The following is a 72,089-nucleotide window of genomic DNA, read 5'->3' on the forward strand; positions in this document are numbered from 1 at the left end:
CTAGAATATTGTGTTCAGTTCTGGTCACTTCGCTACAAAAAGGATATTGCTACTCTAGAGTGCAAAGAGCAGCAACCAGAATTATTCCAGGTTTAAAAGGCATGTAATACGCAGACAGGCTAAAATAATTGAATCTATTCAGTCTTGAACAAAGAAGACTACGCAGCAATCTGATTCAAGCATTCAAAATTCTAAAAGGTACTGACAATGTTAACTTAGGGGACTTTTTCGACCTGAAAAAAGAAACAAGGACCAGGGGTCACAAATGGAAGTTAGATAAAGGGGCATTCAGAACAGAAAATAGGAGGCACTTTTTTACACAGAGAATTGTGGGAGTCTGGAACCAATTCCCCAGTAATGTTGTTGAAGCTGAAACCCTGGGATCCTTCAAGAAGCTACTTGATAAGATTCTGGGATCAATACGCTACTAACAACCAAATGAGCAAGATGGGCGGAATGGCCTCCTCTCGTTTGTAAACTTTCTTATGTTCTCTGAAAGCCTAAATAAAGCAGCAGCAGCATGTTCATCAGTCACCTACCTAACTACTTGCTCTTCAATCATAGTTCATTTAATGCATCAGCATTAACTCTCAATTTATTTTTTATCTGAATTACGCACAGCAGTGTTGATTACTTTATAGCTAAACGTCATGGCCCCAAGTGACTCGTTGTACAGCGACATCTAGTGGCAAGAATAAGCGCGTGTGGCCTGGCGAAGGTCTCTGAATGGATTTATCAATGCAGAACATTGTGAATGATCTCAAATCCCTTCAGAACTATTTGAATGCCTTCCAGAACCGTCATGTTATATCAGGACCACCCTGACATTGTTATAGCAGGCATTTCCAATTCTTTGTATCTATAATAACAAGGAGAATATAAGTCTACATACATTCATACCTAAATCATAGCAACCCCTGCATACACAAGCACACATACAAATGAAGAAAAACACGACAGAGAATGAAAAAGAATTCCATCCGATTTTATTACACATCAGTTGTACAGCACAGTAGCTTTCATCTCACTATATGAAATTCCCCATCAGTGACCTGGACTCCTCAGCACTCGAGGTCAAGAGCTCAATGTGAATTTGTAATAGTACTTATTATTCTTATTGTCTAAAAGAACACACACACACAGCTGTCCAGTAAGCAGTAAAGCAATCGCTGTACTGACTAAACCATTATGTTGCAAAGACAAGCCCAGAATATGGTTGGCATTTACAATAAAATATATTACCATCTTGTGTTGGAACCGATTCTCAGGCCAAAGGAACTCCTGCTCTGGCCTTATTCAGCATTTTCTTGTGGTGCTCAGTGAACTGTGTGTGGTTAATGTCACCCTCTGCTTTTTATTGCCGCAGTGAAAGGTCCTGTCCAGAATAGAATGGGAGTCGATGGGGACCAGCTCCTCATAACACCATGCTGGTTATTTCCACACTCTAATCGATTCATAACTTAGCAGTCATGTTTCTGATTTCCAGCCCATCTACTATCTCTCTTGGGGAAATAAGAGCATGCGATTAGGACTTCTTATTCCTTTCCTTCGGTTGTCTCAACCCAGACCCATTGTGATTGAAATACGTATTCTAACCAACAACATCCAGACGCCTGCGCATTCTGACTGTTGCAAGCACTGGTTTGTTTTAGATGTAATAACCCAAACCTGAATGTAGGGGTAACATTTGACTTAGAAACAGAACTATGCAGGGGGTATATATGGCAGGAGGATGCCCCTCCTGTTAATCTGAAAAACACTGGATATCTCTGCGGTTCTGGCTTTTGGTGCACAACTGAAGTACAGTATTGAGGTAGCACTGGTTCATTTTAAATGACTTGAAGTAGTATTCCCATTCCAATAAGAACAGCAGGATTAACTGGAGGCACCCTGTAAGAAGGTGCCATCTCTTCTATTTTATTATGGTGGAGTTTGTGCATGTGTGTGTGCCAACAAGGCTGTACTCTGAATGCAGAGTGGCAGTGCACTGAATTCAACTGAATGAGCAATGGTATCTATAATCAAACATCTAGTCTATTGTGGGCTCAGTAAAGTAATTACACACACACACACACACACACACAGAGAATATATCTATATATATCTAGATCTATATCTATATCTAATATATATATATCTAATATCTATATCTATATCTCATATATATATCTATATCTATATAGATGTGTGTGTGGTGTGTATATATATCTAATGACTTCATTAATGTAAAATAATATATATATATATATATATATATATATATATATATATATATATATATATACACCACACACACACACACACACACATACATACATACATACACATAGTGATATATATAGTAGGATTCCAAGATACCAATTTATTATACATTTTAAAAACAGCATAAAAATAAGCAGCTATTATTTATAGATTAGTCATTCTTTAAACAAGGAATTAGCCCAGTCCATTGTGCGATTAACAATAGGCCACAACAAAGCTGTCTATGAAAATATAAGCAGACTGGTTGTAAGCAGACTGATGTGTGACAACAGTGACAAGGAGCTCAATTTAAACATTTTATATGGTTACAGTTTACAAAGAAACCCATCCCACCCTAGTGTGGATTTTCTATGGTGACTGACTGATCACTCAGTATAAAGCACTGACAAGTGCTGCTATCAAGTTATACAGTAATGCATTGCTGTTGTTGCACAATGCTGACCCCACACAGGTGTGAAGGACAATGAAAACAAAGCAATGACCATATCTGATGGTAAGTTCTTAACAGTCCTAATAAATGCAAACACTGCTGATTGATAGTATTGCACATGTACACCCATGCAAGAAATCCATATTGTACTGAACAGATACAGTACAAGGTAGTTACTTGGTAGCTGATAGGATACTAATAGTCTACATGCACCCTTCTATTTTCCATGCCTTTTTAAATTTTGTTTTAGAATGCGCTCTTGTTGGACATTAACACTACATCACAAGCTGCTTTTGGATGTGAAAATCCAAAATGTATATCAAGAGCTGCTTCATATACAAATAGATATATTCTGCCCTTCCCACAGCCATGGTGACAGACTTTATAATCAAACACCGTGTGAGAGTCAGTGACAGGCTTTCTAATCAAACACCGTGTGAGAGCCATGGTGACAGGCTTTCTAATCAAACACCGTGTGAGAGCCATGGTGACAGGCTTTCTAATCAAACACCATGTGAGAGCCATGGTGACAGGCTTTCTAATCAAGCACCGTGTGGGTCGGAGGGTAAATGAACTGGTATATTATCATAGTAATTCGCACTGTACAAAGCCAGTGTTCTCTTTGGGTGACATGAAGCTAGTTATAAACAGCTCATCCTATCTGATTTGCCCCACTGTCTCTGTCAGTGTTTGATTGTTGGGTTTCTGCATTAGCAATTGGATAATTGGACTTCTGTGATTTCACCACCAAGTCCCCCCTATCGTGTTATTTAAAAACAACTTGCTCTGCTGCGCCCTCAAGCTGAAAGATGATAGCACTCAGGCCTTGACACAGTTATTGGCGGTTTACTATACAGAATATATTAGTACATTTCATCTACTATACAGCTAATACTGTACCAACATCAATCACAACTGGCTGCAAAACAACCCCAAACTGATAATTGTTGATCTATGACTAACAATAAAAAAAAATTAAATCTTCAAGCAACAAATATAAAACAACTTCTCACCCATACAGATACAGAATGATTATTTGGTGACACCCCTACCCTTATTTACACCTGCTGGTGAAACACTATTTCAACCGTAATCTGTGACAAACCAGTTTCTATACAGAGAACGCCCTCTAGTGTGCAGGAGATGCAGGACAGGTTAACAAAACTTTACATCACATTCACTTCAGTTTTATTCACAATTCTTCTGCATTTGTACAGCTGGTTTTGGCTGCCGCTGTGTATCATCTGACTTTGCCTTAGAAGTGGTTTTGAGTCACTCCACTGATTGACACCGCACACATCCAATCAGATACATATACACACACACTCATACACTATAGAGTTTGTGAAACCGCTGTCTATTTTTAAATTAATCCTACATGTAAAACTAAATTGGGGAAATCGGGTATTTCAGCAAGTAATTATTTCAAAAGAGGGGTCACGACCTACAAAGGATGATGCATGTACATTGAAACGTCAGTTATTTCACAAAATCTGATTTATAGGACGCTCTCGTTGTAAAGATAGAAATCTGCATGGATGATTTTTATATATATATATATATATATATATATATATATATATATATATATATATATATATATATATATATACACACATTTTTTAAGACCACAAAATGCAAAAGTCCAATTCAATTTTATGCCATCATAACTTCGTGTGTGCTATTTTTTTTATGAAATAAATTAAATAAGCAAAAACTGACAGACAACATTGGTTACTAGAACACTTAAAACAGGACCCTTGTTTAAATCCAGGACGAGGATGGCTTGATAAAAACTTCCTGATTGACACTCTATGGCCTGCCTTAGATAGACATCAACTGGTAATCCGTCGTGCTGCCTAATTCAAAAAATAAAAATAGCACTCTCTAAAGATAAAACTACAAATGTAAGTGTGACGTACCCGTGTACAAACCTCTGTAGGTAAGCCTCCACTCTAGATATATGTTCAAATCTCGATCAATATGTGCAGCTCGTTGTAGGTCTTCTGGATATGCTCCTGATCTGTTATTGATTGGCATTATCAATAATCTCAGAAGAAATGCATCTATGACACATCAGAAGCTGCAGATCTTAGATTTATGGATAACACTGTTAAGCATCTGTCTAACTAGATTTACTTGTAAACCTTTGTTTAATTCAGCACAAAATATCAAGTTTAAATATCAGAAACACTTAATGCAGAGAAAATACTATTTGCTGCAATTAACCATGAAAAAAACTGCAACCTTACCAAAAAAAAAATGCAATTCACGCTCAGTCCATCACTCAGCTCTATTTTTCATCTCTTTCTTGAATGCAGAAAGCAAGAGGTGTTACAAACCACACAACAACTGAGCCAATGGCCACCCCCCGGGGTGATGTGGTTAGCTGTGCTTCACAAAGTCTGGTGTTTGGATCCCTGTGTGCAGAGTCAGGGACCCGGGTCTATCCACTGCCAGGGCAGGGTGGCAAGCCTCTGTGAATGTGTGCCGGTAGGAGAACAGCAGCTGCCCACTCTGTGCGTTGAAAAACAGCAGCCGCCCGTGCAGGTAATCCAGCAGAGTCCCGATCCGCTGCGGCAGCTCTGCCACCTGGATGTCAGCCTGGGCACTGCTGTGGAGGAACTCGAACCTGCGACAGAGAGCACGGCAAGGAGGAGAAATGATACAATAGTGATATAATAATAATAACAATAATAGCTGTGGAGGAACTCAAACCTACGACAGAGAGCAGAGCAAGGAGGAGAAATGATTAAATAATGATAATCATAATAAATCATAACAGCTGGAGGAACTGGAACCTGTGACAGAGCATAGGACAGAGGAGAAATGAAGCAGAAGAAACTGAAGCAGCAGCAGAAGAAACTGAAGAAGCAGAAGAAACTGAAGCAGCTGCAGAAGAAACAGCTGCCTGAATAAGCAGTACCTTGTTGGTGAGGAGTGGCAGCGAATGCACCAGGAGGTGCCGTTCTGCCCCAGGGGGCTGTCTCTCGGTGTGGAAGGATACACCACTCCGATCCTGTAGGCCTCACTGCCGCCCACTGCAGTTTCCCAATAGTGATATCCACGAGGGGGCAGCAGCTCCCCCAGGACCCCCAGAGAGCTGGGACAGAAACAACAGTGAAACAAATCATACTAGACACTTGAGTGCAGGGCTGTGAAATCTGGGGATTAAAACAAAAGCCACAAATTCAGAATTAGTTCTGTCTGAATACCACTGGAACACCACCTGACTATCTAATGCACTTCCTCAGAGATCTGAAGCATTTCATTTTGAATTTGGTCCTGTTAATTATAGTGACTTAAAAACATTTAAAGTCCCACCATTCTCCTCCATCCGTTGCTTATAAATTCACTGTTTATTCTTCACTAATTCATACCCTCTTACTCGCCCACCAGGGGATTGTGAGATGTGTTCATTCATGCATGAGTGTGTGTTATACATGTGATCGGTTTCATTTGTTACAAAGGAACACAGAATAAATACAGGTAATTAAATCCAAATCAACTTAATTCAAAATGAATTACACCAGAACTCAGAGGAATTTAAGTGTTACTAATAATCTTAATTAATAGGGCCCTGTAATAAACTGATAGCCATTCTGATCCTGTCCGTACATTAAGAACGCACTGCGATTACTTGGGTGTTCAAAGGGACAAATGCAGCAGAATTCTAACAGCCTAAGGGACTGAATAAAATGGACTAAAATCCAGACTACAATACAGGCGTCTTTTATTTTTGATAGCACAGAAATGCAGCAATACAACTAATGGTTTAACTGCTAAAGCCATACGGAAACTTACTCATTGAGTTTGGCTCTGTGTTTGAAGGTCTGCTCCTCATAGTGAATGGCAGTGCCGTCCTCAGAGAGCACAAGGGCCGAGTTGGCGGTTTCTTTTAACAGGTGAAACCTGGTACCTGTTGATTAAGTGAAGAGTGGCAGGGGTTGGGTGGCTTTCATTCAAGGTGACAAGTCTGCAAGGTGCTTATATTGTTCAGGAGGGATACAGGATTCCCTTAATGCATTCAGAGGTGAGAATCACATTTGAGGCTGTTCCTGGCACCAATCTGGCCAGCCCTCTATCTGTCAGATCAACTGTCTTCTCCATTTTAACTGAAACTGACTTTAAAAAAGACAGGTATATTACAGAATACTGTACTTTATAAAACAGCAGGCAGAGATGCTGCTCTCTGATTGGTCAATCACACGTTCCACCAATTGAAATATTTCACAACATCACCACGACTGGAGCCTCATCACAAAATATTGATAATGAAATATTAATCCGTTAAGGGTAAGCGGAAACATAAAGGAGACAGGAACTTGAAGACCACGGGACGCTAGACACCCCTCCCGTCACAAAGAATGCACTACACCTGACGAACTTCAATACAAACAGGAAAAAAATATGCAACAAGAACATTGAATGAAACAAAATGTGAATCAGAACGCCAACACTCAACCACATCATTCAGTAAGACCTGTCATTGATGCTGTACATATTCTCAACAAAGCAGGGTTTGAAACACAGTAAATAATGTCCATAATGGGTCACAAAAATAAGGCATTCATCACAAGCTACTGGCAAGGAAGAAAGAAATGGTCCCATATGCTTACTGGCAGCAAACCAACCAAATTTAAACAGTCCTTCGTCCACACTGGAAATGACCCGGAGCAAATAAAGCCGCTGAAAACTCCTCCCTCTACACAAGCACCTGCACCATCCTCTCACAATAACAGAGGCTAACTCTTCCCTCTACACAAGCATCTGCACCGTCCTCTCACAATAACAGAGGCTAACTCCTCCCTCTACACAAGCATCTGCACCGTCCTCTCACAATAACAGAGGCTAACTCCTCCCTCTACACACAAACACATCTGCACCGTCCTCTCACAATAACAGAGGCTAACTCCTCCCTCTACACACAAACACATCTGCACCGTCCTCTCACAATAACAGAGGCTAACTCCTCCCTCTACACAAGCATCTGCACCGTCCTCTCACAATAACAGAGGCTAACTCCTCCCTCTACACAAGCATCTGCACCGTCCTCTCACAATAACAGAGGCTAACTCCTCCCTCTACACAAGCATCTGCACCGTCCTCTCACAATAACAGAGGCTAACTCCTCCCTCTACACAAGCATCTGCACCGTCCTCTCACAATAACAGAGGCTAACTCCTCTCTACACAAGCATCTGCACCGTCCTCTCACAATAACAGAGGCTAATCCTCCCTCTACACACATCTGCACCATCCTCTCACAATAACAGAGGCTAACTCCTCCCTCTACACAAGCATCTGCACCGTCCTCTCACAATAACAGAGGCTAACTCCTCCCTCTACACAAGCATCTGCACCGTCCTCTCACAATAACAGAGGCTAACTCCTCCCTCTACACAAGCATCTGCACCGTCCTCTCACAATAACAGAGGCTAACTCCTCCCTCTACACACAAACACATCTGCACCGTCCTCTCACAATAACAGAGGCTAACTCCTCCCTCTACACAAGCATCTGCACCGTCCTCTCACAATAACAGAGGATAACTCCTCCCTCTACACACAAACACATCTGCACCGTCCTCTCACAATAACAGAGGCTAACTCCTCCCTCTACACAAGCATCTGCACCGTCCTCTCACAATAACAGAGGCTAACTCCTCCCTCTACACAAGCATCTGCACCGTCCTCTCACAATAACAGAGGCTAACTCCTCCCTCTACACAAGCATCTGCACCGTCCTCTCACAATAACAGAGGCTAACTCCTCCCTCTACACAAGCATCTGCACCGTCCTCTCACAATAACAGAGGCTAACTCCTCCCTCTACACAAGCATCTGCACCGTCCTCTCACAATAACAGAGGCTAACTCCTCCCTCTACACAAGCATCTGCACCGTCCTCTCACAATAACAGAGGCTAACTCCTCCCTCTACACAAGCATCTGCACCGTCCTCTCACAATAACAGAGGCTAACTCCTCCCTCTACACAAGCATCTGCACCGTCCTCTCACAATAACAGAGGCTAACTCCTCCCTCTACACAAGCATCTGCACCGTCCTCTCACAATAACAGAGGCTAACTCCTCCCTCTACACAAGCATCTGCACCGTCCTCTCACAATAACAGAGGCTAACTCCTCCCTCTACACAAGCATCTGCACCGTCCTCTCACAATAACAGAGGCTAACTCCTCCCTCTACACAAGCATCTGCACTGTCCTCTCACAATAACAGAGGCTAACTCCTCCCTCTACACAAACACATCTGCACCGTCCTCTCACAATAACAGAGGCTAACTCCTCCCTCTAAAAAAGCATCTGCACCGTCCTCTCACAATAACAGAGGCTAACTCCTCCCTCTACACAAGCATCTGCACTGTCCTCTCACAATAACAGAGGCTAACTCCTCCCTCTACACAAGCATCTGCACCGTCCTCTCACAATAACAGAGGCTAACTCCTCCCTCTACACAAGCATCTGCACCGTCCTCTCACAATAACAGAGGCTAACTCCTCCCTCTACACAAGCATCTGCACCGTCCTCTCACAATAACAGAGGCTAACTCCTCCCTCTACACAAGCATCTGCACCGTCCTCTCACAATAACAGAGGCTAACTCCTCCCTCTACACAAGCATCTGCACCGTCCTCTCACAATAACAGAGGCTAACTCCTCCCTCTACTACACAATCTGCACTGTCCTCTCACAATGCACCTGTCCTCTCACAATAACAGAGGCTAACTCCTCCCTCTACACAAGCATCTGCACCGTCCTCTCACAATAACAGAGGCTAACTCCTCCCTCTACACACACACACATCTGCACCGTCCTCTCACAATAACAGAGGCTAACTCCTCCCTCTACACAAGCATCTGCACCGTCCTCTCACAATAACAGAGGCTAACTCCTCCCTCTACACAAGCATCTGCACCGTCCTCTCACAATAACAGAGGCTAACTCCTCCCTCTACACAAGCATCTGCACCGTCCTCTCACAATAACAGAGGCTAACTCCTCCCTCTACACAAGCATCTGCACCGTCCTCTCACAATAACAGAGGCTAACTCCTCCCTCTACACAAGCATCTGCACCGTCCTCTCACAATAACAGAGGCTAACTCCTCCCTCTACACAAGCATCTGCACCGTCCTCTCACAATAACAGAGGCTAACTCCTCCCTCTACACAAGCATCTGCACCGTCCTCTCACAATAACAGAGGCTAACTCCTCCCTCTACACAAGCATCTGCACCGTCCTCTCACAATAACAGAGGCTAACTCCTCCCTCTACACAAGCATCTGCACCGTCCTCTCACAATAACAGAGGCTAACTCCTCCCTCTACACAAGCATCTGCACCGTCCTCTCACAATAACAGAGGCTAACTCCTCCCTCTACACAAGCATCTGCACCGTCCTCTCACAATAACAGAGGCTAACTCCTCCCTCTACACAAGCATCTGCACCGTCCTCTCACAATAACAGAGGCTAACTCCTCCCTCTACACAAGCATCTGCACCGTCCTCTCACAATAACAGAGGCTAACTCCTCCCTCTACACAAGCATCTGCACCGTCCTCTCACAATAACAGAGGCTAACTCCTCCCTCTACACAAGCATCTGCACCGTCCTCTCACAATAACAGAGGCTAACTCCTCCCTCTACACAAGCATCTGCACCGTCCTCTCACAATAACAGAGGCTAACTCCTCCCTCTACACAAGCATCTGCACCGTCCTCTCACAATAACAGAGGCTAACTCCTCCCTCTGCACACACAATAACAGAGGCATCTGCACCGTCCTCTCACAATAACAGAGGCTAACTCCTCCCTCTACACAAGCATCTGCACCGTCCTCTCACAATAACAGAGGCTAACTCCTCCCTCTACACAAGCATCTGCACCGTCCTCTCACAATAACAGAGGCTAACTCCTCCCTCTACACAAGCATCTGCACCGTCCTCTCACAATAACAGAGGCTAACTCCTCCCTCTACACAAGCATCTGCACCGTCCTCTCACAATAACAGAGGCTAACTCCTCCCTCTACACAAGCATCTGCACCGTCCTCTCACAATAACAGAGGCTAACTCCTCCCTCTACACAAGCATCTGCACCGTCCTCTCACAATAACAGAGGCTAACTCCTCCCTCTACACAAGCATCTGCACCGTCCTCTCACAATAACAGAGGCTAACTCCTCCCTCTACACAAGCATCTGCACCGTCCTCTCACAATAACAGAGGCTAACTCCTCCCTCTACACAAGCATCTGCACCGTCCTCTCACAATAACAGAGGCTAACTCCTCCCTCTACACAAGCATCTGCACCGTCCTCTCACAATAACAGAGGCTAACTCCTCCCTCTACACAAGCATCTGCACCGTCCTCTCACAATAACAGAGGCTAACTCCTCCCTCTACACAAGCATCTGCACCGTCCTCTCACAATAACAGAGGCTAACTCCTCCCTCTACACAAGCATCTGCACCGTCCTCTCACAATAACAGAGGCTAACTCCTCCCTCTACACAAGCATCTGCACCGTCCTCTCACAATAACAGAGGCTAACTCCTCCCTCTACACAAGCATCTGCACCGTCCTCTCACAATAACAGAGGCTAACTCCTCCCTCTACACAAGCATCTGCACCGTCCTCTCACAATAACAGAGGCTAACTCCTCCCTCTACACAAGCATCTGCACCGTCCTCTCACAATAACAGAGGCTAACTCCTCCCTCTACACAAGCATCTGCACCGTCCTCTCACAATAACAGAGGCTAACTCCTCCCTCTACACAAGCATCTGCACCGTCCTCTCACAATAACAGAGGCTAACTCCTCCCTCTACACAAGCATCTGCACCGTCCTCTCACAATAACAGAGGCTAACTCCTCCCTCTACACAAGCATCTGCACCGTCCTCTCACAATAACAGAGGCTAACTCCTCCCTCTACACAAGCATCTGCACCGTCCTCTCACAATAACAGAGGCTAACTCCTCCCTCTACACAAGCATCTGCACCGTCCTCTCACAATAACAGAGGCTAACTCCTCCCTCTACACAAGCATCTGCACCGTCCTCTCACAATAACAGAGGCTAACTCCTCCCTCTACACAAGCATCTGCACCGTCCTCTCACAATAACAGAGGCTAACTCCTCCCTCTACACAAGCATCTGCACCGTCCTCTCACAATAACAGAGGCTAACTCCTCCCTCTACACAAGCATCTGCACCGTCCTCTCACAATAACAGAGGCTAACTCCTCCCTCTACACAAGCATCTGCACCGTCCTCTCACAATAACAGAGGCTAACTCCTCCCTCTACACAAGCATCTGCACCGTCCTCTCACAATAACAGAGGCTAACTCCTCCCTCTACACAAGCATCTGCACCGTCCTCTCACAATAACAGAGGCTAACTCCTCCCTCTACACAAGCATCTGCACCGTCCTCTCACAATAACAGAGGCTAACTCCTCCCTCTACACAAGCATCTGCACCGTCCTCTCACAATAACAGAGGCTAACTCCTCCCTCTACACAAGCATCTGCACCGTCCTCTCACAATAACAGAGGCTAACTCCTCCCTCTACACAAGCATCTGCACCGTCCTCTCACAATAACAGAGGCTAACTCCTCCCTCTACACAAAGCATCTGCACCGTCCTCTCACAATAACAGAGGCTAACTCCTCCCTCTACACAAGCATCTGCACCGTCCTCTCACAATAACAGAGGCTAACTCCTCCCTCTACACAAGCATCTGCACCGTCCTCTCACAATAACAGAGGCTAACTCCTCCCTCTACACAAGCATCTGCACCGTCCTCTCACAATAACAGAGGCTAACTCCTCCCTCTACACAAGCATCTGCACCGTCCTCTCACAATAACAGAGGCTAACTCCTCCCTCTACACAAGCATCTGCACCGTCCTCTCACAATAACAGAGGCTAACTCCTCCCTCTACACAAGCATCTGCACCGTCCTCTCACAATAACAGAGGCTAACTCCTCCCTCTACACAAGCATCTGCACCGTCCTCTCACAATAACAGAGGCTAACTCCTCCCTCTACACAAGCATCTGCACCGTCCTCTCACAATAACAGAGGCTAACTCCTCCCTCTACACAAGCATCTGCACCGTCCTCTCACAATAACAGAGGCTAACTCCTCCCTCTACACAAGCATCTGCACCGTCCTCTCACAATAACAGAGGCTAACTCCTCCCTCTACACAAGCATCTGCACCGTCCTCTCACAATAACAGAGGCTAACTCCTCCCTCTACACAAGCATCTGCACCGTCCTCTCACAATAACAGAGGCTAACTCCTCCCTCTACACAAGCATCTGCACCGTCCTCTCACAATAACAGAGGCTAACTCCTCCCTCTACACAAGCATCTGCACCGTCCTCTCACAATAACAGAGGCTAACTCCTCCCTCTACACAAGCATCTGCACCGTCCTCTCACAATAACAGAGGCTAACTCCTCCCTCTACACAAGCATCTGCACCGTCCTCTCACAATAACAGAGGCTAACTCCTCCCTCTACACAAGCATCTGCACCGTCCTCTCACAATAACAGAGGCTAACTCCTCCCTCTACACAAGCATCTGCACCGTCCTCTCACAATAACAGAGGCTAACTCCTCCCTCTACACAAGCATCTGCACCGTCCTCTCACAATAACAGAGGCTAACTCCTCCCTCTACACAAAGCATCTGCACCGTCCTCTCACAATAACAGAGGCTAACTCCTCCCTCTACACAAGCATCTGCACCGTCCTCTCACAATAACAGAGGCTAACTCCTCCCTCTACACAAGCATCTGCACCGTCCTCTCACAATAACAGAGGCTAACTCCTCCCTCTACACAAGCATCTGCACCGTCCTCTCACAATAACAGAGGCTAACTCCTCCCTCTACACAAGCATCTGCACCGTCCTCTCACAATAACAGAGGCTAACTCCTCCCTCTACACAAGCATCTGCACCGTCCTCTCACAATAACAGAGGCTAACTCCTCCCTCTACACAAGCATCTGCACCGTCCTCTCACAATAACAGAGGCTAACTCCTCCCTCTACACAAGCATCTGCACCGTCCTCTCACAATAACAGAGGCTAACTCCTCCCTCTACACAAGCATCTGCACCGTCCTCTCACAATAACAGAGGCTAACTCCTCCCTCTACACACAAACACATCTGCACCGTCCTCTCACAATAACAGAGGCTAACTCCTCCCTCTACACAAGCATCTGCACCGTCCTCTCACAATAACAGAGGCTAACTCCTCCCTCTACACAAGCATCTGCACCGTCCTCTCACAATAACAGAGGCTAACTCCTCCCTCTACACAAGCATCTGCACCGTCCTCTCACAATAACAGAGGCTAACTCCTCCCTCTACACAAGCATCTGCACCGTCCTCTCACAATAACAGAGGCTAACTCCTCCCTCTACACAAGCATCTGCACCGTCCTCTCACAATAACAGAGGCTAACTCCTCCCTCTACACAAGCATCTGCACCGTCCTCTCACAATAACAGAGGCTAACTCCTCCCTCTACACAAGCATCTGCACCGTCCTCTCACAATAACAGAGGCTAACTCCTCCCTCTACACAAGCATCTGCACCGTCCTCTCACAATAACAGAGGCTAACTCCTCCCTCTACACAAGCATCTGCACCGTCCTCTCACAATAACAGAGGCTAACTCCTCCCTCTACACAAGCATCTGCACCGTCCTCTCACAATAACAGAGGCTAACTCCTCCCTCTACACAAGCATCTGCACCGTCCTCTCACAATAACAGAGGCTAACTCCTCCCTCTACACAAGCATCTGCACCGTCCTCTCACAATAACAGAGGCTAACTCCTCCCTCTACACAAGCATCTGCACCGTCCTCTCACAATAACAGAGGCTAACTCCTCCCTCTACACAAGCATCTGCACCGTCCTCTCACAATAACAGAGGCTAACTCCTCCCTCTACACAAGCATCTGCACCGTCCTCTCACAATAACAGAGGCTAACTCCTCCCTCTACACAAGCATCTGCACCGTCCTCTCACAATAACAGAGGCTAACTCCTCCCTCTACACAAGCATCTGCACCGTCCTCTCACAATAACAGAGGCTAACTCCTCCCTCTACACAAGCATCTGCACCGTCCTCTCACAATAACAGAGGCTAACTCCTCCCTCTACACAAGCATCTGCACCGTCCTCTCACAATAACAGAGGCTAACTCCTCCCTCTACACAAGCATCTGCACCGTCCTCTCACAATAACAGAGGCTAACTCCTCCCTCTACACAAGCATCTGCACCGTCCTCTCACAATAACAGAGGCTAACTCCTCCCTCTACACAAGCATCTGCACCGTCCTCTCACAATAACAGAGGCTAACTCCTCCCTCTACACAAGCATCTGCACCGTCCTCTCACAATAACAGAGGCTAACTCCTCCCTCTACACAAGCATCTGCACCGTCCTCTCACAATAACAGAGGCTAACTCCTCCCTCTACACACAAACACATCTGCACCGTCCTCTCACAATAACAGAGGCTAACTCCTCCCTCTACACAAGCATCTGCACCGTCCTCTCACAATAACAGAGGCTAACTCCTCCCTCTACACAAGCATCTGCACCGTCCTCTCACAATAACAGAGGCTAACTCCTCCCTCTACACAAAGCATCTGCACCGTCCTCTCACAATAACAGAGGCTAACTCCTCCCTCTACACAAGCATCTGCACCGTCCTCTCACAATAACAGAGGCTAACTCCTCCCTCTACACAAGCATCTGCACCGTCCTCTCACAATAACAGAGGCTAACTCCTCCCTCTACACAAGCATCTGCACCGTCCTCTCACAATAACAGAGGCTAACTCCTCCCTCTACACAAGCATCTGCACCGTCCTCTCACAATAACAGAGGCTAACTCCTCCCTCTACACAAGCATCTGCACCGTCCTCTCACAATAACAGAGGCTAACTCCTCCCTCTACACAAGCATCTGCACCGTCCTCTCACAATAACAGAGGCTAACTCCTCCCTCTACACAAGCATCTGCACCGTCCTCTCACAATAACAGAGGCTAACTCCTCCCTCTACACAAGCATCTGCACCGTCCTCTCACAATAACAGAGGCTAACTCCTCCCTCTACACAAGCATCTGCACCGTCCTCTCACAATAACAGAGGCTAACTCCTCCCTCTACACAAGCATCTGCACCGTCCTCTCACAATAACAGAGGCTAACTCCTCCCTCTACACAAGCATCTGCACCGTCCTCTCACAATAACAGAGGCTAACTCCTCCCTCTACACAAGCATCTGCACCGTCCTCTCACAATAACAGAGGCTAACTCCTCCCTCTACACAAGCATCTGCACCGTCCTCTCACAATAACAGAGGCTAACTCCTCCCTCTACACAAGCATCTGCACCGTCCTCTCACAATAACAGAGGCTAACTCCTCCCTCTACACAAGCATCTGCACCGTCCTCTCACAATAACAGAGGCTAACTCCTCCCTCTACACAAGCATCTGCACCGTCCTCTCACAATAACAGAGGCTAACTCCTCCCTCTACACAAGCATCTGCACCGTCCTCTCACAATAACAGAGGCTAACTCCTCCCTCTACACAAGCATCTGCACCGTCCTCTCACAATAACAGAGGCTAACTCCTCCCTCTACACAAGCATCTGCACCGTCCTCTCACAATAACAGAGGCTAACTCCTCCCTCTACACAAGCATCTGCACCGTCCTCTCACAATAACAGAGGCTAACTCCTCCCTCTACACAAGCATCTGCACCGTCCTCTCACAATAACAGAGGCTAACTCCTCCCTCTACACAAGCATCTGCACCGTCCTCTCACAATAACAGAGGCTAACTCCTCCCTCTACACAAGCATCTGCACCGTCCTCTCACAATAACAGAGGCTAACTCCTCCCTCTACACAAGCATCTGCACCGTCCTCTCACAATAACAGAGGCTAACTCCTCCCTCTACACAAGCATCTGCACCGTCCTCTCACAATAACAGAGGCTAACTCCTCCCTCTACACAAGCATCTGCACCGTCCTCTCACAATAACAGAGGCTAACTCCTCCCTCTACACAAGCATCTGCACCGTCCTCTCACAATAACAGAGGCTAACTCCTCCCTCTACACAAGCATCTGCACCGTCCTCTCACAATAACAGAGGCTAACTCCTCCCTCTACACAAGCATCTGCACCGTCCTCTCACAATAACAGAGGCTAACTCCTCCCTCTACACAAGCATCTGCACCGTCCTCTCACAATAACAGAGGCTAACTCCTCCCTCTACACAAGCATCTGCACCGTCCTCTCACAATAACAGAGGCTAACTCCTCCCTCTACACAAGCATCTGCACCGTCCTCTCACAATAACAGAGGCTAACTCCTCCCTCTACACAAGCATCTGCACCGTCCTCTCACAATAACAGAGGCTAACTCCTCCCTCTACACAAGCATCTGCACCGTCCTCTCACAATAACAGAGGCTAACTCCTCCCTCTACACAAGCATCTGCACCGTCCTCTCACAATAACAGAGGCTAACTCCTCCCTCTACACAAGCATCTGCACCGTCCTCTCACAATAACAGAGGCTAACTCCTCCCTCTACACAAGCATCTGCACCGTCCTCTCACAATAACAGAGGCTAACTCCTCCCTCTACACAAGCATCTGCACCGTCCTCTCACAATAACAGAGGCTAACTCCTCCCTCTACACAAGCATCTGCACCGTCCTCTCACAATAACAGAGGCTAACTCCTCCCTCTACACAAGCATCTGCACCGTCCTCTCACAATAACAGAGGCTAACTCCTCCCTCTACACAAGCATCTGCACCGTCCTCTCACAATAACAGAGGCTAACTCCTCCCTCTACACAAGCATCTGCACCGTCCTCTCACAATAACAGAGGCTAACTCCTCCCTCTACACAAGCATCTGCACCGTCCTCTCACAATAACAGAGGCTAACTCCTCCCTCTACACAAGCATCTGCACCGTCCTCTCACAATAACAGAGGCTAACTCCTCCCTCTACACAAGCATCTGCACCGTCCTCTCACAATAACAGAGGCTAACTCCTCCCTCTACACAAGCATCTGCACCGTCCTCTCACAATAACAGAGGCTAACTCCTCCCTCTACACAAGCATCTGCACCGTCCTCTCACAATAACAGAGGCTAACTCCTCCCTCTACACAAGCATCTGCACCGTCCTCTCACAATAACAGAGGCTAACTCCTCCCTCTACACAAGCATCTGCACCGTCCTCTCACAATAACAGAGGCTAACTCCTCCCTCTACACAAGCATCTGCACCGTCCTCTCACAATAACAGAGGCTAACTCCTCCCTCTACACAAGCATCTGCACCGTCCTCTCACAATAACAGAGGCTAACTCCTCCCTCTACACAAGCATCTGCACCGTCCTCTCACAATAACAGAGGCTAACTCCTCCCTCTACACAAGCATCTGCACCGTCCTCTCACAATAACAGAGGCTAACTCCTCCCTCTCACAATAACACTAACTCCTCCCTCTAACAAGCATCTGCACCGTCCTCTCACAATAACAGAGGCTAACTCCTCCCTCTACACAAAGCATCTGCACCGTCCTCTCACAATAACAGAGGCTAACTCCTCCCTCTACACAAGCATCTGCACCGTCCTCTCACAATAACAGAGGCTAACTCCTCCCTCTACACACAAACACATCTGCACCGTCCTCTCACAATAACAGAGGCTAACTCCTCCCTCTACACAAGCATCTGCACCGTCCTCTCACAATAACAGAGGCTAACTCCTCCCTCTACACAAGCATCTGCACCGTCCTCTCACAATAACAGAGGCTAACTCCTCCCTCTACACAAGCATCTGCACCGTCCTCTCACAATAACAGAGGCTAACTCCTCCCTCTACACAAGCATCTGCACCGTCCTCTCACAATAACAGAGGCTAACTCCTCCCTCTACACAAGCATCTGCACCGTCCTCTCACAATAACAGAGGCTAACTCCTCCCTCTACACAAGCATCTGCACCGTCCTCTCACAATAACAGAGGCTAACTCCATCTGCACCCTCTCTAACAGAGGCTAACTCCTCCCTCTACATAAGCATCTGCACCATCCTCTCACAATAACAGAGGCTAACTCCTCCCTCTACACAAGCATCTGCACCGTCCTCTCACAATAACAGAGGCTAACTCCTCCCTCTACATACAAACACATCTGCACTGTCCTCTCACAATAACAGAGGCTAACTCCTCCCTCTACACAAGCATCTGCACCGTCCTCTCACAATAACAGAGACTAACTCCTCCCTCTACACAAGCATCTGCACCGTCCTCTCACAATAACAGAGGCTAACTCCTCCCTCTACACAAGCATCTGCGCCGTCCTCTCACAATAACAGAGGCTAACTCCTCCCTCTACACAAGCATCTGCACTGTCCTCTCACACTAACACACATGGGAGCAATAGCTATTACCTCTATCTATACAAGAACAGATGTAGTCTCTGTCACAACATCACGATGCATCCTTACCTTTCGTAGAGATGAGCGCAGCCTCGCTTTGTTCACTTGCTCCGGCAAAGTTCACAGCCTTGATATAGAAAAGGTAATTCTCGCTTGGCTGTAAAAGCACCTTCTGTTCGCAGTTTCTTATTCCAGATATAGACCTACAAAAGATACAATAAAAACACAATCATGCCTTTTAATGCAAAAAAACAACTAAAAAACTAGGTACATGGTCGTTTTGTAAAGAATATTTCTTTCTGCCATTTGAGAAGCACGTTATCACTTTAATTTGCATGTGTAATATTTAATGTATTTATACATGCTAATCTTTGTGACTTTACATGCACAGTATTGTATTTTGCACAGTATGAAATATGTAAATTGACTGTGTGCTTGTTGTAGCTAGGACCCCCTTGTAAACAATATGACACATCTAAAGGGTTAAAAACAATTTAGTCTGCAGTCAGCATACTATTATCTACGATGCTTGGATAAGCAATCAACATCGAACATTTAATCTAGGCCTTGAGTGTTTAAAGATATTTACATTAAACGGTTTTAACCTGGTGGCTGAATGAATTCTGTTGAGTCTCAAATGGTTTGAACCTGGTGGCTGAATGAAGCCCTAGAGGGCAGTGTTGAGACACACTAGCAGGGGGACAGTGTGTGAGTGCTGTAGCTGGTCTGTAGATACATTTTAGTGCTTTGATCATTTCAACTGAAGGCAAGAAAGTAATGTAAAATAAATAAATAAATGCACTGCACATGAATTTACTAAAACTACATGTAAGTATATTTTGGAAATACTAAAATAAACGTAGTGAAGTCAGTGTACATGTTTCCACTAGAAGTTGCGTTTTGTTTTGTTTTTTTTGTCAGAATGTTTGTCTTTGAATTTATGAAGTTTCTTTTGGTATTTCCAAGTAGAATTTGATATTACCCCTTCTATTATGTTCAGATTTTAGGTCCATCTGTTATGTTTTGGGTCATACTGACCCGATGCAATTTCAAACTAATTTAAAACAGCCTTAAATGGATTAACTGTTTTTATTTGCAAAGGTTTTACTCTTATGCTCTTTTAGTCCAGGAAATGTGATAAAACTTCTTTAATTGCCAACCTGCATTTTGGAATGTCTTTACCAGTGAGATGTTGTTGCAGCAATGACTGAGAAAATGAGGCTCTGCCTTGTAGATATATATTGTTTGTTTTTTTGTTTATAAATATCTCCAGACAGGTGCAGCAATTTTATTAAATAATAATACAAATATAATAATAATACAATAACAAATAAAATAAGTATGTTTTATTTCTGCACACAAATCTACACAGATAAATTCCACAGGTCACAGTGATCCAAAACATCTTATTTGTATACATGACCTGTTCTGTTTTCTGTGTATAAATTCATGACCCCAACTTAGGAAAAGTCAGAAAATATTATACAGAAAATGAAAAGAAATAGCATTTAAGCTAATTGGAAATTAGAGTGGGGTCAAATAGACCCAAAACCTAATAGGAGGGTTAATCAGTGCTACGCCTTGCTAGATTATTGACAAGAATGTTTCATTGAAACCAATGCTGGTAATGGAGCACTGCTTTACAGAGCGATGCAAGAATGTTACATTGAAACCAATGTTGGTAACAGCGATGGCCTTCCAGCGCCTGACCCACCTGAGCCCTTCTCCCTCACAAGCGTACTGCTTGCAGTACTCCAGAGTGAAGCACTCCACGGCATCCAGGTTTGCTGAGCTCCATCGGATGGTGGCTGTGTCCCAGCACACGGTGCATTCCTCCGGCTTGATTACAGGGCCCGAGGGAGCTGCAAAACCAACAGGAGAGAGGGGGAATCCCACGGACTCTGCACTTGCGCTCATCAAAGAAAAGTATGGGGGGGCCGCAGGTCAAATGGGAGTCACAATTTAATCTTCAAAATGTGTCAATCCATGCAGAGATTTCTATGACACCATCATTTGATCTTCCAGTTTATTAATTTTAAGTTTTACATTTTGGGACACATATGAAGTTCATCCAGTGAATCAGAAAGGAAGCCTGGAATAACGAACACACAGAGGATACTGCGTGACTATTCAACTGAAGTGCATAAGTGGCTTATATCTATCTACCTGCCAGCAATTACCAGAGTACAGTAACTGACATGGGGCCTGGTAAACTAATGAGCTTTGACACCAAGGCAGATTCACAAAGGAGAAAAGCATTTTTAAATGAGCACACTGTTTAATGGGAATTCAGTCAAGATGGAGCAGATGTGATAATATTGCTGCCATTTTGCATTTCTGATTCCAACGGTTATCTATGTAAACTATTCTAATGACAACTGACTTACAGTAACCTGTTTTTGATAGGACAGTTCCAGGGGCCATGATAGCAGCAGAAAGAAATCAAGATTGTGAAATTGCGCAAGTAATTTGTTTTTTCCAGTCTGATAATATGAAAAGTTAAGGGGAAGTGCAAATTGAGAGGACACACAGATGGATTTTGATTTAAATGATGGTGGTATTTGGATCCACATACATTTTTATCACTGAAATAAACTGCAATATATATATATATATATATATATATATATATATATATATATATATATATATATATATATATATATATATATATATATATATATATATATATATATATATATATATATATATATATATATATATATATATATATAGACACACACACACACACACACACACACTACAAAATAAACCAATTAGAATCATATACACTTGGGAAATGCAACTCCCAGGAAGCTATATGCTTTCAAGCACACAGCGGCAACTTTCAAACATCTCTAGATGCACTTTAGGACATATTTCTGTATATATGAAATGCTGGTCCATGAGTCTTTGGAATACAGAAGAGGCGGCACTGCATACTGCCAAGTCCCGACTCGGTTCAAGCACTGGTTATCACCGAGTGTGAAATACCATCCTCCAGAAACACGAGGCATCTCTTACCTGTTCTAAAAGAGGTCTTCTCACTGGGTAAACTGCAGCCTGTGTAGTTCACAGACATGACCCACACCAAATAGCACTTATCAGGCTCCAAGTCCTCCAGTGTGCAATAGCTCTCCTTCACTGTCACTCTGTATTCTTCAGACATGGCTACAGGGTTAAACAGACGCACGTTAACAAGGTAACAGCAGGAATCACAGGCATGTTACACAATGCTAAAGGGTGAATGCTGCTGTTTCCCTTCTACTTGTAATTTTGTCAAGAATTGAAAAAATGAAGCCAGCTTGACTGTGGCTCCTTGCTGGACTCCTGTGTATCACAAGCTACGGTAATAGCAGCAATGTAATGTAATATGTGTCGAGATTCCTATAATTATATATTTTTCTGTAAGAAAAGAAATATATTTACGCTATTCTTTCAGAAATGGGCATTTTCACGGCAGTTACGTATTACGTGCCATTGGGTAAATTCCACAGAAATCGGTTAATCCTTGAAAAAAAATGAAGCCTTAAAAATAATGAGGTACCTGGTTGGAGAGAGTACACAGAGCCTATTTTTTAAGAGAGTGAATGAATGAGCCAGCAGTAGCTGTGGTCTGTACCTCCCTGTGGTTCCTCCATACAGTAGACCTGGAAGCAGTCAATAACATCACCCTCATTCACCTTCCAGTAGACCATCACAGAAGAGCTGGTGGCAGAGCTTGCTTCCTGCGGCTGTAGCTTTGGGGTCTGAGGAACTGAACAAAACTGCATTTAATAAGCAAACCATGACAAACAGGACAGGAGAAGTCAATCTGTGAGCCCAGACATGTATTACAGAGGTTTACTATGGGGTGTCTTATAGCTCCTGTATCATTCGTGTAACACTTTTTATTTGGGTCTAAAACAGCTCGGATTGTGAACCAGTAATACACAATTCCTCAGTTATTAGTTTTATTAACATTGTCACTAGCCCCAGCTTCTATTGTGCTGAGAATCATTTCGTTCCTCACAAAATAGATAGATTTAGATATAGATAAACTGCAGCACTCTGCTGGCATGCTTGCTGTTTATCACATGGTCTGGCACAAGATATGATTAAGGTACCAGGAGGCAACAGGGCTATCTTTATTACGTAAAAGCATGGATTTTAAAACCTTTAATAACACCATAATAAATGCATGTCAGTTATTAAAGTATATATAATTCTCTCCAGTCACTAGCTGCTCTGTGTAAAAGACTGAGGTCTTTCTTACCAGCAATGCTTTTCAGTAGCTTCTGTCCATTTCCCGATGTGCTTTTGGCATAATCTTCAAACACAGGGAAAGCACTGGGGGCCAGTTCTAGAGCCACAGTTGTCTCTAGGGCATTGTTGAGTCTATCAACACAAAGCTAGCTATATTCACTTAATGACAACACAGTGTAACAAACACAGTCTAATAATGTACACCCAGCAATACTAAGTACAGACACCAAATTAAAACCATCAGGGAACAATATTATTATAAATGGTGTCCAGTTTTATTTTTATTTATTTAGTCATCGCCAACGGTTTTCACCCATTTTCTCCCCAGTTTGGAATACTAATTAGTTTTTATCCCAGTTCACCGCTGCAACCCCCTGGCAACCTGGAAAATGGAGGCTGAAACACGCGTCCTCCGAAAAGGGTTCCTGCCAATCCGGCATTTTTCGCACTGCAGCGAAGCCACCAGACCTGTAGTGCTGGAGGACAATGCAGATCTGAATGACTCCACTGCAGACCCACAGCGAAGCCACCAGACCTGTAGTGCTGGAGGACAAAACAGATCTGAATGACTCCACTGCAGACCCACAGCGAAGCCACCAGACCTGTAGTGCTGGAGGACAATGCAGATCTGAATGACTCCACTGCAGACCCACAGCGAAGCCACCAGACCTGTAGTGCTGGAGGACAATGCAGATCTGAATGACTCCACTGCAGACCCACAGCGAAGCCACCAGACCTGTAGTGCTGGAGGACAATGCAGATCTGAATGACTCCACTGCAGACCCACAGCGAAGCCACCAGACCTGTAGTGCTGGAGGACAATGCAGATCTGAATGACTCCACTGCAGACCCACAGCGAAGCCACCAGACCTGTAGTGCCGGAGGACAACACAGATCTGAATGGCTCCACTGCAGGCCCACAGCGAAGCCACCAGACCTGTAGTGCTGGAGGACAATGCAGATCTGAATGACTCCACTGCAGACCCACAGCGAAGCCACCAGACCTGTAGTGCTGGAGGACAATGCAGATCTGAATGACTCCACTGCAGGCCCACAGCGAAGCCACCAGACCTGTAGTGCTGGAGGACAATGCAGATCTGAATGACTGTAAGCCACAGGGCTCACTGGTGTGCGGTGAACAGTCGATTCACTCCGCCAATTGTGCCCCCCCGGAACCCGCGGTCACGGTCGGCAATGATATAGCCTGGATTCGAACCTGCGATCTACAAGCTATAGGGCGCATTCTCTACTCTACACGGAGCACCTACTAGATGGGTGTCCAGTACGGATTTGAAAATGACATGCTTTCCACAGACTACGGTGCACTGATGTACATATACACAATCATATTTTCAACAGATAAACATGGCAACATTCACAACAAGACAAAGCAGCATTTATTTTATATAATTTGAAGTCATTCGTGAAAGGCTAGCAGTAAGCCTGTTGTACTGCATGCTACATGAAAGGCTAGCAGTAAGCCTGTTGTACTGCATGCTATATGAAAGGCTAGCAGTAAGCCTGTGTAGTGTATGCTATATAAAAGGCTGGCAGTAAGCCTGTGTAGTGTATGCTATATGAAAGGCTGGCAGTAAGCCTGTTGTACTGCATGCTATATGAAAGGCTGGCAGTAAGCCTGTTGTACTGCATGCAATATGAAAGGCTGGCAGTAAGCCTGTTGTACTGCATGCTATATGAAAGGCTGGAAGTAAGCCTGTTGTACTGCATGCTATATGAAAGGCTAGCAGTAAGCCTGTGTAGTGTATGAAATATGAAAGGCTGGCAGTAAGCCTGTGTAGTGTATGCTATTTGAAAGGCTGGCAGTAAGCCTGTTGTACTGCATGCTATATGAAAGGCTGGCAGTAATCATGTGTAGTGTATGCTATATGAAAGGCTGGCAGTAAGCCTGTTGTACTGCATGCTATATGAAAGGCTGGCAGTAAGCCTGTTGTACTGCATGCTATATAAAAGGCTGGCAGTAAGCCTGTCGTACTGCATGCTATATGAAAGTCTAGCAGTAAGCCTGTGTAGTGTATGCTATATGAAAGGCTGGCAGTAAGCCTGTTGTACTGCATGCTATATGAAAGGCTGGCAGTAAGCCTGTTGTACTGCATGCAATATGAAAGGCTGGCAGTAAGCCTGTTGTACTGCATGCTATATGAAAGGCTGGCAGTAAGCCTGTTGTACTACATGCTACATGAAAGGCTAGCAGTAAGCCTGTTGTACTGCATGCTATATGAAAGGCTAGCAGTAAGCCTGTGTAGTGTATGCTATATGAAAGGCTGGCAGTAAGCCTGTGTAGTGTATGCTATTTGAAAGGCTGGCAGTAAGCCTGTCGTACTGCATGCTATATGAAAGGCTGGCAGTAATCATGTGTAGTGTATGCTATATGAAAGGCTGGCAGTAAGCCTGTTGTACTGCATGCTATATGAAAGGCTGGCAGTAAGCCTGTTGTACTGCATGCAATATGAAAGGCTGGCAGTAAGCCTGTTGTACTGCATGCTATATGAAAGGCTGGCAGTAAGCCTGTTGTACTGCATGCTATATGAAAGGCTAGCAGTAAGCCTGTTGTACTGCATGCTATATGAAAGGCTAGCAGTAAGCCTGTGTAGTGTATGCTATATGAAAGGCTGGCAGTAAGCCTGTGTAGTGTATGCTATTTGAAAGGCTGGCAGTAAGCCTGTTGTACTGCATGCTATATGAAAGGCTAGCAGTAAGCCTGTTGTTCTGCATGCTATATGAAAGGCTGGCAGTAAGCCTGTGTAGTGTATGCTATATGAAAGGCTGGCAGCAAGCCCGTTGTACTGCATGCTATATGAAAGGCTAGCAGTAAGCCTGTGTAGTGTATGCTATATGAAAGGCTGGCAGTAAGCCTGTTGTACTGCATGCTATATGAAAGGCTGGCAGTAAGCCTGTTGTACTGCATGCTATATGAAAGGCTAGCAGTAAGCCTGTTGTACTGCATGCTATATGAAAGGCTGGCAGTAAGCCTGTTGTACTGCATGCTATATGAAAGGCTGGCAGTAAGCCTGTTGTACTACATGCTATATGAAAGGCTAGCAGTAAGCCTGTTGTACTGCATGCTATATGAAAGGCTGGCAGCAAGCCAGTTGTACTGCATACTATATGAAAGGCTAGCAGTAAGCCTGTGTAGTGTATGCTATATGAAAGGCTGGCAGTAAGCCTGTTGTTCTGCATGCTATATGAAAGGCTGGCAGTAATCCTGTGTAGTGTATGCTATATGAAAGGCTGGCAGTAATCCTGTGTAGTGTATGCTATATGAAAGGCTAGCAGTAAGCCTGTGTAGTGTATGCTATATGAAAGGCTGGCAGTAAGCCTGTTGTACTGCATGCTATATGAAAGGCTGGCAGCAAGCCAGTTGTACTGCATACTATATGAAAGGCTAGCAGTAAGCCTGTGTAGTGTATGCTATATGAAAGGCTGGCAGTAAGCCTGTTGTTCTGCATGCTATATGAAAGGCTGGCGGTAAGCCTGGTGTACTACATGCTATATGAAAGGCTGGCAGTAAGCCTGTTGTACTGCATGCTATATGAAAGGCTGGCAGTAAGCCTGTGTAGTGTATGCTATATGAAAGGCTGGCAGTAAGCCTGTGTAGTGTATGCTATATGAAAGGCTGGCAGTTAGCCTGTTGTACTGCATGCTATATGAAAGGCTGGCAGTAAGCCTGTTGTACTACATGCTATATGAAAGGCTAGCAGTAAGCCTGTTGTACTGCATGCTATATGAAAGGCTGGCAGCAAGCCAGTTGTACTGCATACTATATGAAAGGCTAGCAGTAAGCCTGTGTAGTGTATGCTATATGAAAGGCTGGCAGTAAGCCTGTTGTTCTGCATGCTATATGAAAGGCTGGCAGTAATCCTGTGTAGTGTATGCTATATGAAAGGCTGGCAGTAAGCCTGTGTAGTGTATGCTATATGAAAGGCTAGCAGTAAGCCTGTGTAGTGTATGCTATATGAAAGGCTGGCAGTAAGCCTGTTGTACTGCATGCTATATGAAAGGCTGGCAGTAAGCCTGTTGTACTGCATGCTATATGAAAGGCTAGCAGTAAGCCTGTTGTACTGCATGCTATATGAAAGGCTGGCAGTAAGCCTGTTGTTCTGCATGCTATATGAAAGGCTGGCGGTAAGCCTGGTGTACTACATGCTATATGAAAGGCTGGCAGTAAGCCTGTTGTACTGCATGCTATATGAAAGGCTAGCAGTAAGCCTGTTATACTGCATGCTATATGAAAGGCTAGCAGTAAGCCTGTGTAGTGTATGCTATATGAAAGGCTAGCAGTAAGCCTGTGTAGTGTATGCTATATGAAAGGCTGGCAGTTAGCCTGTTGTACTGCATGCTATATGAAAGGCTGGCAGTAAGCCTGTGTAGTGTATGCTATATGAAAGGCTGGCAGTAAGCCTGTGTAGTGTATGCTATATGAAAGGCTAGCAGTAAGCCTGTGTAGTGTATGCTATATGAAAGGCTGGCAGTTAGCCTGTTGTACTGCATGCTATATGAAAGGCTGGCAGTAAGCCTGTTGTACTGCATGCTATATGAAAGGCTGGCAGCAAGCCCGTTGTACTGCATGCTTTACAAAGCAGTGCAACTTGCAGCCATGTAAGTTTTCAATCGAATGGACATTGCAGAATCAGCCTAATTTAATGACCCACTAATTATAATGAAAGGACTTTGCATTATGCAAGACTACTTTATTGTTTATTACAGGACTGGACAGTGAGATAATTAGAGGCAAGTACTTCTGAGCAAAATGCTCAGCTTTATTAAATTAACTTTAATCTGTTTAGAACTATAATGCCCATCATAGCCTTGTACAAGCTGAGTATGGTAAAATCAAACTTTAGTAAAGCACAGATAGTATGGTAATGCAAGCTAAATGAAACATGACAGACTACAGGATAGTATGGTAAATGCATTGTAAAGACATGAGTAAAGCATGGCAAAATTACTGTGCATACTCACCATGGTAAACTAAAAGAAACATGCAATATGTTATCAGAAACTCGTCTTAATGTTTCCATGGTTCAAATTATTTCACAACAAAACTACAGCTATGTGCAAATGTTGTGCATAAGAAATCAAACCACTAGAACTGAAAATACTGGAAAACTGTCAAAATAGACAAATTAGTGCTTGTCTAGTTTAATTGATGACTTGAATTGGCCATACATGCAGTTCATTTAAAATAGAAGAGAAAATAAGTACACTGCACGATGGTGAAATGCACAAGACTGTTAAAGGTTGATTAATACTTTAGACTCCAAAGCTCTGTTTTAGTACACACTTAAATACAATCTCCTGATGTAATAATATACTGTACACTAATTCAACATTGTTTTTAAGAAAGCATTCTTGATTTATAGTACTCGGGGTAATAAATAAATCTCCCTTTATTGGGTTGAACTCTGTATTCATAATCCCAAGGAATAGTTTTCCTGCACATTGTAACATTGTGATATTGAGAGTAACTCATTTCATGCCACTGGACAGCCAAATAAAAGGGTTAGATTTTGTCCATGGAAAAAAAAAAAAACCCTTGTGAACGGTGGGTCAGGTTTACTTTAACCAATATGCTGCACACAACATCAGACACAAACTTGTAAGTGTCATGCAGATGTAAATACACATTAAACAAGAATCCAACCAATCTGGCCTGAGCAGCCACCATAGTTAGTATCTCACTGGCACAGTAAGCAAACTTCTTGAAGTTACCTCTTGCTAATGTCGTTGGAGGACTGAGGACAAGAAAGAGGGGAGAATGGTTTTGTTTAGTTTGTAAAGTGAAATGCACATGGAATCTACAGAAATAATGCATATACTGTAAGTCTACTATATTATAGGACTGAATAATGCATTGTAGAGTGAGAATAGTACCAGACATGACAATAAAGCAAGCGTTTCTTACCACACTCATCTCCTATGCTTCAAATCAGAAGCTGCCTCATTTCTCTTTGTTTACTGATAATTAGTACAGTAACTTACTAACATGTTAACAAATGGGCTTCACTGTCAGGTAAGGTGAAGACACCCTACACACACAAACAAAGAGACACGCTTGATTCTACAGTCTACCATAAAAACAAAAAGTTAGCCTTAAAAAACTGTTTATTTGCTAGTGAGCTAGCAGTTGTTAATGTTATGTTTTTACACAGTTTCTCTCTGTTCTCAAAGATGGGCAGACTGCATTACACTTTCTATCTCAGCAATGAACAGACTGCATTACTCTTTCTACCTCAGCAATGAAGGGGACTGACTCTTGAGGAAGTCAAGGGGGTGGAGCTTTATCTATGGGCTCATGCTACTGGGGTGTGTGTCTCATTGCTCAGGGGATTGTTGGTGTGCTGCACTCACAGATATGAAGATCAGATCGTCGGGTTCCTCCACCTCTTTCACACTCTTCTCCAGGATCTCCTTGGCAGACTCTGTGCTCTCCTGGAAGGTGACAAGCTGGTCATACAGTTGCTCCAGTTTGTTCTTCTTCTCCTCTTCCAAGTTCTGAGACATCTGGCTGTACTGTTCCACCACCGTCTTCACCATCTCCTCGTTCTGATCGTCCAGCAGCTGCTCTGTCCTGCTGCAGTTCTCCTAGGTGTTATTCAAACACAGCGGCATTGCTTTACCCTGGCATACACATGGAATCCAGCACTGGCTCAAATGCTTTCTTCTTCAAATACATTTCAGAGTGAGTCTGGTAACACCAGGAGGAAACTGATGATCCAACCTTTCAGTGAATTTGAAACCCTGTTGCGGGCACCTTATTGTATTTGTGGGACACATGTCCCTTGTACCTTAAACGGTTAAATACACAGCCAAGTTATTACATTTAAGGCTCTGTATTTCTGGCTCATTTGAAAGCTAATAACACTGTGTAACAATTTTTATTTTTTTTGGTTCCTGGGTAGTAAGTGTTATTTCCTAATTGCTTATGCCTCAAAAGTATAAAAAATGGCTATTATTCCCCACAAACTTTGCTTTTGTGACCAGGACAGTGATATTTTGAAATTTACCGATTTTCCAGAACATTCCAGACAGATTCAGTGCTGAGTAAACTTGGAGTAACTTCTAGAACTTTCTAGAACTTTCCAGGAATATAAATAGTAGTATAAATAAAGGGGCCTTAAGCCCACCAGTTCAGTTTAGTTCCAGCTGCCAAAGTGGATACATATCTGCATTTTTCTGAGATGGCATCAAGAGACTGCAATGGTGGCATTCCTGATGGGTCTCCAAGGCGGTTTTACCAAGTTTCCCTGCTATTTTTGCCTTTGGGACAGCAGGGACACCAAGGCGCACTACCACAGGCGGGACTGGCCACAGCGGACCGAGTTCTCTGTGGGGAGGAACAACGTCAAGTGGGAGCCACTGGTGGACCCCCGGAAGGTGCTGATGCCACCACTGCACATCAAATTGGGCCTTATGAAACAATTTGTCAGAGCTCTAGATAAGGAGTCGGCAGCCTTCAAGTACCTTCAAGACTTCTTCCCTAAGCTGTCTGAGGCAAAGGTCAAAGCCGGTGTCTTCGTCGGACCACAGATAAAGAAGATCCTGGAGTGCAATGAATTCCCCAAGAAGCTCACTAGTAAGGAGAAAGCGGCTTGGATCAGCTTTGTCGCAGTGGTTCGAGGCTTCCTGGGCAATCACAAGGCCAAAAACTATGTGGAGCCGGTTGAGACTCTGGTGAAGAACTACGGCACAATGGGCTGTAGGATGTCCCTCAAAGTCCATATCCTTGATGCTCATCTTGATAAATTCAAGGAGAACATGGGAGCTTACTCGGAGGAGCAAGGCGAGCGCTTCCACCAGGATATACTGGACTTTGAACGCCGCTACCAAGGACAGTATAACAAGAACATGATGGGAGACTACATTTGGGGGCTGATTCGTGAAAGTGATTTACAATATAATCGTAAATCTCGAAAAACTACTCACTTCTAAATCTTTTGTAGTCATTTTTGTATTACTTTAGTATAAATACATGTTAATTTGGTTCATATGTTGTTTTTTTCTGACTTTATGTGAACGAAAAGACACAAATTCGCCCGTTTTCTCATTGGAAATAGGTACATTTCAAAACATCACTGTCCTGGTCACAAAAGCAAAGTCTGTGGGGAATAATAGCCATGTTCTATACTTTTGAGGCATAAGCAATTAGGAAATAACACTTACTACCCAGGAACAAAAATTGGAAATAGGTACATTTCAAAACATCACTGTCCTGGTCACAAAAGCAAAGTCTGTGGGGAATAATAGCCATGTTCTATACTTTTGAGGCATAAGCAATTAGGAAATAACACTTACTACCCAGGAACAAAAATTGTGTTACATAGTGTAATCATTTAACTGTTTTAGACAGCTGTTAAAGAAGGCAATTTTAATTTTAAATAACACCCTCAGCACCTTCCACATCATGAATCACCTTTCGTTTCTGTACTATCTTGTCATTTCATTTTGGGTCGTGTTATTGCTTAATTAAATTAAACCCTAAAATTGGGCTCGCAAAATCGCTAGCCCGACTTTCCGGGACAACCAAAAAAATCTGTCAGACAACGTGTTTTTCTGGCTGCTTGCCCGACGGGCAATCAGATATTTTTACTCTGTAACAAGATAATGTTCTGTGCTTTAATCAAACAGCGGTTTCTCAATCGAGATTCCACTCACACATCATCCTGGTAAAACACATTTAGAGGGATCAATATTTTTTATTGGTAATGCTCGAGTGATTTCTGGGGTGACGAACACGTACACATTGCTTGTGACCAAATCCCGCAAGGATTGCCCCGTGTAACACCCCTCTCAACTCTCGTCAGCGCGCTGGTATATGTCACGACAGTGTCTTCTCCAGAGAAACTAAGGGTAAAATGGACACTACGACAGCCAAAGTATATACTTTTATATTGAAGGCTATGATTTTTTAAACAAAGTTACAAAATGGAATTACAAGCTACTGTACTCTGCTCACCAAGATTCACATTTTGCTATCTTCTTACCTTTATTAAATCGTTAACGTTACTTCTCAAAAAAATAAATAAATAAATCGAATACGGTAGTTGTTATCACTGAGATTTAGCACGTAGCATGTTAACATCGCTTTTTTGCATTTCTTTAATGTGATTAATAAAATGTACTGGTAATGTTATTTTAAATGTATGGTGCTTGCTTGTAATTTATTGTACCGAGTGTAGCAACAGTCTATATATTTTTTTAAATCAAACTGCTACTGATGTTGGCGCTACAGGTCTATGCAACCGGCATTGCAAAAAACATTTGATTTTTTTTTTTTTTTTTTTTTTTTTTTTTTTTTTACATAAGGAACCATGATTTGCAATTGAAACAAAACTGAAACTTTGTTGATGCGCTTTATTTTTTATTCACAATCTCATTGCTATTATTATATTATTATTATTATTATTATTATTATTATTATTATTATTATTATTATGTGCTAGTAGGGACAAATACTGTAATAATAAAACAGTACTAATATTAATAGTTTAGCGAATGTCTTTATCCAAGGTGTCTTCCTTAACTTACTCCAGCAACTGATAGTGTTTGTTTTGGGTTGTCCTTTTACTACAGCGAACAAAAGGCTTTGGACCCAAACAGGGTGAGGATGTACTGTATTTACTATTTGACTTATATGCTTAATACACGACACTTGTACATTTTAATATAATGTGTGCACATTTGTTATTTCATTTTTGTTATTTTTCATCACTCATAGTGTTCAACATTTAACAGAGGGTAGAATCCAATATCATCCCTTACAAAAAAGTAACATACTGCAAGTATACTTGTGCCAAAATTGTCTGGTTTTAGTATACTATTGGTACCATTATTCTATCCTATTTTGGCACAAGTATACTTACAGTATACAACTTTGTATATTATTTTTGTAAATAATGCAACGTAGTTCTCAAATATTGGACATTTCTTAGATTGTATCATACTTTTTGGCATACCTGAATTGTCTCTTGCTAGATATGCACCTCCAGATTCTGACAAATACTTTTAGAAAACCAGGAGCAACTTCTGCTCTGGATCAAAAAGCTATAATGCTCTGCGGCTAGTGCTAGTGGATAACTATCAAAAAACTAGTAGAAACTAACTAAAACACAAGTCTGAGAAAAACAAATGGAAATCTGGAAAAAGTATGGAATTTTGATGTTGAAAAAGTGTGAACCCTGAGATACTGTACCTATATTAAAGTACAGTGTACTTTGTACAAATCACGGTCCATAGGTCAATTATGGGCAACATGACTTTGTTTTGGACAACCAAATGTCGATAACAGACTGCCCGAAGGGCAAGTAGCATTACCAAAATTTTGTGAGTCCTGTCCTAAAATAAGCAATGGCACTGGTGTTACTAATTCTAAAATAACGTTATATCATGAGTGAACAAATACAGTTTATTCTTCTTACTCTGAAGATTCCTATTGGTCATTTCAATATCTTATCCCTTGGATCAGTGAATTCAACACAATGAACACTCCTGTGTCAGCATCTCCTCTTTTGTACAGAATTGCAGCAAGTTCTACTCTAATCTTTTCTGAGGATTTCAATCTGTAAATTCACATTTTGCAAACTGCCAAATGCAGGAGATTATTTGAAGTGCAAGATTTAACTATTAATCTGAAAGGATTAGACAATTCTTAGATTACAGTATTAATCTCGAAGGATTAGGCCATTCTTTGATTACTTTTTTTATTATTGCAAAATACGCACACAGTTGTTACGGCTTGGTGCAATTTGCTTGTTTAAAGAATTTCAGCCTTCAGGCTGGAACACTTCAGGAATAACTCTCACCTCCACTGTATTAAAAGCCAGTTCCAACTCTGCCACCAGATCCTCAATCTTTTCAGCTCTTCCTTGCAATTCCGATATGTACTCAATTAGTTTATTCTGTAAGAAAAACAAACAGGAAACATGAAGCACACATGGAGACGTGCTTGTAATGCAATGCAAGATTAGTATATGCAAAAACCCCATTTCAAAGTATATTATATCAGATTGCTCCAACTGGAGTACTTGACAGAGAGGTGCAAATCAGTTTGAAAACTGGTGCTAAACTGTTTTGAAAGTTTAGCACCAGAGAGCCGACTGTTGCTAAATTATCAGCCCCCCACCCCGCTCTTCAATGAGTTCTTATTGATAAACATTATTGGACATAATCGTGTCCTGGACATTTATATGTATAATTGCTTAAGACCAAAACTGCAATTTTAAGAAACCGAAGACGGCAAGCCTGAGTAACCGAAACGTTCGACATATTAACAAAACAGCAGCTCCTGAATTCTGCTACACTTGATAGTTAGAAAGAAGCCTGTGCACATTGTTAATTCATTTTATTGATGGATTATGTTGCAGGGTAGTGGGAGACTGAGACTCGGAGACAAGTAAGGCTGCAGTTTAATGCTAAAGCGCACTTTTAATACACAAAATAAAACAAAAACACAAAAAAAAGGCACACAGGCCAAAATAAAGCTTTAACAAAACACCAACAAAATGCCAGGCTGGGCATTTGCCTTCACTGAACAAACATCGTGTTTTAACACAGATTCACTCACCAAACCCCTCTCTCCAAAACAGATTTACAATTAGCTGCAACAACTGGTTTGATTTTAAATTAAATCCATGATTATATACATCTATTCAAACTGGTAAAATGAAGAGGCTTGCGAAACATTATTTAATATTTGAAAACCGTAAAATGCATTTATCGTTGCCTGTTAAGTTTACTGTGGCCCACATACCTTTTTGACTTGCTCATTTCATTGATAATTGGGTTAAAGTGCGCTGCAAAGACATGTTTGCAACCAGTTTCTGCAGTTAAACTTCTCACACGACACAAACCTTCTCTCCTGTGTATGATGAGGAGTGTGGGTGGGTCATGTGAGTAGTCCAGAACCAATGAGAAACTATCATAATCTATGGTTGCCAAGTAATTAAAAAAAATAATTAAACATAGTCTACTGGTGCCACCGTTTAATTTTGCTGGCGCTACTTGAGGTTCCCTGGCGCTAGAATCTAGTGGTATATTTGCACCCATTGACAGATGTGGAATCTGGCAAAGGAAATCCAACAGAACTCAATGGTGCTCATTGTTAAAGGAGAAGATTACACCTAATACATATCTAAACTTACCTTCAGAAATAAAATACAGTTCATTTGTTATTTAATATTCATAATGTGATAAAACAGAATTTATAATTAAGTTCCGAATAGATGCTTATTAAAAATTAAAAAAAAAATTATAGTGTGCCCCAACATAGATTAGTGGCTCTCAGTTGTTAATTCAGAAGCAAATTAAGAAGAACAAGATAATTGTTTGGAGTCAAAACATATAAATACGTAAAGACAAACAATAACTCACAGATATTTCCTATTAACTAAACAGGTGCTCTCTCTGCTCGGCGGGTATGCATTTTTCAAACTCTTCATTCATTTTCAATCCTTGCCAGTGAAGCTAAAGCAGTCAGCACTTCACATCAAGGCTATTAAACAGGAATGACAAATAGGACGCCAGTTCTGGGGGGCAAAATGACTTTTCCTCGCCTGTCACACCTGATAAAGAGAGACATTCTTCTTCCAAGCATGTATATTTTATATACAGGATTTACTTTAAAAGCACTTGTGTCACTTGAATTCATCAGAACTACTGTGTGACAGAAGAAAGCACAAACAGGAATTGTCTTTCCAATATTACAAGCACACAACAGGTTATTAATTCCTGTTAATTACTAAAGACACATGTTCAATTAAGGGAAACTAGCTGTTTGTTACATTTTTCCTCATGCATTTAGTCCCAGATGAGAAATAATTATTTTCTAGGAAATGCCTGTATTAGTGTCTTAGTTTCTTAAACTGTGACCCTACAGCTGAGTAATATTAACAGTCAATTCTCATTAAAACAAACTCAGAGTGAACACATTTCCTGCTACTACAAATGTTCAACATGGTCCCAGCCAAATTTAGCAGTCACTTATTGTAGAATCAGGAAATCTTAGCTGCTTCTTATCAGTGTTTCTACCGTGCAGCACTCGCTCCTTGGAGGTGTTTTTGAACAAAATGTAATGTTGGAGAATTAGAAATCAAATCCAATTAGAAAGCTAGAACTGGCCTGGCAGTGGTTCTATCCCATAAGGGGGCAGCTGAGTGGGTAGACCTGCAAACAGTTTATACAATACCCAACAACAGCTACACATAGGTGTATTAGGGGAGTGGTATGGTATGTATGATCTAATGGTTTGTGAACCTGAAGTAACATGTGAAGAATGTAATATGGCCGTCAAATTAGGAGAGAGGTCAGTGTCAAGGTTGCCAAAACATTTAAAAAGGCTGTGCATGTAGTGTACTCCACTAATATAAAGCCACTATCTGAAACTGTCTCCACCAAGACACAGCAGCAACTGCAATTTAGTAAAATTACAAAAAGGTTCATTTCTTATAATGGCCATGACTTACTAAAACTTAGAAGCTTCCTTCACAGGGATGCTTGAATAATGTCAGACCATGAACTACATCCAATGTCATTTCATTTTGACATGCAGATAGAAAGACTGCCATGGCTCCATACAATATACCCCCGGATTTGTCCCAACCAATCACAATTCAAAAATTAAGAGGGTAAAAATAATTATTACATTTCCACACTTTACTGCACATCCATTGCACAGCAAAATGCATTGTTCAGTAAAAAGTTTGGGTGTGTCTCTTAGATGGCTGTAGTGTTAAAATGAATGTTGTTTTTCCCTTTGACCTGCTTGGATTGTGTTTTGCTATTTGCACTCAGAAGGAAGACACTAGTGATCTTGGGAAGTACAATTGAATGCTTGTTGCTGATGCAACTACATTAGCTGGTTGAAGGAATTCATTTTCTAAAGTGTTCAGAGCTGTGGTTGATTAAAGTGAATTTATATGGTGTACACACTGGACGAGCTCTACACCTGCAGGACAGTATAAATTGGCAAACAGTGGGCCACACGTCCAAGGGCAGTCTTAGCTGTGGCAGTCAGAGCAAGGACAGGTAGAGTGAGGACCTTTTCCAAATCTCTCCCAGTGGCTACTTGAGGCCTCACTCCAAGTCTTAATGTTAGCTGTATTTAAATAACTCTATTCTCCTATCCTCTCTCTGACCTGGGAATCTCTGGCACTGCTCTGGCCTGGTTCTCCTCCTAGCTCTCCGACCGTACCTACCAGGTAACCTGGCGCGACTCAACCTCCACACCTCACCCTCTCGCAACAGGAGTCCCCCAAGGATCAGTCTTGGGTCCTCTCCTGTTCTCTCTCTACACCCACTCCCTTGGCCCCCTTATCGCATCCTATGGTTTCTCATACCATTTCTATGCTGATGATGCTCAGATCTTCCTCTGCTTCCCCTCTGACCCCAACATACCCTCCCATATCTCCACCTGTCTGTCTGCTATATCTTCCTGGATGCAATCGCATCACCTCAAACTCAACCTCCTTTTCTTACCATCCTCATCTTCCTCCTCTGATCTCTCTATCTCCATTCCTCTGGAATCTACCACCATCTTTCCCTCCTCCCCAGCTAAGAACCTTGGAGTAACCCTGGACCCCTGCCTCTCCTACTCCCAGCTGTTTCTTCCTGAGCAACGTTCGAAGAATCCGACCCTTCCTCACCAACTACTCCATGCAACTCCTCGTCCAGGCTCTGGTACTCTCCTGCCTAGACTGCTGCAACTCCCTACTGGCCAGCCTCCCTGTATCCGCCACCCGACCGCTCCAGCTCATCCAGAACTCCGCAGCAAGCCTGGTGTTCTCTCTGCCTCCCACTCGTTCAAGACTCTTGTACTCGCCTACCGATGCCTTGACCAGACTGCACCCAGGTACCTCCAGACCCTCATTTCTCCCTACACCCCCACCTGACCTCTCCGCTCCGCCTGCACTAGAAGACTGGCTGTATCTCCTCTATGCTCCCCTGCCTCCAGAGCCCACTCCTTCTCCATCCTCACCCTGCAGTGGTGGAATTACCTTCCTATGGATGTCAGGACTGTCGAGTCCCTGACCACCATCTGGCACCTTTTCAAGACACACCTCTTCAGACAACACCTGTAAAACTCAACTCTTCCCTTCTGGACAATATAGCACTCTGCCTTTAATGCACTTAACCCAATCTGTAGTATTTTGTAAGTCGCCCTGGGTAAGGGCATCTGTTAAGAAATAATAATAATAATAATAATAATAATAATAATAATAATAATGGTACATAAAGTGTGTCTTTATGTACTAGTTATGTAACAGTAATAATAATAATAATAATAATAATAATAATAATAATAATAATAATAATAATAATAATAAATTGCACTTAGAAAGGACCTTTTCTCAGGATAGGCTATAGCCAAACAATCATGACATCATTATCCAGATCTAGCAGCTTCTAAAAGCAGTCGGAACCATCTCTCCCATTGAGACCTGAATAAGAAAACCAGACCAACAGAAAACAGCAGAGGGGAATACAAAGAAGGACTTTGATTATTCCAGAAAATAGAGATGTGGGTTCTTTACCTTGATAAATGACAACTGGCAGCTTCCCTACACTGCGGCATATTCAATTATTTAGTTTAAATAACACAGCTCGCTTTACCATTATTAGTGCTAGTCTGAAACAGTCCCCCTTTCTGTCAAGTTTTAATACATGCTGAATGAATCTATGGAGCTTGCAAGCCACAGCTTTAAGCCTGCTGTTTAGTGCTAGGGCTTTTAAGAGCTGTATTTTTTACTGTTACATAACTAGTACATAAAGACACACTGTGCTGTGTAATCTGCAGATCACCATCCGCAGTATGTGTACGTAACACATGAATGTACAGGGTGTGCGGACAGACACCTCCATAAACCCACACTGCCAAAGGAAGTCCTTACTGAATTACATCACTCTTATTACTGTTTGGGGGCAGGCTTTGCTTTGGTGCACATATTTGCTGTCTGTCAAGAACCCGCCTCTGACTATTACTGATTGGTCTCGTTGAGGAGCAGAGGCTTGTCATTGGCTCGCACTTTCTGACTGAAGACTAGTAAAAAAAGTAAACACAAGCAATCCACCACATTTAGTTTTTTGCTACGGCACGTTTTGGGCTGGATGCCACTTTGCCATAAATAGCTTAGTTATTGATTTGATTGAACACCTTGTAGATCAATCAGTCTACAATAGCCTAATGCTGTATCTCAACCATTTAAACAAAATGTTTGGAAACAGGAATAAATATGCATGCATGTTTAAGTAATTTCAAAGGGAATTTCAGTTTAAAAAGGGATCCAGATTATACAACGTGAGCTAGAAGTAAAAAACGAGGCCATCTACTATAGCCAAGGGATTGGGTTTAAAATCTGGGTGTAAAGGTATACCCTGAGCCGGTACCTGACTACCACATTTTGAAAGTCGCCAGGGCTACTGTACCTACTTCACTGCTACACATGGCTCAGTGTGGTTGCCCTTGCACTTTAGTTCAAACCATTGCACTGCAATTGTAGCGAACCAGAATTCTGCTGCTCCTTTACGCCTGTCAGTCAATCCACTGCTGTGCATGACAGTTCTATTGAGGATCTATTGAGCCTGTGATTAATGATTAAAAACTTCATCTTAAAATAATGTTGTTCTTATTTTGGGTGCTGGATGTGTCATTTTAAATTAAATGTAAAATAAATGTTTAGTGTCACATGACCATTAACCCATTCACTGCCTTTTTTTTTGTTAAATCTTAAAGATCTTAATTTCATTCTTAGAGGTCGCCTAGCTGTAGAATGTAAAATGATATATTGTACATTCATATTTTAGATATTGGGATGATAGAGATTTGAGTTTGATCAGTCAAAATGCAGCACAACAACAGCAATTAAGTTTTTATGTAATGTATGCGGACAGTAGGGTGAAGGCATACAGCTCCTTCTATTCTATGTTTTCTCCATGTGGTAAGGGCCATTTTTTGTTTGTTTTCAAAATCCCATTAAAACTGAGCAGCTTCTCGAAGTATAATGATATTCTTTGCTATAATTATAAATCTGTACTGTATCACCTACTTAAAAGATAGAAAACACAACAAAAGCACAAGAGCTGAAATGACGGACAGTGTCAATCACAAGTCAAGGGAAGACTGATTAACCCTGAGATCCCTGGCAGTGATTGCAGTGGCAGATGTTTAAAAGATACCACAGTGCCTGACTCAGAAGCACCAGGCAAGCAGAACAGCTGACGCTGTGAAAGCCTCTAAACATGTGCTACATGATACTTCACATGTTCCTCCCCTAGCTGAAAACAAAAAATAACACTTTGCAGGGCTCGTAATTGGATGATGAAAATGAACATGGCATAAACTTCTGCTTGGATAATAAATTGTTCTTTTCAGAAAAAGTGCACCAGTAGCCTTTCCTCTATTCCAACATCAGGGAAACACATAGGTGAAGCCTTTAAGACCGAACTGTGTTAGAGATATTTATAAAACTTACGACTGGAGCACCACCAACTGTTTTGGTCAACCCACCCCTAAATCCCAGAGGAAGGGGAGGAGTCTGGAGATTGTTTTACATCTGTGGCTATTTATTCCTCTCCTTTACAATGTGCAACCTGCTTTAAACCCCAAACTCAGTATCCTTCTTCCTTTAAAAGCCAGTAAACACAGTGAACCCTTTCCTGTTATGTCAAAGTAAAAATATCACACCTGCACTTCAAAAGATAAGCACGGTCCATTTTGATTTGCAGAGCAAACCTTTTAAGAATATTAGGCCTATTTAGCATTTACTGGACTATCTGGGAACAAAGAACCACATATCTGAACCATGGTAACTATGGTACATTGTGCTCCCCTAGATCTCAAGGTGCTCTGTGAGATATGAGGGGCTGTCAGTGCAGCAGTGGCACAGCCAGGGGATTTACTAACATTAAAGAGGTGTGTAATAAGATTCCCAGAGCCTGTCAACAACACTTCCAAATGTTGCATCACACAGAGAAATGCATGATTAGTGCAATGAAGTGCATGACCTTTTTGCTCACTGCCTGCAACACTCTTCCACAGCCCCTTCGGTCACGATTTTTTAATTTAACTTTTGGAAATTTTAAAACAGTTTGTGTGAACTCTATGGAGTTCAAGAAGTTGCCCTGCCAAAACTTTGGAAAAATAGATTATAAAATTAGGGGTTCCAGTTTTTCAATAAAAACCAGATTTTTGCCAATAAATACCTACCGAATTTAATGTTCAAGTTACAGGCATTTATTTTATAAAACCTATAAAAGCAGAACCTCCACTTATTTTTATTTTGAACTTCTTTTCCTAACATCCCCTGCTGAGAAAGAACGCATGAGAAGGCTTCACGCACCAGTTTGTATCTGGTTCCTTACAATTTCTGTAACGTCCAGGGGCTGTTTCAGGTTCTGTGACTGTGACGTGGTTGCGATTATGCAGAGGTCAATGCTGGGTGCATTTCATAAAGCACTGTGCAAGCACCACTGCTAATGATTACTATTTTGCGATAAAATCAGTAACTTGGTAATCCACTTTAAAGCACAGTGATGAATTAGGTAATTACACAATGGCAGGGAGCAAAGAAAAAAAATTCAAAGAAGAAATTGATACAATTATAGAAATGGATGGCCAACACAAATCTGTTCTACTTGGCATGTTTCCTGGAAGTTTAACTAACGAAGACAAGAAAAAAAACAAAAAGTGGCACATAATCACGGCTGCAGTAAATGCTTTAAGGGTGGAGCAGAGCAGAATGAAATTAAAAGAATGGAGATGAAAAAGACCTGAAATGTTGAGGAAAAGATTGTCTAACTATAATTGGTTAAGTAGCTGTTGCTGGTAATGAGAGCAAAAAATTAAGAAAACACCCAGACAGAAGCTCTTCCTGTTGCCTTTAACTCAACATATGTAAACATGTCTTCTGTTATCCATCTAAGTAAGCAATAATGCAAATAGATAGTTATAAGTTACAAAACTTGTTAATAAAAATGCATTATTATGATTATTATTATGATTATTATTATTATGATTATTATTATTATTATCTTACCCATTGTCTCCTATTATCTCCACTGGTAAAGCGATTGGCAAATATCACAATTTGCCCAAATGGATCTGACTAGTAGTTTTAATAGTATGAGCGACATTGTATGTTCTAATATTTGCGAGTTGCTTACGAATGTGAATTGTCGCAAATCTCTTTTGTGATACAGGCCCCAGAACGATCCTCAATGTCTGCAGCCAGCTTGGAAAAACATGTATGCCTTTCCTACAATCAAAGCAGATTTAACTCTGATCGATTTCTTCATTTGGCCTGGCTTTGGTTTCAGGAGAGTAAATGCCTGCTACTAGTGTCATAGGGTGCAAATATTGATGTTTTATTGATGTTAGTACTGTTCACGATCAACATTGCTTTAACATCAATGAATACAGAAATATGCTGCTGGAAATGCTGTTTAGAAATCATACCTTTGTAGCCACAACCGCTTTATCCAACGTTGACACATCATGGTCCTGGTGCTCTCCAAAGAGCTTATCTATAGCTGAAATTGGACATTTGCAGACCAGACAGAATGTGTCTAACAGAGGCTTTTTTGGTTCCTTCAGAGCCAACTCAGCATCTGGGATGATAGAAGTTCCACCCAAGGCCTCGATTATCTCAAAGTCTGCCCCAATCACTTCTTCAGCAGATACATCTTCAGCTACATCATCAACTAAGTCAAATTCATTCTCATGATGCTCCTCGGTGCCCTCAATAATATATTCTCTCTCCCCAAGCAGCTCCATCTCGGATGTTGTGTAATCATCTTGTATGTCTTGTTGAGTGACCATTTCATAATCTAAGTCCTCTGCGGTTTCCTCGTCACGCTCAATGCACTGCTCGAAGCACACTTCTGACTGTGATGGTACATTTTCCAAACCGAGATGCAAACCCTCCTCATACGATTCTGGATCATGTTGCTCAACATCTGGTTCAGCAATGTGCTCCACAGAAGGGTGTTGGTCATCCTGCTTGTCTAGTACTGTTTCTTCCACTGTTTCTTGGATCACATTGGTCTGGGTTTCTTCTGAACTTCTTAACTCCTGCTCTTTACTTTTTACCACAATATCTGATCCTGCTGTAGATAAATCTGCACTATGCCATTCCTGCGGGTTCTGCAATTCTTCAGGCTTTTCCACATCTGTATCATGGGTTTTATCTGCAGTTTCATCCACGTTGCAAGTGTCTCTGTGTTCCACACTAATCTTCTGTTCAGTTATGACTACCACAGGATCTACTGCACCTTCCTTTTTCTGACGGTCATCTTCAATCAAGGAAGCTTCTGCTTCTAGTTGTTCTGTTTTGATTAGCTGTGGTTCATCTTTGGGAATTTTGACTGCTTTGTCTTGCGTGTCCTGAACCGATAAGTGAACTGTTTCAGAGGTTGTTTCTGCAGTGTATGGCTCACTTTTATTTGCTTCCTCCAAATGAATTGGCTCAGAAACTGATATTTCTTCTTCAGGTTTTAATTCTGGGACAGCAGTATAAATGTCTTCTGCAGAGTCAGCTGAGACCTCATATTTTATTAGAGGTTCGTCTTCAATTTCTAAATCCTGTGCTTCCATTTCACCTGCTAATGCTTTATTCGGTTCAGAAGGAGCTTCCACTTCACTTTGGTCCAGCTTGAGAACCTCTACAGGAACATTCAAGGCCGCTCCAGACAGCACTTCAAATGGACGTTTGCCAGATTCAGGACTGCTAAGAGTATCCCGAGTAACAACCACGCTTCCTTCCTTTTCCTTTTCTGCTGGCTTTTCTTTTACACTTTGTTGAGTTTGGGGTTCTTCTTCAGCCACCTCAAGATTCTTCTCATCTAGTGTTTCAACTTCTCCTGCTGAGATTGTGTCATCTTTACTAACCACAGCTTCGAAGACTAAATCATCAGACTCCTCATAAACATCAATAAGCTGTTTTGCTTCCTCATAAGGAGACAAATCAGAGATATTGCTACATGCTTCAGGGCTTGCTTCTTCACTATTGATGTCTGCTTCCTCTTTTTGCGTGAAACTACCAGTGAGCTCAAAAGTATTTTGATACCATATACTTTGTGGGTTTTTTTTCTCCTCTTGAGGTGTAGGTTCCCCTTCGAGTAAGGGAACATCGTCTTTCAAATTATATTTTTCAAAATATATGCCCGTGTTATCATCAGAGTCAGATAGCCTGCTAGGGAAAGATGCGTCAGAATTAAGACTCTCTTCATCCGAAGGTTCGTCGTCTTTCTCTTTCCTTCCAGTTGCCTGATCATACAGATCTGTATAGAGAAATGCCATTGCTGGTGGTTCTTCCAGAAGAGACAGATCAATGATTTTGGTGGTTACAGGATAGTAACATTTTGTAAGGGTTTCCTCTTCATGGCTAAATAAACTGGCACCACTTTCTTTGAGATGTCCATCTTTTCTGTCATGTGTTTCATCTTCTATGTAATGCTTGGTTGAGGTACAGGCCTCCACTTCAGTTTGTTCTGTACCATAAAATACTTCATCCAAATGCTCTCCTGCAATTTCAATGTCATCTACAAAGACAAATACATCACAGTCTTCAGAAAATGAAACACTTTTAGACTTTTCCTCCATGTTTTCTTCATCTTCATTCACAAGGGTATCCTCTTTTTCTGTTTTTTCTACCATAGGCTTTTCTCCAGGGACTTGCTCATCCATTAAAGTGAATTTTTCAAAATAATCGACGTCGTTATTTCCATTGATCGAAAGTGGAGCAAGCACTGAAGGCTGTGTTAATTCAGTAGAAGTAGTGATATTCTGTTCAAAATGTTGAGTCCCCATTTGTTCTACATTGTCGGTTTCTTTTTGTTCTGAAATGATTGTGTCTTTTAGTTCTCTTTTTTTTTCACTCTTTTCTTCAGATATGTCACTGCTCTCTGTTTCCATCTCTTCTTCAATGACTCGTATTTCATCAGCCTCTACTGCCTCTTGTAAAACTTTTGGTTTAATCAGTGGATTATCTTCCAAGTAAGCCAAGTTATCCTGCATGTGACTGCATTCCATTTCATCGACAGACAACATTTCCGGAGGAGCAATAATGTTCAGTATTTCATAGCCTTCAGAGACAATGTTAAAGACTTCTTTCTGACTATCAGGCTCTGCTTTGTGTTCTGCGGTCTGCTTGTCTGTCTCTGGTTCTTGTGAAGAGGTAGCTGCAATAAAATTAGGAAGTGTATTTTTGCCTGGATTAGGGAAGGAATACTCTGCTCCCATGAAAGCGGTACCAGTAGACTGAAGTAATGGTATAGACTCTGTTACCACTGGATTCTGGCTCATGTTTGGTAAGAAACATGGATTCTGCTGAGATGGCTCAGTGGGATCAGCTGCAGAGCTTGTCACAGGGACAGGGTTTGACAAGGCACTGTCTGGTTTCGGATTATCTGACACCGAGGACCTCAAGGGCAACGTGGGGTTTATATCTGCAACTCTGGTTTGGTCTTCTTTGGATTCCAGTTTTTCTTTTACAGGATCTTTTTGGAGGGAAAACGTTGGAATTTTGTGTTCTGGTGGAGGAGCGTCACATTTCAGTAATGTTCCTTGTACCATTCCACAAGGTTTTTCTCTTTTAGGAGGGTTTACTTTTTCAACTGGCTTAGCAGCTACAGGACCATGAGGCAACAGCTCCTGTGTTTCTGTTTCTTTTTCCTGAAAAGGATGTGGATGAGGATTCCCTTTGACCACTGGCTTAGCCGACACTGCTGTGTGCGCCGATGGTTCATCGTTGTCTGCTCCCAAAGGATTTGGATGGGGGTTGTCTTTCAACCCTGGCTTAGCCGTCACTGGCATGTGTGGGAGTATCTCCTCTCTTTCTCTTAAACTTCTGGGTTGGGGGTTCCCTTTGCTTGACACAGGAGTATGCTGTACAGGTTCCTCTGCAACAACATCTGTTTCTCTCAGGGAGTTTTGATGTGGGTTACCTTGGCTTATTGGTCTTGATGTCACAGGGGCGTGTGGTAGAGGCTCATCAGTAAGTGTTTCAGACTGTCTGTGGAGTGGATTTCCTTGCCCCCCTGATCTAGCCGATACAGGTGAGAGCTCCTCAGGGTGTATTTGTGTACGTTTCAAAGGACTTGGGTGAGGGTTTCCATTATTTGCTGGTCTAGATGTTACAGGAGCATGTGGCAACAGTTCGTTTGTACCTGCTTTTTGCAGACTTACTTCCATGATGGGAACAGTGGCTGTAGGTTTCCTGGGAAACTGTTTGGAGTTATCCCTGGTTTTCCCATTGGTTTCACTCATCCTGCTTCCTAGGCTTGATCTTTTTCTCCTTCTAATTATTTTATCTTGATCCATGATGAACACAACCTTTCCTGGTGTGTATCCCGCAGGAGAACCTTCCAAACTGAACACATCGGAGGTACTGCTAGCTTCTGAAGCCCACGGGGTGGAACACCTGCTTGAGGAGGTCTCCCACACTATTCCACTGTCTTCACTCTGGACTGTAACCATGGAGAAGGTAGGGTCCAACATGAGGCACTGCAGCTTGGGTTTGATAGATTGGTCCTGGACAAGATCCTTCAAACTGCAAGAAAATAGCATTGAACAGTTAAGAATGATATCAAATACAGAACTGACACAGAATGAACTACTGTTTTATTATAATCATTTTCACATACCAAGGGAGATTAAGTTATTAAATGTTTTTTTTGTTTGTTTTTTGTTTTTTTAAAGAGCAATAGCTTCAAATGTCCTTTAGTTTCTTTTTTCCTCTCTTCCACTGGACTTTTTCTGATGTTTGCGATCACTTAAAAGGGACGGTTTCTTATTTAACTCTATTGTTTTCAGCAATTTTTACAAAAGCAGAAAGTACGAAATCTCAAGCAAATGATAAAAACAAAATACTAAATTACATGTAAGTGTACAAAAACAGAGAAGGCAGTAAAGTGATACATTCTGCACACCTGCGAAGTGTAACTAACATTTTATTGCGGAATGTAACTTATTAAACCCGGTCTTTTTTTCAGTACCAATCCCATCTCCTGTTGCTGCACTACACACAAAGAGAGGGTTTGTTTATTTGTTCAGTTACAGATTAAAAGTGCTTAAGTGCAAACAAAAAACAAGAATACAATATTCCTCTTACACAGATAAGAAATTGCATAAGCAGAACAGCCAAAACATTTTTATCGCTGCTTTTTTTCATCTTGGCTTGCCTTTCAGCACAGTGTGCAGAGGGAAGTATTGTAAAGGGCATAGGCATAATTGACATAATTTTTCAATGATGGGGAAACGTCCCCCTCACATTGCAGGAGTACTGAAACATTTAATTTCAAAATAATGTATCGGTATAATCACTAGTCAATATAGAAGTCTATGGGATTGGACTCGGGATCACTGCAGTTGGATCATGAGATGGTGTTTTACTACAAGGCTCCACTGATCCATAATGTTGATCCGATCCTGGAGCTGCACACATCTTAACTAGGGAAACTGACCAATGACAAGCGAACATACTTGGCACATAGTTTAAAGATTCCAGCTGACAAATTTGCCACAGTAATGTTGATGAAAAATGGCAAACAGATGGACAGGATGAGGAGGATGCACAAAGTTGCTGTATCCAAAACATCGGACAATGGTTTAGTTTGTAATTCACCACAGCTTGTGTACAATGGTTTAGTTTGTAATTCACCACAGCTTGTGTTATTTACTGATGTCATCACACTGAGGTTTCTATCTACTTAGTTTAACTTTTCATTTTAAATTGAAACAGTAAACTTAAAACAGCAAAATGACATTTGTGCTTGCGCAAATAAATATAGACATCAACAAAACTAAATTGCCATGACAGCGGTGCGTACCAGTGGCAAGCCTGTCCTGTACCAGTACTGGTATGCATACCACAGGTTGATAACCATAGGACTAGATAGTGTTTTGTCATTTTTATAAAACAAAACTAGAAAAACTCTCACAACAAATAACCCTAACTCAAAATTTGCATTTCCATTGTGAATGTAATGTAAAACATGAAAATATTTGCTGGTAAGAATCATTCACAATTTTTTTTTTAAATCTGCAAAATATACATGATGGAAAAATTGTATATTTACTCAATTGCGTTAATATACAGTATGTGTAGAGTTCACATGTGCAAATGTTTGATGCTGTAAATATGTCCGTAGTGAGATATCCACACAATGAAATTTACCAGAGATATTTCCTGTTTTACTGTATTTTTTACCCTACATTTTGTGTCTGAAGACAAAAAAAAACAACAATAAAACCGGACTGCTCAATCCTGGGTATATTATTTACATTAAGTACATTGCATACAGGAAGGCCACAGTGAGTTGTTCATTTGGGGTCATATATCCTGTACTTTCTTACTTTTACACAAACCCCATTCCACTGCAGTGCCGAATGAATTGTCACTGAAGACTGACAGTTTGAGTACACTACTGTGTGTAAGAATACAAATACATTACAATTGTAACAATCAGAATAAAACACCACAGCTGGTTTGGAATAAAGCCAGTGTAGAAAATGCCTTATATTTTACATTGAGTTACACAAACTATCAGTGCTCAGAAAAGCTTTTAATGTTGTATCTGAAATTACATTTTACAAAGTATAGGCTACAGCCTACAAACATGAACAATATAAATAGTGCAGTATTTTTTAATGTTTTTTTTTTTTTTTTTTGTAAGTGATTTCGTGTATAATATATACTGCCCCGCAATATATTTTCAACAAAATCCAAATCCTGAAATAAGTGTAAAGATACATATTTATCACTTTAAAAAAGCAAAACGTGTACCTTATTGACACATTTATGTTTTTATTTTGTTTGTTAATTCGGTTATGTATTTATGTATTTAAATATAATAATTCTAGCGAATATGACAACACTTTTATTCTGCTTTAACAAATATTATGTTTAATCGTGAAACATCTCATATTGGCAAACAAAATTCAGGCAAATAATACTGTGGTATTATCTACTTTTAATGAAAATGTCTCAGATTTTCGGCATGCGTTGAAATGAATTATTTCCCAATAATTTCCAGCACTGAAGAAACGTTAATCTAGTCCAGTGGTCCTCAAAGTAATTTCGGCACGGGCATAAATTGATTTTACTTGGCTGTTTGCGGGAACGCTGACTATTGCATAGGTTATCTATCTTACACACTGCCTTCTCCCGACATATATAACACACACACACACACACACATTTTACATATATATATATATATATATATATATATATATATATATATATATATATATATATATATATATATATATATATACACACACACACACACACACACACACACATTTTCCTTTAAGAGTTTTAGTGGGGTTAAACGCAACGCAAATATTTGTAAATAGCATGTTTACACAGATAACCGTGAATAAAAGTGTAGATTGCGTCTCGCTTTCTTTCAATTTGACAAATTTGTCAACACTACTCTGTTTTAAAGATCGCTCATCTCCAGTACAATTATTCAGAGAAAGAGTATTCGTAACTAAACATACTAAGATGTTCTCTTGTCTGGTGAAATAAAAAAATAGAGATAAAAAAATGAAATCCTAAATACTGAAATCTATTATTTTTCTCAATAACAGTCGGCGAAATTCAGTGCTTACCCGGCATATCAACACACGCCTCTGCTCACGAATGATTGGACAGCTGCGTAAAACTTGGCAGATATTTGACTCTCCTATTGGTTAAACTTACAGTCGGTACCTGCACCTGAAACAGACACAGTTTATGTCCCACCCAGCTAACTTATGATTGGGCTACCGCAGAGACAATTAGATATTCAATTGGTTGAATATTCGTATAGCAAAAGCCATTCCGAAAAAAAAAACTCCAGTACGTACAAGCACAGCATAAGCGAGCAACAGCGCCAGCAGGTTGTGTGGCGCTTTTGTTGGAAAACGTTTTTAAAGCTTTCTTTATTTTCCCACGCTACGACTCATAATTTAAGTACAGCTGCCGCAGGCACGACTTTGAGGACGACTGATCTAGTCCAATCATATTCTTATAAATATATAACAAGATTGGACCCTCATAATAAGTCAACATGTATGGTAACGGTTTAAATGACTGGTGCACCACATTTTGTTGATTTCCTAGTGGAAAGCAGCTTTGGGGGACCCTGTTCCCCTCATCATATACAGGATGTGAGACAATTAGCTGGCAGGCTATATATATAGTCTAGTGCAAGTAAAATACTGTACCTGTCTATTTGATCAAGTGAAAAGCACACTCAGTATAGCCACTGTATATTATATACAAGTTTAACACTATTCCACATTTACTCATCATGTGGTTTTTCTATTTTAGATTGGAGCTAAAGATTTTTTACAACAATCTTCAAAGGATTTTAACATTGCCATGAAACTGCCCATGGTCTTATTTCTGTGAAGGCTTATGATCCCTCTCTGGGATGCCTTGTGAAGGGGTTACAATGGGGATGTCCGGATCACACTTCACAGATTTCATGGATCTTGTTATCGACATTTACAATATCACATTCTGCGATGTGGATGGGGGCGTGTCTGTCTGTATCTATATGAACCTCTCATTATCAAACTGTCATGAAACTTGGTGAGAATTATTTTGTACAGTTCTACTGATACATGTCTGAAAGTTAATTTTAAAAAGATAAACCTTATTAAAAAGTTTGACAATGAACACTGACGGGATTTTTACAAACTATTCCTGACGTTATTTTGAATAAAAACAAAGCATCCCCGTGGCACAGTGTGAAACACTTCACATGATGTAACATGGCAGCAACATTCAGGGGGTATGGATTACAAGTCAGTACTTCAGCAGCCCTCTATATGGAAAGCCAAGTAAGCACAAATTTAAAGGGAGTCGGCATAAATCTAGAAATAAAGCTGGTTCGCTGTAAGAAGGAGCAGTAGAAATACTGTTCTGAGTACAAAACGTTCTTCGTTGCTTTACAATGAGCGTACTTTTAACACTGTATTCCTCTCTGTAAACCGTTATATTTGCACTGAATTCAAAAAAGCACCGTTATATTAACACTTTCGTGAATTAAATATTGAAATTTGCTGGGGGAAAAAAGTGATGTCTTGGAAGTTCAACAATGTTTGATCCATTTGTAAAACGAAGCACGAACAGCGCAAGAGGCGGCCTATGTTGCTGGCAGCTTTGCTGTCACTTTATTAAATAGCTATCAGTCAATGTCAATACCCAACAAAAATACTCCTGAATGACAAAACGTTACCAACACGTGATAAAGACTGGTAATAAGAATATATAAGGCATACCGTTACGTTACAGTATTCAAAACAAAAGCAGTAACCTTAACAAAAAAAGTTAAAGAAAAACAGCTACCTGTTGCCGAGCTCCTCCGCTTCTTCATTTTCAACAGCTCCTACTTCATTCGACGCATTATCGATTGTGAAAGCAATCTCGGGCTCAATTATATCTTCAGGTAAACAAGCCTCCATTGTCACCGGTTTGAATGATGAATTTGTAATGTTATGCCCCTTAATCCTCCAGACAGAGGCTCCAAGTCCGTTTCATTCCAATGGTTGCCGATTGCCTGACTCGACAGAGTCTTTAAATAGAAAGCATGCTAAGGCAGTTCAATTTTCTTCTGCTTGAGTTTTATTTTTTTTTTTTTTTTGGGGGGGGGGGGGGGGCTCCCAGTGGCCGCTGGGTCTTAATGACCTTCAGGTTTGTTGTTATTTATTTTCTCAGTTTGCAGTAGTGTGCAAATGTGTTATAATGTGACTTTGAGGTTACGCATTTGTTTATCACCCTGTCATACGCACATTTTAAAGATATGGTGTCAAGCAAGAAACTAATACTTATTTCTCACAAACTATAATTTGTAATAATAAAAACATTGTAAATAAGATCAAATCTGTGTTCCTTGATTCTTGGTTTAATTCAGGTATCAAATACATCTCTGTCATTTTGGATTTTGATGGTAACTTCCTTGCATATAACTGCCTAATATAAAAGACCAAAAGCCATATTATATCGAATGGAATATTAAATTATTAAGAAAGCTATTCAACCAGTTTGCTTAGTCACGTAAAAAAAAGAAATATGCTATAATGCTAACTAAAAAATAATAAAGGAAACTTAACCTAAAATATATGGAGTAACACTGCAATCTGTTACATGCAGTAATCATTTTGTATGATTTTTTTTTCAAACACAACAACACGGACAAATAATATGGCAAAGTGGCAGAACGTCGTGGCTGTGCCAGAGGAGTTACATTGCATGAGAGCGGGGACATCCCCTTTTAAATTCCCAGTCTAAATAAAATCATTCGGATTTATTGATCTTTTTTTTTTTTTTTTATATCACAGACTAAGCATCATATCCACAAATGTAAACAAAGGATTAAAACTAAATATTGCATTTTTTACTAAAGAAGTGGACTATTACATGGTAGCTTTTGTCGTGTATGTTTACGTTTTTACATCTCAGGTCATATCAAAACGTGGTTTCCTCACAAATTGCTATTAAAGAACTTGGTCACTATAGTTCACCAATTATGCTATAAACTACAGCAATGCATTACTCCAATAGTAATTCACAGTTCTGGCTTAATTTTAATTGATTAAATCATGAATGTTTACTCTGTAAAAGTACACCTTGTTTCAAAAAAAAAAAAAAAAAAAACAGAATTTAAGAAATAATGATTTTTAACTAGTTTTATTATATAGCACACATGGATAAGCAAAGACAACACAAAATAGATATTCTAAATCTACTAGCTATAGGCAACTCTTGATAGGTTAAGAATTATATATTTACCCTTGTGGAGCTTGAAGAAAGGTTTTAAGAGCAGGAATGTTTCAAAGTTTTGCAAGTCCAGTTGTAAAAAGAGTCAGTTAATGTGCAAAACTTGATTTAAGAGTCCTGGAGTTTCATTTTAAATTGTTAGATTTCCAAGAGCAATGTGTGAAGTTTCTTTTAAAATCCAACTTAGAAAGTCAACTGTAGTTAATCCTCTTTAAAGATATTGTCTTTTGGTTGCAGTTCAATTCAAAGTTTAGTTCCAAGGCAGATCAAAGGTCTTAAATTGAAGGTTTTCTCCAACAAGGCATCTTCTGTAGCTTCTAGATATATAGATGATTCCTCATATAGGTCCAAAATAGATCTTGAATGGATGGAAAAATCAAGACACCGAAATCATTCGATTTCCAGTGTTTTAAAATTGGCATGAGATGGGTGTTCTGAGACTCCAGCCAATCATTTGGGATTGACCCAAAATGTAACTTCATTGGCAGTTGTCCTTAGAAAAAGGTGTGTCCTTGATGTTCAAAGAACTGTGTCCATGCCTTGGATAAGGCTGTCCAAATATATTTTTAAAAGGTAACTTAAGAAAAGTCTCTTATTAATAACTCTACTGTGCTCCTTCCTGTCTCTATAAAACCTTCATATTCATGTTGCCAACAAAAAGATGAATAACTCCATACCTTATTATATATGGCTACTCAGAGCCTGAGTAACACAAATTATATTTGGTTATAAAGTACTATTTGTTCATTTTAAATTGTAACTTATTCTTTACAGATTTAACCATGTATGTGCCAAATGACATTGTAAGGCACAAAACAAATATTTTCAATCCTTAATATCATACCGACAGTTATCAAAATACAGTTTGACATACAACAATCATCACAATGTGTATAGTGGTTGGCACTGTTAGTTTAAGAAATGTATGAACAAAATGTTTGTGTCAACCTTGTATTTAGAAAGTTTTAGGAAAACTATTTATACTCATCTAAACATTGTAAAGGTTTGCTGACTGGCACCAATTCAAAGACATTATCTAATCCACTTAGAGTTACTCATAAATTTTGTTAGGCATTTTAACACCTGGGCTAGAGACAGCCATTTTATCAGAGTCTGACCATTTAGAAAAACAGACACACTTTCTTGAGCCACCTGGCCTGGCATCCTTACCTAATCAACAGAATCGTGTTAATTTCTTCCTGGCCCTGGCTAGATCTGCAGACTGCTTCCTTAGTTTCTTTTGAAGCTAACATTTTAAATTGGGTAAGGGGAGATGAGAGAAAGAATGCAGGATTAACTCAGCACATACAATAAAAATATAGAATTATATTAGAATACATAAATTTCCCTCACACTATATGCCTGTACCAACACGAACACCTGTAAAACTATTGAATTCTATGTATAACTGCTATTTTGAATACCCTGGTAATGTTTATCAATTTTTTTTTTTGATACCTGATAAATAGAAAATAATAAAGTAGTGTGCAAATGTATTAGAACACCTCAAGATCTGTCATTTATATCCGTTATATACCGTACCTATCTGCATAAAAACCTCAGGGTATAGGAATTTCAATTTTCAGTGAGAAACCTGTGATACAGAAAACGTGTGAAAAATGGTAGACCACTTTGTGCTTAATTAGGCATCTCAAACTTCTAAAAAGTCTCACGCATTTTACCATTTGTGGTTGTGTGTTCATTTTCTCTCTTGCCCATTTTGACAATATTCCAAGGTTTTCGGTGACAGTGGTTTGATTTCATAACCACAGCAAAACTACGGAACAATAGAGTAATATTTGCACACTACTGTGGTATCGTTCTTTCACACCTGGAATAAATGGCTTGTACGTCACAGGTTATCAATTTTAAAACACATAATAGAAATACTATATATATATATATATATATATATATATATATATATATATATATATATATATATATATATATATATATATAGGCATACTTTTGTTTTTTGTATTGAAGTTTTTTTGTAATTCAACAAAGCTGCAACTTTATTTCCTGTGTGAGAGTTAGCAGCCTCACACAAAGTTCTAAGCAGTACATACAAAATTATGTGGGGTTCTACAACCTCTAACCCAGGAAGTAAATTTCAAATCAAATGTTTAGTGTTGTAGCAGCAGTGTGCTTCAGTGGAGTAAAAGTTAAAATGCAGCCATATTACCTGACATTTGTCTCAAAGCAACAATGAAATAATAAGGCTTCACATATCTCTTCTGTAGTTAATATGCGTCATCACCCATTTAGCCTCAGAACAGCTGCACAAACCAACTGGCAAAATCAGCTTATCTAAATGACACATTTTGACAGTAAAGTATTCAACAAGAAAATGCTTCAGCAATGATTTTACAGCGCATGTACCTCTGCAAACCGGAAACCATATAACTGATAGCTAATGACAAAGTAGGGTTATAGTTTCACCAGGACAACTTGGCAAAATGACAGCCTTACTATATTTTATTTCTCATATTAAACATTACATTTCTTCTAACAATAGGATGAATTACTTGCACTACAAGCTTAAAGACAAAATTATGGGAAACCTGTTGTATTTTTTATAGCACACAACAGCTATCAGAAACATGAATACTTGCATTGCATTCCTGCAGGTCTACTGCAGCTCCAGGGAATTCATCCATTTACCACTTGTTTTTAAGGGTAAGCCCAGGAAACGCACTGACAGTTGATGCAATCAGGGAGATTCACCTAGTACTTTAAAATGTTCAGGGGAAGAAAAAAAAACAGCTTATCACTCTTAATTTAGTTGCTGAAAATGTAGACAAACTGGTCCAATGTGTTACAGACCTGTCTTTGATCTACTGGACACAAAGACCTGAAGTACACGTCTTACCATTTTAAATTTGAGAAAACCATGCAAAAAAGACAACAAATGTGAAATTTTATTTAATAATGTACTTAAAGTTTAATCCAAGTTAGTCAACATACAAAAAAAAAAATTATATATATATATATATATATATATATATATATATATATATATATATATATATATATATATATATAAAATAGACATAAAACACACACACACAAAAAGTAATTGGCAAAATAAAACAAATGACAGCCAAACTGTGCTACAGCAGATTCACACCCGAGTTCAGAATTGCTCCCCCAACATGTCATCCTTTGAGAAACCTATGCTGTTCAAAATCAAGTTAGATATACATTTTATACAATATTATAATTTATAAAGACCCGTTTTAAGTTATGTCATTTTTCAACATACATTACACATAGCTTTGCTTCATAGCAGCTCTTCGTCTGACCATTACCAGCAGTACTATGTTGACTTCAGGAATTGAAATTGCTTCCTCCCAGCATACCCACAGAAAACAATTTCACTAGTTGAACACATGTATAGCTAAGCCATAGCCCAAAATGTTTACTTGCAACCCAATTCAGGAAGGACCAAAAAACAAAAAAAAGAAAAACAAACATGGATATACTGCATGGCAGAACAAGAAGATACTAACCACCCAGAAAAGTGCATGTTAAAACAAACAAAAATAAAGAGTCTGTAAGGACTGATGCTGTATTATTATGCAGTTTAGAAAAAAAGAAAATCTATTAAAAGCAATTCCCATTCTCTCTCTTCACTGAAGGTATGTGAAATTCCATCACCTACACGCTTGTCATGAACAGCCACTCCAATGCCAGTTGTTTTGTTTTTGTAAACTACCTTGCTGATGCGGCTACAGCAAGGTGTTGAAGAAGTTCCACTGATGGAGTCAAACAATAAAATGACAACAATCCTGGAAGTCTAGAAGAGAGGGTTAGTTTCCATACATGCCGTTTAAGGTCATTAACCGAACCCTTCAGTGATTCTACCTCAACCAGTTCTCTTTTAAATCTTGTTCTTTATTTGACAGTTGTAAACAGAGTCATAGTGAGTACATATAAACACACCAGGTTTCGAGGTGACTTTTTTGAAAATGGGGTAGATAGGAGATTAGGCATAAGGTAGTGAAGCACAGATATCTTTAGGTCCTCCAAATACTCCCTCGCTACTGGCATTAACAAGAGTTCTCCTTTTTCATGTGACATCACAGCCAGGCATCTGGTTGTTATCTTTTCTGTATTGTAGCTCTCACTGGTATGATGGCATTCAGATCTTTTCGTACTTGCAACTGTTGCCAGGACTATATATAAAAAAAATAATTAAAATATATTTAGCAGGTTAGCACATTCCAAATACACAGTTCATTCAGTAACCTTCCACACATACATGTATTACTCAATTACTACACCTATGCAAACAGATCACACAGTTCAATAACCTTCCACACACACATGTACTACTCAATTACTATACATATGAAAACATTTTGCAATAACAGGGCCTTTGGTTGGGTAGGACACGTTTTTGTCTTGGAAAATAAAACTTGTTGCATTGTTTTTAGAGATCAGTAACAATAACGGAAAATAAGTATTTTATAAAACTACTGACTTGAAAGCCGAGGGGAGAGGCTTTCACTGTTTAATTCCCCAAAGCTAGTAGTACACAATTTACTTCAGCATATTAACTAACTGCATGAATTTTCCCTGATTATCTGATTGTTCCAAATTAATAAGTGTCCCAATTCAAATGACCTGTTCTAAATATTTCAAACATGTTTAAATAAGACACTTTTGACCTTTTTTTCCTTCTATGATACTGAATCATACCTCCATAAACACTGTTTTGATGCCATCAAACTTCATTTTTTCATGTACCGCTCTTGCTGTGTTTGTTCCGTCAAAGGGTTCTGAAACACAAGGTAACAATTTACACTGGCAATCTCTCCACATTACTTTGTTGTGTCCCAGATGTGGCAAAGATACCATGTTTTTTTTCTAATTGCAGAAGCAGTCTAGTAATCTAGTAATTTTATAGAACTGTAGATGTATTACACACCTGCCTGCATGATCCTGAATTTGGCATACTGAAGCCTCAACAGTCATAACATTAAAGTACATCTTTTGTTGTCTACTACACTAAGCAGTTTGCTAAGATTTACCAAAATTACAGGGTATTTAATTTTTTTTTCTAAAATAATGGATATACTTTCTAGAAATAGTCAATCTTTTCAGTACTAGGACAGCAATCTGACTCATTTCAATTACAATGAATAAGAGGTTACACCAGGATCATCGAGTTCTGTACTACCGCTACATAACATTTTAGTATATCCAGTATGCTTCAGAAAAGTTATGCTACTTAATAAGTGGGTGACCTCTACCTTCAACACAGATAAACTTGTTCTTCCATTCACTGTTTCCAGGTTTGGGAAGCGCTTTGGCTTCACGAACAGAAATCATACATTTGTCCCAACTGGTGGAGAAAACAAGAGAGCACTTTAAAAGCATGCTCATTGCTTTAAAGTAGATTAGGCCATTTATCAAGAAAGATGCATTTGAAATGATGAACCTTTGTCACCAGTCTCCCAGTTATATGCTTCCCACACAACACACACTAAGCATGTTGCTGCAACGGCTAATTGTGACGGGAGGCTGGCAAGTAAAATAGTATTTCAAATACAGCTATGAGAGTCAGATCATATTTTTAGGGAGTGCAGAATTCCTCCTCTGCTAACTCTGATGCAATCATGAATCAGTCAAAACCTGTGCTTTTAAATGTTATGCATATTATTATACATTGAAAATTGGTCATTCAAGGATGTTGGGGCTGGACGACGAAGTGAGTAAACATTCAAAGATTAGAAACTTGCATCCAAAAACATCTCAAACGCAATCCAGTTTCTATGCTCATTTAATTACATTTGTGTTTTTTATAGCGTAACAAATTCTTAAAGAAAAAAAATATATATACATACTATATATTGCAAACCCAGTCAGTAAAGTGGACAACAGAAAAGTACTAGGAGCTTCAAGTTGCACATTCAAAAATGGATCTTACCACATGCGGTTTGAATACACAATTAGGGCCTCTGCACATAAACAAGCTATTTATCGAGCCTGTGCAAGTTCTGCCAAAGGACAAGCGTCAACATTTCACCTGCTGCCATCAGTCCCAGCTGCTATGTGTAACTAGAGTCTGGAATGGTAAATGAGACTCCCTGCTTGCATGTTACACCTGCAAAAGCAGCTTTCATTTCCAGATACAACTAAGCCTCCCCTCTGGGTATAGCAGCCCAACTAAAGTTCATCTCCAACACAAACAAGGATTAAAATTATGGATAAACTTCCTAGAAATAATTTCATAGTTTCAGTATAAAATTTATTTTTCTTTTACTGTTCTGGTCATTCATTTAATACATTCCACTAAAATAAAACTGACAAAATAATATCATTAACATAAAATAACAGTTTTCATAAAGCAAACAATTTACTGCCGCTGGAAAATGTGTTATGGAGTTAGGCTACATAATGTTCAGTACATATTAAAAGTAAATGACTCCGAATCCATAAGGGGTATTACTAAGTTAAGGTTGAAAGTAGTACAGGTAGATTGTCTTTTATGGTTTTACGGTTGTATTGATTTCTAATTCCAACAGCCTTATAAACCCCATACGTTTCACTTGTGTTTACCTTTTTACGGATCTTTTCTAAGTATCAGTGTTAATGAGAAAGAAAAAAAGTAACCTAACAAAGTAATCAATAAATCATATTAAGAAGTGGGATTTTGCCAGAATAAATTTAAAATATATATATATTTATTATTATTATATTTTTTTAAAAATGTGTTGTGAAGAAAATCTTAAATGCTTTTTAAAAATTCAGGAGAAATTTGTCCAGAGCCTGGAAATGATGACAGGGTTGACTGCAGAAAGTAGGTATGTGCTCAAGCTGGTGTGCTTCCTCCTCTATTCCAATCCCGATGGACAGTCACTGAATTCACATTTACATTCATCTTCCTTGTAAGCAGCAAGCCAACATATTCAAGCTGTGTCAGGAAAAGGGTATTCACAAATAAAGCACTATGTAGCATGCTGGTTTCCACTGATGGAAATATTTTCCCATATGGTAATTCTGACCATTTTACTTACTTGAAAACTGTGGCATAGTATTTAAGGAAGCCCAGAAGCAAATCTCCGACCGTTGACTGATTCTTGGAGTGGTACTGAGGAACGTTACGTGGTCCTTCGTGTACAAGGTGAAGCTGCATAGCAGAGTTGAAACATTCCTAAAAAATATATATATATATATATATATATATATATATATATATATATATATATATATATATATATATATATATATATATATATATATATATGTATGTGTGTATATATATATATATATATATATATATACACACACACACACACACACACACACACACACACACACACACACACACCCACCACATTACAATGCTTTAAAATGAACCCATCTCTGCAGAGCTTGTTCCTGACCGTCGCAACAAAACCTATGATGCATGGTTACAATAACCACTACCTAAAACGTATGTGTTCATGCATTAGAGGAAAACTGGTGTGCACTTTGTGTGGATGAGCTGTCCATCAACAAGCCGATGAAGAGTTCGGAGGGAAAATGAGTGCTGTACAAATACACTGACAATGTGAAATGTGCAAACTGAATCATGATGACCTGGGATGAAACCTGCTATTTGAAACCTGAGATTACATGCTTGCTTTTAAAAATGCACTGTATTAGTGCAATGGGTCATTGTTGTCAACACAGACAATATTTTCTAAATAATGTGCAATCTTCAACACTATAAAGTTAATAGGACCTCGGTGTAAAATTAGTTTAGAAAAATGGCATCCATATAGATGGGATGCATGGGATTTATTAACATTTGGATCAAGGAGAATACACTTCCAAGGCACAGCTAAGACCATTGGGGGAAGCTGCACAATATAGAGAAGCATCTAATAGGCCTAAAAGACAGATGCATAATAATAATGAAAATGCTAATTGGGTCACCAAGAGAAGTTGAACCACAATTGAGAAATTTCACCAGAACTATTTCAGTATCTTTAAAATTTGCATTAAAATTAACAAACAATACCAATATACAACTACCAACAGCAAACACAGAGTTCCAAACAGTGCCATGTAATTCAATGCATGCTAAAACGTGGTTTCTGTAGATTCTTGTTATCTGTACAAAAAGCTTCCATGATAAATGAGCAGCCAGTCTACCACAACATTTAGATATCTAAAGATTAAAGATGCTCCCCACTCCGATTCCCATTCTATGGAAAGTTTGGGCATGCTTTAAAAGATAAAACTACCAAGCAAAGCAAACTGAATGTTTCTGATAGCGCCCCACAATGCAGTGCGTGCTAACCCCACACCACAGCAGCCAATCAAGTTCCACTAGGTCACCATTTAAGTTCAGTATTGTATTTAACTGATGTCAATGTTCAGTATTTACTTGTATGTTAATGTTGGTGTATAGTCATTAGTACATGGGATATAAATGGGTCTGTGTAACACTAGGGATTTAAAATGTATACTTGTATTTAGGCACAAGGATTGCACATCACTCCACGTGCAGATTAAAAGTTATATAGTGTGTGGACACAGGAGTGCACTAATTTAATTAACGTGCAGTTGTACCGAGATTCCAACTGAATGACTGATTAGCAATCGAGTCTCGGTACACCTACATAAAAGCATGCATGTTTCACTCACTCAGGGTTGTGTGTTCAGTGAGTGGAGAACGGGTGTGGAGACTGAGAAAACAAAAAGACAAGTAAAACTAAATAATTAATTAATTTAACTCACCGTGTTTGTCTGTCCGTCCACTGTTTGTTAGTGTCTGTTTCGTTTAGAGTTAATTTGTTTGGTTTGTCTGTTAATTTTGGCCTCAAGTGCTGTGTGCTGTTTTTGTTCAACCTTTTATTCTCTGTTTGTTCATTTATTAAATGCTGAGCGCAAGCAAGCGCTCAGCTTCACCAAACTCCACGTCTCTGTCTATTCTGTTTCTGGTCTGACATCACCCTCTACAGCCGTCTCCTTGACACCCTCATATAAACACACTGTATTTTAACATCCAAAAGTAATCCTTTGAATTATGGGTTTTCACCAATATAGTTGTAAGTTTATTACATTTTTACAGGCTTATACTGTATATCTGCACATTGACAACACTGGAATACACTTACTGGATATTCCTTCTGGAGACAGGGAACAACAGGTTCAGGCAAAGCTAGTGGGGGATAAAAAGGAAATTAACAGCAAATACAATACCTTGAGATCTACTCATTGATTATATATATATATATATATATATATATATATATATATATATATATATATATATATACACACACACACACACACACACACACATATACATACATACACACACACACACACACAGTGCCTTGCAAAAATATTCAGACCCCTGACCAATTCTCTCATACTACTGCATTACAAATGATACATTGAAATTTCGTTCTGTTCGATGTTTTATTTTAAAACCCTTAAACTCAAAAGCAATTATTGTAAGGTGACATTGGTTTTATGTTGGGAAATATTTTTAAGAAAAATAAAAAACTGAAATATCTTGCTTGCATAAGTATTCAACCCCTACACATTAATATTTGGTAGAGCCACCTTTTGCTGCAATAACAGCTTTAAGTCTTTTGGGGTAAGTATGTACAAGCTTTGCACACAGTGTCGGAGTGATTTTGGCCCATTCTTCTTGGCAGATTTGCTCCAGGTTGTTCAGGTTGGTTGGATGACGCTTGTGGACCGCAATTTTCAAATAGTGCCACAGATTCTCAATGGGATTGAGATCAGGACTTTGACTGGGCCACTGTAGGACATTCACCTTTTTGTTCTTGAGCCACTCCAATGTTGCTTTGGCCTTGAGCTTGGGATCATTGTCCTGCTGAAAGGTGAATTTCCTCCCAAGCTTCAGTTTTTTAGCAGACTGAAGCAGATTTTCTTGCAGTATTTTCCTGTATTTTGCTCCATCCATTCTTCCTTCAATTGTAACAAGATGCCCAGTCCCTGCTGATGAGAAGCATCCCCACAGCATGATGCTGCCACCACCATACTTCACTGTAGGGATGGTGTGTCTTGAGGCATGGGCAGTGTTAGGTTTGCGCCACATATAACACTCATTCATGTACCGCTCTCCAGCCCTTCGGCGAACAAACTGCCTTCTGCTACAGCCAAATATTTCAAATTTTGACTCATCAGTCCAGAGCATCTGCTGCCATTTTTCTGCATCCCAGTTCCTGTGTTTTCTTGCATAGTTGAGTCGCTTGGCCTTGTTTCCACGTCGGAGGTATGGCTTTTTGGCCGCAAGTCTTCCATGAAGGCCACTTCTGACCAGACTTCTCCGGACTGTAGATGGGTGTACCAGGGTCCCACTGTTTTCTGCCAATTCTGAGCTGATGGCACTGCTGGACATCTTCTGATTGCGAAGGGAAGTAAGCATGATGTGTTTTTCATCTGCTGCAGTGTATTTGAAGAATAATAATAAAGATTATTGGCCTTTAAGTTTCCTTGGCCGACCACTGCGTCTGCGGTCCTCAATGCTGCTCGTTTCTTTGTGCTTCTTCAAAAGAGCTTGGACAGCACACCTGGAAACCCCTGTCTGCCTTGAAATTTCTGCCAGGGAGAGACCTTGCTGATGCAGTATAACTACCTTGTGTCTTGTTGCTGTGCCCAGTCTTGCCATGGTGTATGACTTTTGACAATAAACTGTCTTCAGCAACCTCACCTTGTTAGCTGAGTTTGGCTGTTCCTCACCCAGTTTTATTCCTCCTACACAGCTGTTTCTGTTTCAGTTAACGATTGTGTTTCAACCTACATATTGAATTGATGATCATTAGCACCTGTTTGGTATAATTGTTTGATCATACACCTGATTATATGCCTACAAAATCCCTGACTTTGTGCAAGTGTACCTAGAACAATTGATGCTGTTTTGAAGGCAAAGGGTGGTCACACCAAATATGGATTTGATGTAGATTTTTCTTCTGTTCACTTACTTTGCATTTAATTGAGAAATATAATCTATTAACATGTCTATTTTTGAAAGCATTCTTACTTTACAGCATTTTTTCACACCTGCCTAAAACTTTTGCACAGTACTGTGTGTGTGTATATATATATATATATATATATATATATATATATATATATATATATATATATATATATATATATATATATATAAAAAAAAAATACTGCACATTTTCAATCTGCAAGTAACCAATGTATAACAAAAACATGAGTTTCATTCCTGCTAATAACACAGGTGGTTATTAAAAGGTCCTTCCGTACTCACTCTGCAGATAGTGCAAAACCATCAGTACCAAGGAGTAGCTACTCAGAGTTCCGCGGCTGGCATCGTTAATTCCATGGTGTCGAGCCCACTTCTTTACCACAAGTATAAGGGGGCGAACTCTGTTCTCGACTGCCAACAAACAAATCAAAAGATCAAAACAAAAAAAACAGAAATGTTAAATAACCCCTCATGGATTCAACCGAGGGATTTATTCTCAGCTTATTTTCCTATTTCAATACTGCGGAAGCCCAAATCCCAAAAAACAGCTTTATTATACACCTGAAAAGTGGAGAATGCCAAACAAGTGAACGTCCAGATAAAATGTAACAATACACACTGAAGTCATGCTCTGATACTGTGCTCATCAATTTGCATGTATAGTTCCTGAATGGCTACTTTGTATGATGTGTAATAATACAATTATTAATGAGAGACTGTTTTGTTTAAAAGGCAAAACTTAAATGATTAAATGAAGTATCCATACATACTTTAAATCACATTGTTTCTTCATTCAAATACAATTTGGTGGACTTGTTAAAATGTTAATATACAGCATGAGGGCGTCTCAGGTGGTTATTGTTATAAGCGATGTTATCTCATGCAGTTTGGCTTTTGTCTCTCATTTGCTCATCTATCTCTATGCATCATATAAAGACGTATCACTATTCACTGGTACATGATAAATAGTTTCGCACCCAACAACAGTAAATGGTCCCATACTGAAAAAAGTTGGCGAGCAGAGCTAGGTGAAAACAATCAAGTAATAGAAGTATGTACAAACATGTAATAAAAGTATCACTTACTGAATGCATAGGTCCTGAGAAGGAATGTATTTCTTATTCCAACAACATTGTTTACATTCAAGTCAAACTCCACTCCACTGTGGAAAGAAAAACCTGTTAATTATGTGGTTATAAATTAACTTGTTAATTATGTGGTTATAAATTACATCAAGTGGATGAAGTATTTATCAGGAGAAATTAAGACTGCATTTGTCTTAACATCATTATAATCATAAAACAATGAAATTACTTAGGCTATTGATTAATAAGAAGTACCAATTTCTCAATTTTTAAGTCAGAAAAAAAGTTTAATTTGGAAATTCTGGTTTGCTTTACGAGTCTCTGTTCCAGTTTTAAAACACAATCGCTTTTTATTACCAGAATAATTTTCTGTTTAACCTTAAGTGAAAGCAAAGGGATTCTTACAAATCAATAAGAGAAAGCTTAAGCACATCTTTAGCAGTGATCAATCTGTAAATGAATCTACACTCAGGCACTGTTTTGTAACCTAAAGGTGATTTCCACATTGTTTCGTTGCACAATACACTTGCCATATGTCGTTACTGATTAGTTACTTAGTCATGTTTTGGAATTTTGCAGATTCGGGCCGTTATAATTTTTTATGCTAAACCAATGTCAATTTATTACCCAAGTTCCATGCACGACAGGTGTGTACTTTCTAACTGTGCTTCCATATTTGTCAATACTGGAAGGAGTCTTGACACAATCTGCACTTTATTCAAATGCAGCGCAAATAATAATGTAAATAAGAAAGGGTGTTTGCCCAACATGTAAATCACCCCAATGTGCACTTGGAAATGATCATGCGCTTCAATCCATTACAGGTTGATTTTGCAGGTGTTTTTAGCAATGGTTTGTTATAAAAACTCTGAAACTCCATCACCACTCGTAAAAAAAGAACAAAAACAACTATTTACAAAGCTCTGATGCCCTGGTTTGTAAAAATAAGTTACTCTCAAAGCATTCATGCAGGAAAACTTCAATATATATTTTTTCCACCTTCATTGGTTGATTGCACGAGCACAGCAGCAGTCAATATACAAAAAGTAGTCTGATAGCTATGGCATGCAAGTGGGGATTTCTGATTCCTGCCATTATATTTCTTTGAAAACATGTAAATAATACAAAATGCAGTAAAAGTGTTCATGCTAACGCAACACTTACCTGACTTTATCCCTGAATTTTAATATGGGCACTTTTGCTCGAATAAGCTGAGGTCTCTCAATGTAAGCTATGGAAACAAATATGTTACTGTACCAGGTTTCAAAAGACAGACAGTAAAGGGAGAACCACAGCTGGGCTCCACACAGTGCAGTTACACTAGTATCTTATCTGGTTAAGCACCAGCTCCCTCTAGAGGCCGCAATAGAACATTGTAAGATTAACTGATGACTCAAAGGGCAGAATGTGAATCATGCAATTAGCAAGATTCATCAATGATACACCCATGAGTGGATTCTGCTGAACTTTATGTTATTCATACAGAATTTCAAAAACAAAACAATCTTACAAAAGTAAAAGTTAAAAGCAAAGTCAGTTGGGGAAATATTTCGGCTAGTACCGTCATCAGCGTAATGACGTAACTTTTAATTTAGTAGCACAGTAATTTATATCTACAGTATAAGACCACACTGGTTAATTTCCACAGAAGCACTCATTTATACAAAATAACTAAATTCTAATTTCCCCAATTTGATTTTGATGGTTATTTTAGGTTGAACACTGTTCAAAAAGAAAATACTTACACAGTCTGTAGAACAACTGCTGTACTAGACTCAGTATATATATTGCATTTGTTCTCTGATCCACCTGTAAATGAGACAGCTGAGGAGTCAAAAACAGCAACAAAAAAATAAATAGGTCAGCAAATTCCTAGGAAGATTTCTGCAACTTCTTTAAATAAATTAGCCAATACCTTTGCTTATCTTTGACAGTTTTGTGTGCATTCAAGTTAAGGCTTAATAGTGAAAGCTCTAATACTGCTTCAAAGTCAAAAAGAGAGACCTCACGCTCACTAATACTATGGGGTGGTCTCAGAAAGGCAGGCTTGAGGGATGTCTACAGGGCAATGTTAATGCTCCATGGATACAAATCAACACAAAACAAAAAGCACAGCAAACTTCTTCTGAATGAGCTGTGGCAGTGTTTCAAACAGTACCCCCCAGGCTTCCTGCAAAGCGAAACAGCAGCAACTGTATCAATCAAACACATACCAGCCCTTCTTGAACAACTAGACACAGATCTGCATCGCTGCTTCGACTGCCAAAACCATTCAAAGACGACCCAGTTAAAAATACCCGGCTCTCTGAAAAGCAAAGGAATACAGACATTGGCATCTCTCTGTAATGCACTTCTCCAAGTCTATGAAAGGGTTTAAAAAACACAAGTAAGTGTTTCAGACGTACGTGGGAATAGCCTCTGGATTTCTCTCTGAAGCTCTGCTCTACAAAGCTCCTTCTTTTCCAGATCATCAGACTGCTGCTGGCATGTCTGAAACAACTGCAGTATTTGTTGACTTAACTGTAAAAAATGAAAGCAAATGCAAGTAAATGATTAGGATTTATTTTTAAATAGAGTTTAGCCATTAGTACAAACTCAATTATAAAGGGTTTATACAGTAAATATTTTTTTTCCTCAAAAGTATAGTTGTTACTTAAAACAGGGATTTTACTACAAAATTTCTATGCCGAAAAATGCAATATTTAAATAAATGGTGCTCCACCACACTTGTCTAATATTGTTGTCACTTTTCTTGCAACTCAGCACCAGCCCAGGAAGGCACATTCCTATGGCTTTTAAGACTTGAACTAAATCTTTCACAAATAACCCTAAAATTGTATTTTTTTTACAAATATCTATGAATAATTTTAAATAGCACACTGTAGATACATTTCCTGATAACTTTCCTTTCAGTCACATGATCTGACTGCAGCTAGATCACTGGAAAGAGAGTTTCAACTACAACCCATTAAGCGAATAGGCACAAGGAAGTAACAGGATCTTTTCATCTGCAGCATACAGTAATCCATCGCGTATCTGCCCATTACACATCCGCCATTATCAAGCTCTTCAGCGACGTTAGTTTATTATTGAACAGAGAAGATTAGTTCAGATATTGTAGATCCCACCAAAGTTTTCATACACTGTGTTGTATGTGTGCTGTGCACTGCCACTGCTGGTAATGTCATGTGAGGTGTGTTGATATGTAAATAAATCCTGTTCATCTGCGGGGCGCATCAGCTTCAACCTCTGTCTCGATCTCCTGCCTGTCACTCAGCAGCGAATGCACGTACACACACAGCTACTGTCACAAGCATTAATACAACATCCGACCAAAAATACAATATCCCTGGTTTTAAAATCCATTTAAAAATCATTACATTTTTGCACCTATGTGGATGCAGTAAATGAAAGCAACCTTTGAAAGTACCTTGTCTTTAGCAGCTGGGAGTGGGCTGTCAATGAGCTCTGGATAAGGGGAGCCTCTTAGAGGCGGCACGCAGCCAGAGGGCTTTGGAGTTTGTGGTGAAGAAGCTGCACTGAAGGCTGGGGCACAGCTCCTGCCTTCACTTTGCAGATGCACAACCGAATGGGTGGCTGCTGCTGGAGAAGATGCTGCCGTGGCAACCGGTGTCTGAGGGAGGGGCGACTGGAACCGCTGCCGCTTGACATCAAAGGGGCAGTGCTCATCGCTCCGCCTCCTGGAACACAAACACATGGGACACTTCTTTCTTGTGCAGACTTTTAAAGCACTTTCACTATATAACCACACTCATAACAGCAGAAGAATGATGTGGAACATACAGATAATACTGTAAAAGACTACTTGCATATAATATCAACCTGGATTTGTGTGGGTGTTTCCATGTATCATATCCAATATTTTACATGCTGCACCAGAAGGGTGAGTAATCTAGAAAAAGTCTTACCTCAAAAGCCTTTCAAAACGCAGAATAAGCCTGAGCAGTTTAGATGACATGGACTGTAAAATGTCTGATCTGGGCAGAAAAGAACCTCCATTCATTCAATAGTAATCTGTAGCTCAATAAAAATTATGCATCATGCTGCTAAAGCAGTATCAAAGATACACTTTAATTGTAGTTTATCTGACAATTAAAGCAAGTTCTCCTCTTTCATTTTGGAGTCACTTTAGTGCTTTATATGGAACTGAGAGTACACTTATTTTTTTGGTTCTCCAACAGTACAATGTTGCTCATTAATATTGCATGGACTTTTTTATAGCTAGAGTACACCTTACCAGATACTGGTATTTCATAAATGTTGATATGGGAGTGTCATTAGAATGACTAAAATCAATTATCAGTACTAATTATCAACATTTTTATAAACGTCTGCGCGGCAAAACATCTCGCCAGCTAATGTTCAAAGTGTGTCCAGTAGGAAAAGATGTTAAAAAAATTATATATATATATATATATATATATATATATATATATATAGTATATTACAGTATCCACCACTTCACCATACAGGTTTATTTCGGGCAGCTGTTTATATCGGGCAAACAGCATTTGCCATTCCCATTGATTTCAATAACAAAGGCACTGATTATACCGTGTTAAGCACGCCGTACAATTCAGGGAAACTCAGCTGTTTGGATCTCATTATGTTTTCACTTCGTTATCTTGCCATTCACATAGATTTAAATAAAAAGGCAGCACTTTACTGTAGTCAAAACTTGACAGATCGATCAGTAAGCTGTTTGCACCTCGTTACTGAGCAATTATCCCTGTACTGTACCTTGGCTATTTAATCCCTGTACGCAGTGTTGGGCTTACAGTTTGCAAAAACAGCAATGACTGCAACAGAAAACATGACTGGAAACAGAAAAGAGATGAGCATTAGAAAATGTCTCTGTTAGATGCTGTGCGCTTGCTAAAGCATTCTTTGCCAGTCAGCAAACAATGCAACGTTGCTTCAAAAAGCTGGGTTTTCTGTAGTTGAAGGGGAGTGTGCTGGCAAAAGTACAAACAAAACTGAAACTCTGATAACACCAGAGGGCAGAGGAAAAATTCCCAGCTCTGCCTGAAACAGACAACAATGACATCAAATGCGTATCACAGAGTTCTTCGCTGGAAACAATTTGCAGTAATGTAGCCTACCTGTACTGTACAATACTGCATTTGCATTACTTTTTTTTCACTTACTTTTTATTACATTCATATGTTTTAATACATATTTTTTATTAGACTAATGAGTGTCTTAATAAAGATTTTGAACCGCATACACGCTTGTTTGTTTTGATCACTGTACTGGTGATTGGGGGACATTTTGACCGTTAGGTTATTGTGTGGGAATTTATACCGTCCATCGCTTACTGTGGGCAAATCACATTAACATAAACATGCCAGTACTAAGCGGTGATGACTATACCATCAAAATATGTTTAAAAAAATAATAATTCTGAACACTGTCCCAGATTATTGCCACAAGACTTTCAATGGACAACTGAATTGTTTTACATTCATCTCTAAAATACCTACAGCGTTCCAGGAAAAATAACTTGCTACACTTACTGACTGTAGTGTTGAATAGATAAAATACTGACACTAACTTAAATACAGACTTGGGTATTTGAAATTCTCTGTAATAACCCAGCCATATTTACGTGACAATAGGTTGCTGAAACCCAGAATGTAAGCAATATTTGTGGACACCACTCTAAACACAGGTGAAGAGGTCTAGGTAGGCAAATGCACTTACTTCCTGCCTTGAGATGCTGTGAGCACAGCAGCGGCCTGTGGAGAAGTGCGGCTGACATGGTTCCAATCATGTGATGGGGAAACCGATGGGAAACGAGAAAGAACATTCAGGGGGGCACCGTGAAAGCTGAAAAAACAAAACACCATTTCACTTCTCTTGAATACATTACGCTTTATAAGAAAGTTTGTAAGAATATGCAACTAAAAACTATTGAATCTACAGCTCTGTATTTTAATCCTGTTGTGCCTTTGACACTTACAGTCAAGTAGCCAATGTTCACAATATCTACTCCATGATCAAATGTTGCAGATGTGTTAATCCTAGTCTCTGCTGCCACAGCTAAACTTCTTACATGAAGTGTCAGATGATTTAAAGTATCACTCACACGTCTGTACTGTAATTATATGCTGGACCTCATTTACCAGGATCCAATCCAGATAAGATCATCTTCATAACCCTTTCTGCCTAATGATTTCATTTTATTTGTTTTAATTGTCCTTGGATCATTTAAATAGTTTGAATTCAACTGAAAAGTTTAGAGCAGAACATGTTATAGGTTTTTTTCAACACTGCTGACTGGTCAAGGAAATTTAACTCCATTGCACCAATAACATAAAAAGGTAACACGCTGAAAACAGCAAAACACACCAATATAATATACAAATTAATTATTGAATTGCTATCATAGGGGATAGTCTCTGTAAAATGAGTCATCTTCATATACCAGATTTGACACTGTCAGCCTGTGCTAAATAACTTGCATCCCCAGCAAGTTTCATCACAATTAATGGTTTTCCATATTTAATGTAAAGATGTGACATACAGGTGGTTTGATACACACCTACACCACAGGATAAAACCACTATATGAATTAGTAGGTCCACTTGCTGTATGTAGATCTATTTGAGGGCTCAAATGCCTTAATATACAAAGACAAGACTTTCCTGTTTCTAATGTATTACTAATGTTTCACGTACATCCTGAAATAAAAAAAAAAAAGGCTTTTTTCTACTGTGCCTTCAGTGACATGAAAACCTGGCTGGTATAATCTTTTTTTTTGTTTTGTTTTGTTTCTTGAGTTTCTGTTTATTTAACATTTA

General features: G+C 40.3%; 2 protein-coding genes across 9 annotated transcripts in view; both read right to left on the minus strand.

Moving 5' to 3' along the window:
• Positions 1 to 2,347: 2,347 nt before the first annotated feature.
• Positions 2,348 to 52,039, minus strand: LOC121305052 (cardiomyopathy-associated protein 5-like). 2 transcript variants are annotated; one of them, XM_041236573.1, is made up of 13 exons: positions 51,772 to 52,039; positions 42,885 to 46,977; positions 34,240 to 34,335; positions 29,789 to 30,022; positions 29,150 to 29,172; positions 23,430 to 23,551; positions 22,797 to 22,931; positions 22,199 to 22,345; positions 20,889 to 21,036; positions 19,244 to 19,377; positions 6,497 to 6,611; positions 5,619 to 5,795; positions 2,348 to 5,324 (listed from the first exon to the last, which is right to left on the minus strand). In XM_041236573.1, exons 1-13 carry the CDS (start codon positions 51,885 to 51,887, stop codon positions 5,078 to 5,080), a joined length of 5,787 nt encoding a protein of 1,928 aa, XP_041092507.1. In that variant the 5' UTR covers positions 51,888 to 52,039; the 3' UTR covers positions 2,348 to 5,077. The 2 variants fall into 2 exon arrangements, with proteins under 2 accessions (XP_041092507.1, XP_041092517.1); XM_041236583.1 differs by lacking the exon at positions 42,885 to 46,977 and having other exon boundaries at positions 51,772 to 51,860.
• Positions 52,040 to 57,084: 5,045 nt separating this feature from the next.
• The window catches only part of LOC121305064 (poly(A) RNA polymerase GLD2-like), a 16,403-nt gene continuing 1,398 nt past the window's right edge, over positions 57,085 to 72,089 (minus strand). For 3 of the 7 annotated variants that reach the window (XM_041236594.1, XM_041236619.1, XM_041236627.1), the window contains 13 exons: positions 70,990 to 71,115; positions 68,696 to 68,966; positions 67,671 to 67,785; positions 67,479 to 67,570; positions 67,011 to 67,089; positions 66,430 to 66,496; positions 65,266 to 65,342; positions 64,463 to 64,591; positions 62,322 to 62,365; positions 60,231 to 60,367; positions 58,464 to 58,555; positions 57,910 to 57,989; positions 57,085 to 57,383 (listed from right to left, as the gene is read on the minus strand). In XM_041236594.1, the coding sequence (XP_041092528.1) occupies positions 57,309 to 57,383; positions 57,910 to 57,989; positions 58,464 to 58,555; positions 60,231 to 60,367; positions 62,322 to 62,365; positions 64,463 to 64,591; positions 65,266 to 65,342; positions 66,430 to 66,496; positions 67,011 to 67,089; positions 67,479 to 67,570; positions 67,671 to 67,785; positions 68,696 to 68,966; positions 70,990 to 71,115 (1,384 nt within the window). In that variant the 3' untranslated portion in view covers positions 57,085 to 57,308. The other 4 variants (XM_041236602.1, XM_041236610.1, XM_041236634.1 and 1 more) reach the window with 4 other exon arrangements.

Source organism: Polyodon spathula, chromosome 2 (assembly GCF_017654505.1).
Source record: "Polyodon spathula isolate WHYD16114869_AA chromosome 2, ASM1765450v1, whole genome shotgun sequence".
Lineage (NCBI taxonomy): Eukaryota > Metazoa > Chordata > Actinopteri > Acipenseriformes > Polyodontidae > Polyodon > Polyodon spathula.

Bases quoted from the DNA above. Each gene is read 5' to 3' on its own strand.
- LOC121305052 (XM_041236573.1), bottom strand. From the start codon at position 51,887: ATGGAGGCTTGTTTACCTGAAGATATAATTGAGCCCGAGATTGCTTTC. The intron at 46,978-51,771 runs GTAGCTGTTTTT...ATTTTCTTGCAG, and splicing joins GCGGAGGAGCTCGGCAACAG to TTTGAAGGATCTTGTCCAGG. The intron at 22,932-23,429 runs GTAAGAAAGACC...AGTTTTGTTCAG, and splicing joins GCTACTGAAAAGCATTGCTG to TTCCTCAGACCCCAAAGCTA.